Genomic DNA, 72,089 nt, shown 5'->3' with positions numbered 1-72,089 from the left:
ATGCACGTAAAGCTCAAGAAGTCTAGTCTCCTTAAGAGGGCTAACCGGTCTGATAACCAATCTATTCCTTCTCGTTTTCGGCAGAAAAGCAAAGGAGATTTATGTGACAAGATCTTGAAGCTGGAGTTGGAGGTCGATGATTTAAAGGAGGAAATGGCCCTCCTCCACTACAATATGAAAAAGCTGAAGGCACAATTGCCATCACCACCACCATCTTCTTCACCACCAAAGCAGAACTGAGTATCGGGTATGGGCACTCCCCTTGGCAACTGCCAAGCTTGGGGGAGGTGCCCCGGTATCGTATCACCATCACACTTCTAACTTTACCGTTTTTCTTAGTTCGATCCTTTTGGTTATATCTTGATCTAGTAGAATAAAGTTTAGCATGATCTAGCTTTGAATTTTTGTGTTGATCCTTATCTATGTAATCGAGTCCATGAGCTACATATAATAATGATTAGTCTTGAGTCGAGGGCTTGGTTCTCTTGCTATGATCTTGAGGGAATAAAGAAAAAAGAAAGAATAAAAAGAAATATGGAGATCATATTAATCTTATGGAGAGTAATGACTTCACATATAAAGAGTATGATGAATAAAGTTGTTGGGAGTTAACAAACATAGTTTTGGTCATCATTGCAATTAATAGGAAGTAATAAAGAAAGAGAGGTTTTCACATATAAATATACTATCTTGGACATATTTTATAATTGTGAGCACTCATTAAAATATGACATGCTAAAAAGTTGATGTTGGACAAGGAAGACAACGTAATGGGTTATGTTTTCTTATATCCGAAATAAATTATATTGTCATGGATCATCCAAAATGTTGAGCTTGCCTTTGCCCCTCATGCTAGCCAAATTCATTGCACCAAGTAGAGATACTACTTGTGCTTCTAAATATCCTTAAACCCAGTTTTGCCATGAGAGTCCACCATATCTACCTATGGATTGAGTAAGATCCTTCAAGTAAGTTGTCATTATTGCAAGCAATAAAAATTGCTCTCTAAATATGTACGATCTATTAGTGTGGAGAAAATAAGATTTATACGAGCTTGTGATATGAAAGAAATAAAAGCGACGGACTGCATAATAAAGGTCCTTATCACAAGTGGCAATATAAAGTGATGTTCTTTTGCATTAAGATTTTGTGCATCCAACCATAAAAGCACATGACAACATCTGCTTCCCTCTGCGAAGGGCCTATCTTTTATTTTTGTTTTATATCTTATACAAGAGTCATGGTGATCTTCACCTTTCCTTTTTATACTTTATCCTTTGGCAAGCACTATGTGTTGGAAAGATCCTGATATATATATATATATATATATATATATATATATATATAATTGGATGTGGGTTTTCACAAAGCATTATTGTTGACATTACCCTTGAGGTAAAAGGTTGGGAGGCAAAACTATAAGCCCCTATCTTTCTCTGTGTCCGATTAAAACTTCATACCCATAAGTATTGCATGAGTGTTAGCAATTGTGAAAGACTAAATGATAGTCGAGTATGTGGACTTGCTGAAAAGCTCTTATATTGACTCTTTCCGATGTTATGATAAATTGCAATTGCTTCAATGACTGAGATTATAGTTTGCTAATTTTTCAATGAAGTTTCTGATTCATACTTTACATTGTGAATAGATTGTTACTTTAGCATAAGAAATCATATGACAATATATATATAGGAAAAATTTTATCTATCACCAGTGGTAGTTACCATCACTTGAGTTTTGTATGTTGTATATAGTATCTGTCAAAACCGAGAGTATGTATGTGTAGTATGTAGTATATAACGATGTTTAGATAGTATATATACTACTTTTTAGGTAGTATGTATCATATTTTAAGCATACTCTTTTTTATGTACAGATATGTACGTATTTCATAAATATAACAAAAACTATGGGCTCATATGCAATTTTTTCATGTAACTTGTTTTGAAATATCTTATATATAGTATATGAACATATTTAGAATGATAAAGTAGCATATAAGGTATCACATGGTAGTATATGAGACATGTGGGGTAACTACCCCTAGATGGTAGGTTGGATTCTAAATGTTTCCTACAAGCAGTGGTAGTTACCACCACTTGCGTTTTGTATGTTGTATGTAGTATCTATCGAAACCGAGAGTATGTACGTGTAGTATGTAGTATATCACAATGATTAGGTAGTATATATACAAATTTTTAGGTAGTATGTACCGTTTTTTGAGTATGCTTTTTTTTACGTACAAATATGTATGTATTTCACAAATATAACAAAAACTATGGGCTCATATGCAATTTTTTCATGTAACTTGTTTTGAAATATCTTAGATATAGTATATGAATATATTTAAAATAATAAAATAGTATATATAGTACCACATGCTAGTATATGAGACATGTGGGGTAACTACCACCGGGTGGTAGGATGGATTATATATATATATATATATATATATATATATATATATATATATATATATATATATATATATATATACAGACGGTCTATTCTGCTAATATTAGCAGAATAACTATTCTGCACACCACTTCCGCACTGCACGCTCAATGCAAGTGCACGTCATTCTTTGAACCAAGTGTGCTGCAGTACTCACACGAGTGAACTTCTCGTCGAAAAAAACTGCATGCGTTGTTTTTTCAGTACTGTTTTTTCTCTAGTTTTTTAACCGTTTATCGGAATGAGGTGTGTAATATATCGTTGAAAAGCTATGGATTAGGCGCAACTTTGACATGTTGAACACTTTTCGAGATTCCACACGGTTTAAGAGCAGTTTTGAAAATGGTGCGGCCAATGACGAGTGGCAGCGAGCGTTTTTTCGCGATTTCTTCTAAACCGCTCGTCGGAATGAAGAAAACGATATGCCCTTGGATAGATATCATCGAGGCTCATCTTTTTCATATATAATTTCTTCTCTAATTCTTTACGGTTTAAGAGCTGTTTCAAATTTACTAAATCGCAGAATTCTGTTTTTCAAAAAAAATCAAATTTTCGGTACTATTTTCACTCTAGTTTTTGAACCGTTTGTCGAAATGAGGCGTGTGATATGCCGTTGGAAAGCTACGAACGAGGCGCAACTTTTATATGTTGAAATTGTTTTGAAATTCCTTACGGTTTTATGTTAATTTTGAAAATCGTGCGGCGGACGACGAGTGGCAGCGGCCGTTTTTGGCGAAATTTTTGCAAACCGCTGGTCGGAATGATTCAAAGGATACGCTGTTGGAAAGATATCGACGATACGCAACTCTTTCGTGTAGAACACTCTTTCTAATTTTGACGGTTTAAGAGGTATTTCAAATTTACCGAAATGCGGACACTCTGTTTTTCGCGACACCCAAATCGACGTGGGTACTTCATCCGACTGAAAACCGCACTGCAACGGACAAAAAACCGCACTGCATCACAGGGTAAGAGAACTGCATGGTTTCTTTTATTCAAATGTAATTTTTTTTCAAGACCGAGAAAGTAGAGTGCACTTCACATCAGGTGTAAATGAACCACAACACTACCAAAAAGTGAACCGCATTACTTTTTTCGCTTCCGTAACAATTTTTTTGCACTTACGGGATGAACAACATCATACGGCCGACCGCACTGCTTCAGAACGAAAACAACACTGCATCAGACGGGCAAGCGAGCTGCATAATTTTTTTTGTCGGACGTAAATTTTCTCAGACAAATTTTTGTTGTCTTTTTTTTAACTTTTTTCATTAACGAGAGTGGATCGCAGACACGAGGGTAGGAGAACCGTGACATATATCAAAGTGAACCGCATTAATTTTTTGTTGTTACCTCCAAAAAAGTCAACCGCAAAGAACTGCAACATTTTTTATATTGTATTGCATTTGTTTTGTAAAACATTTTTTTTAAGTCTGCATGCTTTAGGTTAGTGAACTGCATTATGTATTTTTCTTCTCATTTATTTTTATGAATGTGCACTGACTGCTTAGACGAGGCAAGTGTGCCGCATCAATTCTTGTTAGAGTGAACCACAAACCTTTTTGCTATAAATGGGCTGGACTTTTTCTTTAGCAAATACGGGATGCTGACAGGACGCCTTGGAAAAAACAGAGTACACCGCAAAGATCCGCGCGTCCGACCAATGAACCACGGATGGATTGTGGTCATCGCCAGAGCGGACATCAATGACTAAAACTAAGTGCAAAATTACAACCAGACAACCATACACACGATTTTCAAAAAGAAAAAACAAATGAACTTCGCTGAAGAAGCCGTGAATTGAAACCGATCGAAAACACTTCTGAACAGAATTGGAGGAGATCTGGGCCTCGATCGAACTACAACGAAGGGAGAAGCAAGCTGCACTGTAGCGACAGGTGACCCTCATTGTCATCAAAGGGAGCTGCAACCCACACATCGCCCCAACTGCATGCCGGCGCCGCGGACGGACCTCCTCGCGCCCCTCCCTCCAGCAGAATTAAAAGCTCCGCACTGCATGAAGCGCACCAAAGCGAAATGAACGAGTATCTCGCTGCCGATGCAAGACGAAGGAGACAGGGAGGAGAGCATAAACTCCGGCTAGGAGATGGCAGAGTGGTGACGACACTGCTGCACAGAGAGGAAGCGAGATAGACGGTGGAGCATAAACTCTCGGAGGCTGGGATCCCCATCATGGCCAGCAGGCAGAGGAGGGTGTCGCAGGGGAGCTGCTTGCCGGGGTGCGGCAGGATGGATCCATCACCGGATGAGGGGAGAAGGTGGAGCCCGAGGAAGGTTGCGGGCGGAGGGATCGAAGCGGCGGGATCCAGGGTGGCCGGGTTGGAGAGGCTAGCTGCACTGGAGGAGGGGGGCTCAAACCGGCGTGAGGTAACCGCACTGCAGCACCGGGGCGGCCTAACCACATCGGGAAGCAGGGGAGAACTACACCTGCGTGGGCCGCCGTGAGCTAGACGGGGCGAGAGGCTTGGTAGGGAAGGTGGGTGCGCCGACGAGCCTCTCCTGGTTGGGGTTGGGGTCGAGGCCGAGGACTCGCCGATGAGCACCACCATGATCCCACCGAACTGCAGAGGAGGTGGGGCTCAATCCACCGCTAGGAGTGAACAGCGGCACGGGCCTGATCCACCGGGATTGGATGACGGGGATGAAGGGGAAGTGGGGGGGCGGTGGCTAGCGGATGGATCCGTTGAGGCTGCACCGATGGCCGTGGCGGCCGGATCCGGTGGAGGAGGCCTCGCCAGGGGGTAGCCAGCACGGGGGGCTCTCGGATCTAACCACCGGCGGCACACTGGGGAGGGAAGGGGAATCTCCACTGTAGGAGGAAGGCGATGCTGGCTCGCGGTGGCGCTGGAGGTTGGTCGGGCCGGCGGTAGGTGGCTGAGGAAGGTGGGGAGGGTAGGGCGGCGGCTCGGGCCGGAGAAGGTAGGCCGGCGGCTCGGGTGGGCTGCGTCACACAGGAGAGGATGGGTCGGGTCGCGGGTGGGGAGGTGGGAATCGAGCGTGGGGGAGGAAGAGGGAGGTAGTGGGGTTGACTGGTTCGGGAGTGTTAGCAGAATAAGGGTTTGGTGTGCAGAATAAGACTCTAGAGGGTGTTATCATAATAGACCCACCCTATATATATATATATATATATATATATATATATATATATATGTTCTAAGAATGATCATGATGCTCTCATGTCCGTATTTTATTTTATTGACACCTCTATCTCTAAACATGTGGACATATTTTTCGATATCAGCTTCCGCTTGAGGATAAGCGAGGTCTAAGCTTGGGGGAGTTGATACGTCCATTTTGCATCATGATTTTATATCGATATTTATTGCGTTATGGGCTGTTATTACACATTATGTCACAATACTTATGCCTTTTCTCTCTTATTTTACAAGGTTTACATGAAGAGGGAGAATGCCGACAGCTGGAATTCTGGGCTGGAAAAGGAGCAAATATTAGAGACCTATTCCGCACAACTCCAAAAGTCCTGAAACTGTACGAAAGTCAGTTTTGGAATATATTAAAAATATTGGGAGAAGAAAGCACAAGAGGGGGGCCACCCACTGTCCACGAGGGTGGAGGGCGCGCCCTAACCCCCTGGGCGCGCCCCCTACCTCGTGGGTCACTTGGAAGCCCCCCGATGCCCATCTTCTGGTATAAGGTGTCTTTTTCCCTAGAAAAAATCATAAGGAAGCTTTTGGGACGAAGCGCCACCGTCTCGAGGCGGAACCTTGGTGGAACCAATCTAGGGCTCCGGTGGAGCTGTTCTGCCGGGGAAACATTGTAACATCCCCAGCATCACCCTACAATGATCTCCTCTTAATCATGACAAGTCATCATCATTGCAATGCTTGATCACAGTGGTGAAACATCGTGTTTCAAAATCCTTATCTGAATTCAAATGCAAGTGGAATCTGAAGTTGCTCAAATATTGCTGCAAAAATGTTCATCATTCGTCAAAAATTCCATAACAAATGATTGTTAAGGAAAACAACATCACCATATACTACAAAATGGTCTTAAGCATTTTAAACAATGCCAAAATAGCACTATTAATGCCTTTTCCATTATTGAAAATCCCAAATGGAATCAAAACTTGTCCATACTTTTTATGGCAGAGCACATTATTCCCTAGTAATTGTTTTGGCCAGGCACACAATTTTACTAAGTCATTTGGTGGCTCGTTTAATTGCAAAAGCCTGCTGCTAAAAAATAAAAAGGGAAAGAAAGAGGGGTGGAGAGCCCCTGGCCTTCCCATGGGCCTTGGCCCACCACAGCAAGCCGGCCCAGCTCCCCGCACCGCGCCCCCTTCCTGTTCCTCGGTCACGCGCCGCTACAGGGCGCGGTCGCCACCGGACCCCCTTGCCGGCGTCGAGGGGAGGATAAGGCCTCCACGCCCCGACGCCTCGGCCCCCTCGCCTCCCACTTGCCCTGCCTCCCCCCCCCACTTGCGCCAGTCCCTATCCCCTCGCACACTCGCCCCACTTTCCCCCATCTCCACCTCGCTCGCTCCGCCTGCCTTCCCTCGCCCGAGCGCCATCGCCGCCTCCACCTCGCACCACCACGGCGAGCATCGCCCCCGCTCCTCTCCGACGAGTCCACCGGCCTCCCCGACATTGACTGCTTCTCCTTTGCCAGCTGGAACAAGCCGGGAGGCCCTCCTCCGTCGCCATCGACGCGTTCCCCTTTCGCTTCGACCGCCGTCGGCCACCGCCTCACCTCGCCACCGTGCCCAACATCTCCGCCGCCGTCTTCCACGTCGCCTGACGCCTTCCGTTCGAGCTGAGGGACCCTGCAGCGCCGAGCCCCTTCATTTGCATCTCCGATCGCCGTCGTTCCCCTCTGACTCCGCTGCCCTCTCTGCTGCTACTAAACTGACACAGGCCACTTTGAGCCGCTCGGTGAGCTCCTCCCTCCCTCCATCCCTTTCCTCGCGTTGTGTACATCGCCGTAGTTAGCTTGCCGCCGCGCCTTGTTCTGTCCGCCGCCTGATCTCGCCGTAGCGGCCGTTTTCGACCGCCGTAGCCCGCGTCGTTGGGTTAGATCGATGCCGCGCTTCGCACTCGCACGAATGAGCTCGAATGCGCGCGCAAATGCCCATCGCAGCCGCGTGCCCGATTCACACCCGAGAGCTCCGTCGCCACCCATCGTCGCCGGCGTCGCTCCGGCCACCTCCGCGTCCAACCGCTGGCACCACGCGACGCGCGCTGCTCCACTCGTTCGAGCGCAAGAAAAATCGCGTGAAACAGTGAACCGTAGGCGATTTCCAACCTCGTCGGCGTTTGGCCGCCGCGCACGAGCTCGCCGGAGCCACTCCGGCGGCTCCGCTGAGCTGGCACCGTGTGGGGTCCCCATGGGCCACCACCTTTGTCAGTGACCAGTGGGCACCAGGGGGTCGGCCGCCCTGTTGACTGGTCTGCTCTGCTGACTGGACCAGCCCAGCTGCTGACAAATGGGCCCCACCTCCACTAATTAGCTAAAGGATTTTAAAATAATTTAATTAGCTTAATTAGACGCTGACAGGTGGGCCCAGTAATTTTACTAACTAAGTTTAGATTAGTTTGAACTCTGTTTAACCCACTGTCTATGATAGGTGGGTCCCCCATGTTAGTTTTGGCCAGTCAACCGGACTGTTGACTGCTGATGTCACAGTGATGTCATGCTGATGTAGTAATTCTTTTCTGTTAATATAAATAAATCCAGGAAATGGTTTAATCTTTGAAAAATCATAGAAATTAAACCGTAACTCGGATGAAAATGTTTTCTACATGAAAGTTACTCAGAAAAATCCAACGAACCCGAATACGCTACCCACATACCTGTCAAATGCCTCTAACTATTTGAATATGGAACATTCCCCCTCCGGTCATCTGTCTAACACAAGTCCGGAACCGGGAAAACATTCCCGGTTGAATTCCCCCTTCACCTGTATCGTGTAGCCATGCGTTAGGTCACTCCCGGCACAGCATATTGCCACGTTTGCTTTATATTTACTATTTCTTCCCCCTCTTCTCTCTGGTAGACCTCGAGACCGATGATGCCCCTGTGATCGACTACATCGGTGACGACCCCTCCTTGCCAGAGCAACCAGGCAAGCCCCCCCCCCCTTTGATCATCCCAATATCGCCCATTCCATTCCCTCATGCTTGCATTAGATTTTGCTACTATTATTGATTGCTCCTATTCTGATGCATAGCCTGCTTTTGTATCTGCTGTTACCTTACCTGCTTATCCTAAACTGCTTAGTATAGGTTGGTTAGTGATCCATTAGTGACCCCCACCTGGTCCTTGTTGCCCCTGCTTCATCATCGAAGACCCAATCAACGGGATCGAAGACCAGGCCCCGGCACCGCACATCACTTTCCCCTTAGTTTCTCGACACTGCTGGGTTACTATCGAGTGCCGAGGGTGAGACCTCTACAGCACTTCTGATGTTAACCCTGTAGTGTAGCTATTCGGTCGTGGTCATCGAGGGTGATTCCGCCTTAACCACTTCCGATACGACTCTGTCGTGCAACCCCTCAAGTGATGAACCTCGGGGGTGATTCCTCTTACGTTCACCTTGATGATTACATCGAGTGAAATTCACCGGGGGTGATTCCTTGGGTTTTCCCCTTGATGTTTGGACACACGGATACTTGGAGTTTACCACTATTACTTGGAAAGGCGGGTCAACCCTGAGGGGTACCCGCGAGTGATGTGGAGACTGTTTGACCTGAAGGGTGCCCGCGAGATAATTACGAGGCGTGGCCGGGCATTCCTAGCCCTTGCCGCAAGTCCTCGAGACGGGGCAACGGGGTCACATCTTTCGTGAGTCTCTGCTTGTTACCGCGTGCTCCTAATCCACTATGATTTGGATATTTGATCCGAGGGGCCTCTGGCCTGATAGCACTAACCATCACGTGGGCATAGTATGGGCGTTCTGCGTCGTATGCATCAGCCGAAGCTTAATAGACATCAGCGACTGAGCGGCGCGTGCCGGGTTGGACTGGTAAGCACCTGCCTTTTTAGGGAGGTAGCTAGGTGTGCTCACCGGCCGCCCTCGCAACGTGCATGAGTTCCCGGGGCGATGGCCCATGACCCCTGGGGGCATAGGTTTAGTCCGGCATGCTGGCCTCTCTATTAAGCCTAGGTCGGGTTGCGGCGTATTGTTTGGCCGAGGTCGGGCATGACCCAGGGAAGTGTGTTCGGCCGGAGTTAATCGAGCGTGGTGGGTAAGTTGGTGCACCCCTGCAGGGGAGAAAACATCTATCGATAGCCTGTCCTACGGTAACGAACACTTGGAGTTGTATCCCGATCGATACAACTAGAACTGGATACTTGTGATGAGAATTGGATTGTGATGAGAAATGGATAGTATGGCTTTGGGTTTGCTTTCTCGCAGGGATTCGAGAAAGGATCTCTGGCCGAGGTTGATAACACTACTACTACTTTACTTTATGCTACTCTACTCCCTCCTGTTTCATGCAAGATGGTGATTTCCAGAAGATGCTAGTCTACGATAGGACTAGGCCTTCTCTCTACTCTGGCATTTCTGCAGCCCAGTCCACATATACAGCCTTCCTTTGATAATGTTGCATATGTAGTGTAGATCCTTACTTGCGAGTACTTTGGATGAGTACTCACGGTTGCTTTGCTCCCCCTTCCCCCCCCCTTCTTTCTTCTTTCTTCTTTCTCGTTGTTGCAACCAGATGGTGGAGCCCAGGATCCAGACGCCACCTTCGATGGTGACTACTACTACCCCGAGGGTGCCTACTACCGCGTGGAGACCGCCGACGACCAGGAGTAGTTAGGAGGCTCCCAGGCAGGAGGCCTTTCCTTTTCGATCGATGTTGCTTTTGTGCTAGCCTTCTTAAGGCAAACTTGTTTAACTCATGTCTGTGCTCAGATATTGTTGCTTCCGCTGACTCGTTTGTATTCGAGCTGATGTATTCGAGCCTTCGAGGCCCCTGGCTTGTAATATAAAGCTTGTATTATTTTAATTTTTGTCTAGAGTTGTGTTGTGATATCTTCCCGTGAGTCCTTGATCTTGATCGTACACATTTGCGTGCATGATTAGTGTATGATTGAATCAAGGGCGTCACAAACATCCCTCCGAGACGGGGAAATTGTCACCATCGTCATCACCATCGATCCTCTCATCAGGAGGAGGTCAATCTCCATCAACATCTTCACCAGCACCATATCCTCTCAAACCCTAGTTCATCTCTTGTATCCAATCTTTGTATCAAAACCTCAGATTGGTACATGTGGGTTGCTAGTAGTGTTGATTACTCCTTGTAGTTGATGCTAGTTGGTTTATTCGGTGGAAGATTATATGTTCAGATCCTTTATGCACATTAATACCCCTCTGATTATGAACATGAATATGATTTGTGAGTAGTTACGTTTGTTCCTGAGGACATGGGAGAAGTCTTGTTATAAGTAGTCATGTGAATTTGGTATTCGTTCGATATTTTGATGAGATGTATGTTGTCTTTCCTCTAGTGGTGTTATGTGAATGTCGACTACATGACACTTCACCATTGTTTGGGCCTAGGGGCAGGCATTGGGAAGTAATAAGTAGATGATGGGTTGCTAGAGTGACAGAAGCTTAAACCCTAGTTTATGTGTTGCTTCATAAGGGGCTCATTTGGATCCATATGTTTCATGCTATGGTTAGGTTTACCTTAATTCTTCTTTCGTAGTTGCGGATGCTTGCGAGGGGGGTTAATCATAAGTGGGATGCTTGTCCAAGGAAGGGCAGTACCCAAGCACCGGTCCACCCACATATCAAATTATCAAAGTAATGAACGCGAATCATATGAGCATGATGAAAACTAGCTTGACGATAATTCCCATGTGTCCTCGGGAGTGCTTTCCTTTATATAAGAGTTTGTCCAGGCTTGTCCTTTGCTACAAAAAGGATTGGGCCACCTTGCTGCACCTTGTTTACTTTTGTTACTTGTTACCCGTTACGAATTACCTTATCATAAAACTATCTATTACCGATAATTTCAGTGCTTGCAGAGAATACCTTACTGAAAACTACTTGTCATTTCCTTCTGCTCCTCGTTGGGTTCAACACTCTTACTTATCAAAAGGACTACGATGGATCCCTATACTTGTGGGTCATCAACAAGCAAACCATGATCTTCAACGATGATGGCACATATGACTTGATGAGTGAAGAAGAAGAGCACGTGGCCATGTACCGGCGTGTGAACAAAGATGAAGATGACCAAGTGTTTTGCGACAACGATTCAAGTCCCTCTCTCGTGGTCTCCAAGGTATTAATGCTACAACACCACCAAGAAGAAGACCAATGGTGCCACATCTTCCACACTAAGGCCGACATCAACGAGCGTTCCGTGAAGGTCATCATTGACGGAGAAAGTTGTCACAACTTGGCAAGTGAAGAGCTATGTTCCAAGCTGCAATTGGTCATGAAGAAGCACCCTCATCCCTACAAGGTGCAATGGCTAAGCGACTCCGACACTATTCAAGTGGAGCATACGGTGCAAGTCTCTTTCAAGATCAGTGCCTACGAGGACACCTTGGAGTGTGACGTAATTCCTATGTCCATGTGACATCTTCTCTTGGGACGACCTTGGCAACTCGACCGCGGAGTCATCCACAACGGAAGAACCAACCATTATAGTTTCAAGATGAAGGGCAAAGAGTATGTGCTTCAACCAGTGTCACCAACCCAAGTGATCGCCGACAAGCAAGCATCCACCCATCGTGGAGATCCTAGTGAGAGAGTGACCCACCAAAAAGAAAGTGAGTGCCACAAGCCCAAATTGAGCGACTCTTCGCCAAGAGAGAAAAACTTAGTCCTCCTAGCCACAAAAAGAGAGATGAGAGAAGTGTGTGAGAACCCATCGAGTGTCATCCACTTTGTCCTCCTATGCAAAGATGAGGTGGCAAAAACTAACACTCCTAATCCTCTTCCTCTAGTGTTCTCTAACTTGTTGCAGGAATTCAAGGATGTCTTCCCCGATGAGCTACCTCCCGGTCTTCCTCCTCTAAGTGGCATTGAACATAGGATCGACCTCATCCCCAGAGCGCCTCTTCCGATCAAGGCTCCATACCGCCTCAACCCTGAAGAAACTAAGGAGATCCAACGGCAAGTACAACAACTCATCGACAACAACCATGTACGTGAAAGCTTAAGCCCTTGTGTTGTTCCGATTATCCTTGTGCCTAAACAAGATGGTAGTTTTCGCATGTGCTCCGATTGTAGACCCATCAATGCTATCACCGTTAGATATAGGCATCCTATACCTCGCCTTGATGATATGCTAGATGAGCTTAGCGGTGCCTCCATTTTCTCAAAAATTTATCTTAAAAGTGGTTATTATCAAATCCGCATACCAGAAAGTGATGAATGGAAAACTGCTTTCAAAACTAAATTTGGCTTGTACGAGTGGTTAGTTATGCCTATGGGTTTATCGGAAGCTGCTACCTCTTGAGCATGCGTTGGTTTTCCCTTGAGGAGGAAAGCGTGATGCAGCAAAGTAGCATAAGTATTTCCCTCGGTTTTTGAGAACCAAGGTATCAATCCAGTAGGAGACTACATGCAAGTCACCTAGTACCTGCACAAACAATCAAGAACCTTGCAACCAACGCGATAAAGGGGTTGTCAATCCCTTCATGGGCATTTGCAAAAGTGAGATCTGATAAATATAGTAAGATAAATATTTTTGGTATTTTTGTATAGATTGAAAAATAAAGATTGCAAAATAAATAAATAGTAAACTAGAATTGTAGATCGGAAACTTATATGATGGAAAATAGACCCGGGGGCCATAGGTTTCACTAGTGGCTTCTCTCATGATAACATATATTACGGTGGGTGAACAAATTACTGTCGAGCAATTGATAGAAAAGCGCATAGTTATGAGAATATCTAGGCATGATCATGAATATAGACATCATGTCCGTGTCAAGTAGACCGAAACGATTCTGCATCTACTACTATTACTCCACACATCGACCGCTATCCAACATGCATCTAGAGTATTAAGTTCATAAGAATAGAGTAACACATTAGGCAAGATGACCTGATGTAGAGGGATAGACTCAAGCAATATGATATAAACCCCATCTTTTTATCCTTGATGGCAACAATACAATACGTGCCTTGCTGCCCCTACTGTCACTGGGAAAGGACACCGCAAGATTGAACCCAAAGCTAAGCACTTCTCCCATTGCAAGAAATATCAATCTAGTAGGCCAAACTAAACCGATATTCGAAGAGACTTGCAAAGATAACAAATCATGCATATAAGAATTCAGAGAAGAACCAAATATTATTCATAGATAAACTTGATCATAAATCCACAATTCATCGGATCTCGGCAAACATACCGCAAAAGAGTATTACATCGAATAGATCTCCAAGAACAATGAGGAGAACTTTGTATTGAGAAACAAAGAGAGAGAAGAAACCATCTAGCTAATAACTATGGACCCGAAGGTCTGTGGTAAACTACTCACATCATTGGAGAGGCCATGGTGTTGATGTAGAAGCCCTCCATGATCGATTCCCCCTTCGACGGAGCGCCGGAAAAGGCCCCAGGATGGGATCTCACCGGTACAGAAGGTTGCGGCGGTGGAAAAGTGGTTTCGTGTCTCCCCTGGATATTTTTAGGGTATAAGAGTATATATAGGCGAAAGAAGTACGTCGGTGGAGCAACGAGGGGCCCACGAGAGTGGGGGACGTGCCTACCCCCCTGGGCGTGCCCTCCTACCTCGTGGTCGCCTCGTTGCATCTCTAACTTCCACTCCAAGTCTCCTAGATTGCGTTTGTTCCAAGAAAGATCCTCGCAAAGGTTTCGTTCCGTTTGGATTCCGTTTGATATTCCTTTTCTGCGAAACACTGAAATAGGCAAAAAAAAACAGCAACTGGCACTGGGCCTCTGGTTAATAGGTTAGTCCCAAAATTAATATAAAAGAGCATATTAAATCCCATTAAACATCCAAAACAGATAATATAATAGCATGGAACGATAAAAAATTATAGATACCTTGGAGATGTATCAAGCATCCCCAAGCTTAATTCTTGCTCATCCTCGAGTAGGTAAATGATAAAAACAGAATTTTTGATGTGGAATGCTACCTAACATAATTTTTCAATGTAATTTCTTTATTGTGGCATGAATGTTCAGATCCCAAAGATTCAAGACAAAAGTTTAGTATTGACATACAAATAATAATACTTCAAGCATACTAACCAAGCAATTATGTCTTCTCAAAATAACATAGCCAAAGAAAGCTCATCCCTACAAAATCATATAGTTTGGCTGAGGGAGTCCTGGATTAGGGGGTGTCCGGATGGCCGGACTATAGCCTTTGGCCGGACTCCTGGACTATGAAGATACAAGATTGAAGACTTCGTCCTGTGTCCGGATGGGACTTTCCTTGGCGTGGAAGGCAAGCTTGGCGATACGGATATGTAGATCTCCTATCATTGTAACCGACTCTGTGTAACCCTAACCCTCTTTGGTGCCTATATAAACTGAAGGGTTTTAGTCCGTAGGACGAACAACAATCATACCATAGGCTAGCTTCTAGGGTTTAGCCTCTTTGATCTCGTGGTAGATCTACTCTTGTACTACCCATATCATCAATATCAATCAAGCAGGAGTAGGGTTTTACCTCCATCGAGAGGGCCCGAACCTGGGTAAAAACATCGTGTCCCTTGTCTCCTGTTACCATCCGCCTAGACGCACAGTTCAGGACCCCCTACCCGAGATGCGCCGGTTTTGACACCGACATTGGTGCTTTCATTAAGAGTTCCTCTGTGTCATCATCTTTAGGTCCGATGGCTCCTCCGATCATCAACAACGATGCGGTCCAGGGTGAGACTTTTCTCCCCGGACAGATCTTCGTATTCGGCGGCTTTGCACTGCGGGCCGATTCGCTTGGCCATCTAGAGCAGATTGAAAGCTACGCCCCTGGCCATCAGGTCAAATTTGGAAGTTTGAACTACATGGATGACGCCCGCGGAGACTTGATCTTCGATGGGTTCGAGCCACAGCCAAGCGCGCCGCACTATCACGATGGGCATGATCTAGCTCTATTGTCGGACAGTTCCCTGGAGGCCGCACAAGTGTCCGCTCCGACCCTTAGCTCGGAGCCGACTGTGCCGATCAAGGATGGGTGGCTGGACACCGCCTCGGGGGATGCTATCTCTACGGCAATTGAGGTCCACTGCATAGTACGGCGCTCTAAAGCCCATAAGGTCCATGAGGGAGAGCTCTATAAGAAAAGCACAACCGGAGTCCTTCAAAGGTGTATCTCCGAAGAGGAAGGGCGAAATCTTCTGGCTGAAATTCATGCCGGACTTGGTGGGCACCACGCCGCAGCACGGGCCCTTGTAAGCAAGGCCTTCCGTACAGGATTTTATTGGCCAATGGCCCGGACAGACGCTCAGGATTTAGTCCAACGATGCTTCGGTTGCCAGCTCTTTGCTAATCAGAGCCACATGCCACCCACCGCCCTGAAAACCATACCCATCACCTGGTCGTTCATGGTCTGGGGGCTTGACATGGTTGGACCCCTTAAAGGAGGAACCCACAAGCAAAAATACCTATTGGTCATGGTGGATAAGTTCACCAAATGGATAGAGGCCAAGCCAGTTAAGATGGCCGAATCCGGACCCGTGATAGACTTCATATCAGGGGTAGTACACCATTACGGTGTCCTCCACAGCATCATCACTGATAACGGCACAAACTTTACGGCCGACGAGGTTAAACTCTGGTGCAAGAACATGGGCATCAAGCTCGACTACGCTTCAGTCTATCACCCTCAAACTAATAGTCAAGTCGAACGAGCAAATGGTCTAATCATGAGCGGCATTAAACCCAGACTAGTGCGGTCCCTCAAGGAATCTAACACGCACTAGGTAGAGGAGCTCGACTCCGTACTCTGGGGGCTGCGGACCACGCCGAATCGCAGTACCGGATTCACACCATTTTTCATGGTGTATGGCGCAGAGGCAGTTTTGCCCTGTGACATAATTCATGACTCACCTCGCGTGCGTATGTACGAAGAAAGAGAAGCTGAGCTGGATCGGCAGGACAGTTTGGACGCTTTAGAGGAGGAGCGCGACGTGGCAAAAGCTCGTTCCGCATTCTATCAACAGCAGGCTCGAAGATATCAAAGCAGAGAAGTACGGGCTAAAACTTACAATGTTGGCGAACTAGTTCTACGCCTGCCGGACAAGAAAAAGGACAAACTCAAGCCCAAATGGGAAGGTCCCTTCGTCATCGACCAAGTCCTGACTGGCGGAGCATACCGTCTGCGAAACGCATCGGACAACCGACTCGAGCCGAACCCATGGAACGCAGCCCGTCTCCGAAGATTTTACGCCTAGCGCCGGACTCAGAGTTCGTCTCCTTCCTCCGTCCACATTTTATACTTTAGCTATCTTTTGTTTCTCTCTTTCTCCCTCCTTTTTTAAAAAAAAGCCTTTGAAGGCTGATCTGCGCATTGTTCGCACATACTTGACGTGCCGCACGCACTCACTATACCTGGGGGCTTCTTTAACAGAAGCTTATTTATACGGGCTTCATGCCCAACACATGTGTCACACTTCCGCATGTACCTTTTATTCACCATTATATGCATCGATATGACTTAAGTTTTGGCCAAGCTGGGTTGCCTGGCTCCTGTGCTTACCCCTACGTTCCCGATTGTTCGGCTAGGAGGTAAAGGGAGCACCTCTGTGATTGTTACTGCCGGGTCAGCCGGATGTGTACCTTAGACTGGGTGAAGCCGAAAGCTAGCGTTCTTAAGGGAATATTCGGTCGGTGACTTGAAAGATGATTTCTTAACTTATTTATGTATCTACCCCCAGATGCTTTTCTGCTCTTTTCGAAGTACGGACATGCACTTTAGGGCATGCCTCCCAGGGAAAGGAACCCCTAACAGAACTATTCTCCCTGGAAGATGTTTCTTACTAACCATGTAATATAACATAACTAGTTGGGCACTTGTATGATAAAGCACTAATGACCCCTACGCCTGGTCTCCATGCATGCCCCGGTTTTTACATAACCGCGAGGGTATTCGGACACACTCCGGACTGTCGGGTCCCGAGGTTGAAGCGAAAAGGTCCGCATAGACAAACGATCTACAATCCAGCTAGAAGGCATTTTTCATGTCATTTTAAATTACATAGTCAAACTGACTGATTGTACTCCTCTTCAATCCCATCTAACAGGCTGTCTAGTTTATAGTCCCGTTGGGAATACTTCACGGCCAACTCTACTTGGTCGTACATTAAGCTCATAGGGATCTCCTTCCCATCGGGCCCCACAGGTCCGACCTCGGCCATGTGGTTTGGATCAGCCTTCGTGTACCGCGTCTTCACCATGGCCCAGGCCTCCCTGGCGCCTTGACGGCAGGCCGATATCTTCCATAGACGGAAGCGCCGCCGTGCTCCCTGAAGCTTCTCCGCAAGCCCTCCAAGACCCTCGGGTAGGGAGATGGACGGCCATAAGGCCTGGGCGACGCCACTCATCACCTGCCGAACTCGCTCGTGCAGTTGCAGCAGCTCGGGAAGTTGGTCACCCGTTGAACCGGGCATCTCCTCGGCAGGACGGCCTGTGAGCATACCTACAGACATATTCATGTTAATCGACTTCCTCGCCGAACTCTTTTTTTCAGAAGTTCGTTCAAGCACTTACTATAAATGCCACGACGAAGCCGCAGATTCTCCTTCACTGAGTAAGACAGCTGGACCCGAACATCCTTTAGTTCCTCGCCCAGCTGAGTGTTGGCATCCTAGAGGTTATTTTTCTCCTGCCGCACCCTTGTCAGTACCTTCTCACCGGCCTTTAGCTGGCGTAGCAGCTGCTGCCTGTCCGGATCTAGTCCGGCACCATCTGCAATATTATTGTCAGACTTATACACACGCCGCACTTCACAAACTACTTATCTTTCGAAGTATGTATTACCAGAGGGGGTCTCTGTGGCTCCCCCTGCGGCGGCTAGTGCGGCCTCAAGTTGGGCCTTGCACTCTTGCAGCTCCTGGGACAGGTGGGTATTCTTCTCCGTAAGATCCTGCATAACAAATGATCCTTAAATCAGTTATTCTAACTATTTTTAGTCTTGGGGCTACTGGCATATATAACTGTCAAAATTACTCACCCGTATGTCTTTTACATACTGCTTTGTGGCTCTGGCTAGACCATCTTGAGCAGCGCGGAGGTGCGCATCTCCCGAATTGAAGGCATTTAACGCCTCCGGGGAGAAGCATGCATCACGAAGAACTGTCCGGTGGCGCCTGTGATTCATGGCGCTCTCCACCTTAGATCTGGTGGCGGACAACCTGTCGGCGTCCTCCATTGGAGGAGCACCTGACGCGCGCCCTGCATTCGCCTCCCCCTCCGGACCTGGCGTTGGAGCCTGTCCGGCGGAGGTTTGATTGGCAATCTCCCCGGACACAGTCCGGCGAGCACTCTTTCTCCTGAAAAAACTACGAGCATTAATATGCCTTCCAAGAACCTTTTTTTGAAACATGGTGGCGAGCCATACCGTTGCGGCGACGTCTCGATCCTCGCCGCAATTCTCTTCCGCCTACTGGGCCGAGCTGCCCCTTGTTGGCCAGCCGCCGCGGGTTCGGCTTCCCGCCCCGGAGGCACCTCCTACGGAACACCATTGGTATACGGTGGTCAGAAATAAGCATGGATGAGTAATGGTATCAGGACTCCGGTCACAATTACCTGGGGAACCGGAGATATTCCGGGGTAGTCGGCCGTAATGGCAACCAAAGCATTGTCAGTGCTAATTTGGTGGAACACCCCATCAATCAGCTCCACCTTTATGTCCGGATCCTCTTCAGAGGCCGGATCGAGGGATCGTTTCGGATCCTCGGGTTGTGGAGCCGGGTTGTGTATATTCTCTACGGCCCGGCGCAGTTCCTGCGTCAAAATCACAAAGTGAGACACTCAACTTTGGAATATGGATCGGATAGACAAATGTCCGCTTACCCAGCTCCGAGGGTTGTTCATTGAAAATCCATTTAATGGACTCGCACGGAGGAAGTCCTCCTTCTCCCCTTTGTACAAGCCGGACAGGATCTTCACCAGATCATCTACCGATCCCGGCCCCTTGCGGCCATGACGGGTGGCATCATCCTCCCCACTGAAATCCCACATGGGGTGGCCCCTGTATTGGAGCGGCTGCACCCCTCGCATGATGCATGTGGCCATGACTCCAATCATGGTTAATCCGGAATGATCCAATAACCTTATTCGGCCCATCAGATATTGAACGTCCCCATCATTCTCCTGTTGAGGGCTCCGCGGGCGCCAACTCAGGCGTTTCCGCAGAGGAGCGTTGCTGAACTCCGGGAGGCCGATCCGAACTGGGTCCAGTAGTGGGGCGTCTTCCATGTAAAACCATTCCGAAGGCCAGTCTTCGGACGCCTTCTTCGGGGTTCCGGATAGATATCCGGTCCCGGCGATGCGCCATATTTTGGCTCCGCCCTCTTGATATATCGACCCCTCGTGAGAACGGGGCACGAGGCAGAACAATCTCTTCCACAACGCAAAATGGGCCTCGATGCCCAAGAACAGCTCGCAAAGGGTTACAAAGCCCGCGATGTGCAGGATGGAGGCAGGCGTGAGGTGGTGAAGCTGGAGTCCATAGAACTCCAGGAGCCCCCGGAGAAACGGATGTATGGGAAATCCGAGTCCTCTTATTAGATAAGGGACGAAGCATACCCGCTCTCCTTTGGAGGGATTGGGGACGCTCTCCGCCTGTTTTCCGCCCCTGTAGGTGGCAAGTCCGGCTCGAATCGGCATCATAAAGGCCGGGGGAAGAAATCCCTCGGCTTGGAGCGTCACCAGCTCACTATGCGGGACCGAGCAACTCCCCCAATCTCCTGGCTGAGGGCTGGGAGCGCGAGAGGAGGAGCCACGTCGACTGTCCATGATGGAATGGATTTTTGGTCAGAGGCGCTCCGATGAATGCTCGCGGAAGGAGGATGGTGTGATTCGGATCTGGATCCTCGCCTCTCTTTATAGGCAGCTCACTCGCGCAACTAGGGGGTAGAATATAAAAATACCCTGGCTTTTCGCATTCATACGACACGTGGAAGATGGCCATTATTGGGCATGGAAGCCAAAGAGCGCAGCATTTATAAGAAGCTAGACACCATTCGGCGAGTACATGGAATTTGGAGAAGAACCCGCCTTGCAATGCCGAAGATGATATGTGCGCCGGACTCATCGACATTGAAGCCTGGTTCGGGGGCTACTGAGGGAGTCCTGGACTAGGGGGTGTCCGGATAGCTGAACTATCATCATTGGCCGGACTCCAAGACTATGAAGATACAAGATTGAAGACTTCGTCCCATGTCTGGATGGGACTTTCCTTGGCGTGGAAGGCAAGCTTGGCAATACAGATATGTAGATCTCCTACCATTGTAACCAACTCTGTGTAACCCTAGCTGTCGGTGTCAAAACCGGCAGATCTCGGGTAGGGGGTCCCGAACTGTGCGTCTAGGCGGATGGTAACAGGAGACGAGGGACACGATGTTTTACCCAGGTTCAGGCCCTCTTGATGGAGGTAAAACCCTACGTCCTGCTTGATTAATATTGATGATGTGTATTACAAGAGTGGATCTACCACGAGATCAAGGAGGCTAAACCCTAGAAGCTAGCCTATGGTATGAATTTTGTAATGGAGGTTATGTCCTACGGACTAAAGCCCTCTGGTTTATATAGACACCGGAGAGGGCTAGGGTTACACAGAGTCGGTTACAATGGTAGGAGATCTACATATCCGTATTGCCAAGCTTGCCTTCCATGCCAAGGAAAGTCCCATCCGGACACGGGACAGAGTCTTCAATCTTGTATCTTCGTAGTCTTGGAGTCCGGCGGACGATGATAGTCCGGATGTCCGGACACCCCCTAGTCCAGGACTCCCTCAGTAGCCCCCGAACCAGGCTTCAATGACGATTAGTCCAGCGCGTATGTAGTCTTCGGCGTTGCAAGGCGGGTTCTCCTTTTAAGTTCCATGTACCTGCCGAACAGTGTCCGACTTCCTTATCAATGTTGCGCTTCTTGGCTTCTACACCCAATAATGGCCTTCTTCCACGCGTCGCACGAATGCGAAAAGCCAGGGTATCTTTTACGTTTTACCCCCTAGTTGTGCAAATAATCTGCCTATAAGAGAGGCAAGAATCCAGATCCAAATCACACCATCTTCCCTCCGCGAATACTCATCGGAGCGCTTCTGACCAAGAATCCATTCCATCATGGACCGTCGACGCGGCTCCTCTTCTCGCGCTCCCAGCCCTCTGCCAGGAGATTGGAGGAGATGCTCTGTTCCGCACAACGAGCTGGTAAAGCTCCAAGCGGGGGGATATCTCCCTCCGGCCTTCATGGTTCCGGTTCAAGCCGGGCTGGCCACCTACCAAGGTGGGAAGCAAGCGGAGGCTACCCCAAGTCCCAACAAAGGGGAGCGGGTATGCTTCGTCCCCTATCTGATAAGGGGACTCGGATTTCCTATACATCCGTTCCTCCGCGGACTCCTGGAGTTCTACGGACTCCAGCTCCATCACCTTACGCCCGCCTCTATCCTGCATATCGCGGGTTACGTAGCTCTTTGCGAGCTATTTCTGGGCATCGAGCCCCATTTTGCACTGTGGAAGAGGTTGTTCTGCCTCGTGCCCCGTTCTCACGAGGGGTACATATACCAAGTGGGCGGCGCCGAAATATGGCGCATTGCCGGGACCGGATATCCATCCGGAACCCCTAAGAAGGCGTCCGAAGACTGGCCTTCGGAGTGGTTTTACATAGAAGATGCTCCGCTGCCGGACCCTGTTCGGATCGGCCTCCCGGAGTTCAGCACTGCTCCTCTGAAGAAACGCCTTAGTTGGCGCCCGCGGAGCCCCCAACTGGAGGAAGACAAGAGCGTCCATTATCTGATGGGCTGAATAAGATTACTGGCCCATTCCGGGTTGACCATGATTGGAGTCATGGCAACATGCATTACGCGGGGGGTGCAGCCACTGCAATACAGGGGCCACCCTATGTGGGATTTCAACGGGGAAGACGACGCCACCCGCCATGGCCGCAAAGGACCGGATTCGACCGAGGATCTGGTGGCGATCCTGTCCGGCCTGTACATGAGGGAGAAGGAGGACTTTCTCCAGACGAACCCGTTGAATGGGTTCTCCATGAATAACCCTCGGCGTTGGGTAAGCGAACACTTTAAGGGCCCGACCCATGTTTTCAAAGTTTAAGCTTCTTATATTATGTCTTTGACGCAGGAACTGCGTCGGACTATGGAGGACATGATAAGTCCAGCTCCGCAACCCGAGGATCGAGAGAGATCCCAAGATCCGGGCTCGGAAGAGGATCCGGACATAAAGGTGGAGCTAATCGACGGGGTGTTCCACCAGCTCAGCATGGATAATGCTTTAGTCGCCATTATGGCCGACTACCCCGGATTATATCCGGCTTCCCAAGTGATTGTGACCGAAGCCCCGACACCATTGTTTCTTCCTTGCTCATATCTAACCTTCGCATACGATGGTGTTTTGCAGGAAGCGCCTTCAGGGCGGGAAGCCGAGCCCGTGGCGGCTAACCAACAAAGGCCAGTCCGGACCAGCAGGCGGAAGAGGAGCACGGCGCGGACTGAAACGTCACCACAAAGGTATAGCTCGCAGTTAATTATTCGGAGCAACGTTCCTAGGAAGCGTTTGAGTGCTCATGATCTTTGTAGGAGAAAAAGCGTCCGCCGGACTGCGGGCGTGGAGGTTGCCAATCCAACCTCTACCAGCCAGGCTCCAGCACCTGGTCTGGAGGGTGAGGCAAGTGCAAGGCGCGAGCCGGACACTCCTCCAACGGAGGATACCGACAGACTGTCCGCCACCAAGTCTGAGGTGGAGAGCGCCATGAACCATAGGCGCCGCCGGACAGTATTTTGTGACGCGTGCTTCTCCCCTGAGGCGTTGAATGCCTTTAACGCGGGGGACGCGCACCTCCGTGCTGCTCAAGATGGTTTTACCAGAGCCACGGAGCAGTACGTAAAAGACATACGGGTAAGAGAATTTAATAGCTATATATGCCAGTAGCCCCCGAGACTTAAAGTAGTTATATTAACTGATTTAAGGATCATTTGAAACACAGGATCTTACCGAGAAGAATACCCAACTGTCTCAGGAGCTGCAAGAGTGCAAGGCCCAACTTGAGGCCGCACTCGCTGCCGCAGGAGGAAACACAGAGACCCCTCCTGGTAACACATTATTTGAAAAATATAAGCATTGTGCGGCATGCGCGTAAGTCTAATAATGACATTGCAGGTGCTGCCGGACAAGATCCGAATAGGCAGGAACTATTGCGCCAGCTGAAGGCCGGCGAAAGGGTGCTGAATAGAGTTCAGCAAGAAAGGAACAAGCTCCAAGATGCCCACGCCCAGCTTGGAGAAGAGCTGAAAGGCGTTCGGGCCGAGCTGTCCGGCTCCGTTAAGGAGAATCAGCGGCTTCGTCGCGGCATCTATAGTAAGTGCTTGAGCGGACTCCTTTGAAAAGAAGAGTTCGGCGAGGAAGTCAATTGACAAAATATGTCTTGTAGGTATACTCACAGGTCGCCCTGCGGAGGAGATGCCCGTATCAACGGGTGATCAACTTCCCGAGCTGTTGCAGCTGCTCGAACGAGTTCGGCAGGCAATGAGCGGCGTCGTCCAGGCTTTATGGCCAGCCCTCTCCCTACCCGAGGGCCTTGGGGAGCTTGCGGAGAAGCTTCAGGGAGTGCGGCAGCGCTTCCGTTTATGGAAGATTTCGGCCTGCCGCCAAGGTGCCAGGGAGGCTTGGGCCATGGTGAAGACGCGGTACAAGAAGGCGGATCCCAACCACATGGCCGAGGTCGGACCTGTGGGGCCCGATGGGAAGGAGATCCCTGTGAGTTTAGTATACGGCCAAGTAGAGTTGGCCGCTAAATTTTCCCAACGGGACTGTAAATTAGACAGCCTGTTAGACGGGATTGAGGAGGAATACAGTCAGTAGATTTGACAATGTATTTTTAAAATGACATGTGAAATGCCTTCTAGCCGGATTGTAGATCGTTTGTCTTTGCCGACCTTTTCGCTTCAACCTCGGGACCCTAGAGTCCGGAGTGTGTCCGAATACCTTCTCGGTTAAGAAACAACCGGGGTATGCATGGAGACCAGGCGTAGGGGTCATTAGTGCTTTATCAGACAAGTGCCCAACTAGTTATGTTATATTACATGGTTAGTAAGAAACATCTTCCAGGGAGAATAGTTCCGTTAAGGGTTCCTTTCCCTGGGAGGCATGCCCTAAAGTGCATGTCCGGACTGCGAAAAAAGCAGAAAAACATCTGGGGGCAGATAAATAAGTAGGTAAAAAATCATCTTTCAAGTCACCGACCGAATATTCCCTTAAGAACGCTAGCTTTCGGCTTCACCCAGTCTGAGGTACACATCCGGCTGACCCGGCAGTAACAATCGCAGAGGTGCTCCCTTTACCTCCTAGCCGAACAATCGGGAACGTAGGGGTAAGCACAGGAGCCAGGCAACCCAGCTTGGCCAAAACTTAAGTCATATCGATGCATATAATGGTGAATAAAAGGTACATGTGGAAGCTTGACACATGTGCTGGGCATGAAGCCCTTATAATTAAGCTTCTGGTAAAGAAGCCCCCAGGTATAATGAGTGCGGATGGCACATCAAGTGTATGCGAACAATGCGCAAGTAGGCCCTTAAGGGCTTTTTAGTAAAAGGGTTAAGAGAAGAAAGAGAAACAAAAGACAGCTGAAGTGTAAAAATTTGAACGGGGGAAGGGGACGAACTCTTAGTCCGGCGCTAGGCATAGAATCTTCGGAGGCGGGCTGCGTTCCATGGGTTCGGCTCGAGTCGGTTGTCCGACGCATTTCGTAGACGGTACGCTCCGCCGGTCAGGACTTGATCGATAATGAAGGGGCCCTCCCATTTGGGCTTGAGCTTGTCCTTTTTCTTGTCCGGCAGGCGTAGAACTAGTTCGCCAACGTTGTAAGTATTGGCCCGTACTTCTCTGCTTTGATATCTTCGAGCCTGCTGCTGATAGAATGCGGAGCGAGCCTTGGCGACGTCGCGTTCTTCCTCCAATGTGTCCAAGCTGTCCTGTCGATCCAGCTCGGCCTCTCTTTCTTCGTACATGCGCACTCGAGGTGAGTCATGATTAATGTCGCAGGGCAGAACTGCCTCTGCGCCGTATACCATAAAAAATGGTGTGAATCCGGTAGTACGGTTGGGCGTTGTCCGCAGCCCCCAGAGTACGGAGTCGAGCTCCTCTACCCAGTGCGTGTCAGATTTCGTAAGTGACCGCACTAGTCTGGGTTTAATGCCACTCATTATGAGACCATTCGCTCGTTCCACTTGACTGTTGGTTTGAGGATGATAGACTGAAGCGTAGTCGAGCTTAATGCCCATGTTTTTGCACCATGACTTAACCTCGTCGACCGTGAAGTTCGTGCCGTTATCGGTGATGATGCTGTGGGGGACACCATAACGGTGTACTACCCCGGATATAAAGTCTATCACTGGTCCGGACTCTGCCGTTTTGACTGGTTTGGCCTCTATCCATTTGATGAACTTGTCCACCATGACCAATAGGTACCTTTGCTTGTGAGTTCCCCCTTTAAGGGTTCCAACCATGTCAAGCCTCCGGACCGTGAACGGCCAGGTAATGGGTATAGTTTTGAGGGCTGTGGGTGGCATATGGCTCTGATTAGCAAAGAGCTGACAACCGACGCATCTTTGGACTAAGTCCTGAGCATCTGCCCGGGCCGTCAGCCAATAAAATCCTGTACGGAATGCCTTTCCTACAAGGGCCCGGGCTGCTGCGTGGTGTCCGCCTAGTCCGGCATGAATTTCAGCCAGGAGGTTTCGCCCTTCCTCTTCGGAGATACACCTTTGAAGGACTCCGGTTGTGCTTTTCTTATAAAGTTCTCCCTCATGGACCTTGTAGGCTTTAGATCGCCGGACTATGCAGCGGGCCTCATTTTGGTCTTCGGGAAGTTCCTGCCTAAGCAAGTAGGCTAGGAATGGTTCTGTCCACGGGGCGATTACTGCCATTATGTCGTGGGCTGAAGGTGTTGTGTCATCGGCTGAATCGCCGGTTGGCGCGGTTTTTTCCGGTTTGTCGTTTCCGGACTCCTCTTCCCATAGTACGGATGGCTTGAAGAGCCATTCCAGGAAGATGTTTGGAGGGACAGCGTCACGTTTTGCGCCGATGCGTGCCAGTACGTCAGCTGCTTGGTTATTATCTCGGGCTACATGATGGAATTCGAGTCCTTCAAACCGAGCTGACATTTTTAGGACAGCGTTGCGATATGCTGCCATTTTCGGATCCTTGGTGTCAAAGTCTCCATTTATTTGGGATATTGCAAGGTTTGAATCCCCGCGCACCTCTAGGCGTTGAATGCCCATGGAGATTGCCATCCGGAGACCATGTAAGAGGGCCTCGTATTCGGCTGCGTTGTTGGAGTCCGTGTACATTATTTGAAGTACGTATTGGACTGTGTCCCCGGTCGGGGACGTCAATACGACGACAGCCCCCAGTCCGGCCAACATTTTAGAGCCGTCGAAGTGCATAATCCAATTGGAGTATGCGCCGTACTCTTTAGGGAGTTCGGCTTCGGTCCATTCAGCGACAAAGTCAGCCAAAACTTGTGACTTTATAGCTCGCCGAGGTTTGTAAGTTATATCGAATGGTAAGAGCTCAATGGCCCATTTTGCAATCCTGCCCGTTGCGTCGCGGTTGTTTATAATGTCATTGAGTGGTACTTCGGAGGCCACTGTTATCGAACACTCTTGAAAGTAGTGTCGGAGCTTCCGGGATGCCATGAACACCGCATATGCTATCTTTTGATAGTACGGGTAACGGGACTTGCAGGGAGTTAACACAGTGGATACGTAGTACACTGGTTTTTGAAGAGGGAATTTATGCCCTTCTGTCTCTCGTTCGACGACGAGTACCGCGCTTACAACTTGATGTGTTGCTGCGATGTATAACAACATTGGTTCACCCAGGTTGGGCGCAGCCAAGACCAGATTTGTTGCCAATATGGCTTTTATTTCTTCGAGTCCGGCAGTGGCAGCATCCGTCCACTCGAAGTGTTCGGTGCGCCTAAGGAGGCGATAGAGGGGCAATGCCTTTTCTCCTAGACGGGAGATAAAGCGGCTTAGAGCCGCCACGCATCCAGTCAATTTTTGTATTTGCTTGAGGTCTTTTGGGATATCTAGCTGTGACAGAGCTCGGATCTTGGCTGGGTTTGCTTCAATTCCTCTACCGGATACAATGAAGCCCAGCAGCTTTCCGGCTGGTACGCCGAAAACGCATTTTTCCGGATTTAGCTTGATGTCATATGCTCTAAGGTTGTTGAATGTAAGCCTCAAGTCATCTACTAGATTTTCGACGTGTTTGGTTTTGATGAATACGTCGTCTACGTATGCCTCAACTGTTTTGCCGATCTGGGTGGCCAAACATGTTTGAATCATGCGCTGATATGTTGTGCCGGTGTTTTTAAGTCCGAATGGCATCGTGTTGAAGCAGAATGCTCCATATGGAGTGATGAATGCCGTTGCGGATTGGTCTGCTTCCGCCATCTTGATTTGATGATAGCCAGAGTATGCGTCGAGGAAGCACAATGAATCGTGCCCTGCAGTGGCATCGATTATTTGGTCGATGCGGGGGAGGGGGAAGGGATCCTTTGGGCAAGCCTTATTGAGGTCTTTAAAATCGACGAATAGGCGCCAGGATTTGTCCTTCTTTGGTACCATTACTAGGTTTGCTAGCCAATCCGGATGTTTGATATCCCTGATGAATCCGGCTTCCAATAGTTTGGCTAGCTCTTCTCCCATTGCCTGTCTTTTGGGTTCGGAGAATCGTCGAAGAGCCTGTTTGACTGGCTTGAATCATTTTAGGATGTTTAGGCTATGTTCTGCCAGTCTGCGTGGGATTTCGGCCATATCTGAGGGGTGCTAGGCGAAAATGTCCCAATTTTCCCGAAGGAATTCTCGCAGTGCGGCGTCTACATCAGGGTTCAATTGTGCCCCGATGGAGGCCGTCTTTGTTGGGTCCGTTGGATGGACCTGGAATTTTACTATTTCGTCCGCTGGTTTGAGGTGGACTTGGATCTCTTATCGAGTATCACATCGTCCCTATTCACCGTAGAGCGCAGCGCGGTGAGTTCTTCTGCCGCTATGGCTTCGGATAGTGCCTCCAGGGCTAATGCGGCTGTCTGTTTTCGGCGCGCAGTGCTATGTCCGGATCACTAACGAGAGTGATTATTCCGCTGGGCCCAGGCATTTTGAGCTTCATGTACCCGTAATGGGGTACGGCTTGAAAAATTGTGAATGCCTCTCGTCCTAATATAGCGTGATATCCGCTGTTGAACGGGCCCACTTGGAACGTGACTTCTTCGGATCTGTAATTGTCCGGCGAGCCGAACACCACATCGAGTGTGATTTTTCCGGTGCAGCGTGCTTTCCGGCTAGGGATTATTCCTCTGAAGGTTGTGCTGCTTCGCTCAATACGGCTCCAGTCTATTTCCATTTTTTGAAGAGTTTCCTCGTATATGAGGTTTAATCCGCTGCCGCCATCCATGAGGACCTTTGTAAGTCGAAAGCTGTCCACTATCGGACTAAGTACCAGTGCGGCTGGTGCTCGGGCTGTTCGGAATTTAGGTTCATCGCTGGCGTTGAAGGTGATGGCTGTGTCGCTCCATGGATTTTTTGTTGCTACTTGGTAGACTTCGGCGAGGCTGCGGATTGTTCGTTTTCGCATATTATTTGATGCGAAAGTCTCGAAGACTGTTGATACCGTACCGGTATTGTTGGAGTGGTTTTCCGGGGCTAGAAGCTCCTCGCCACTTTTGGCCACCTGCCGTAATATCCAACATGCTCGAAGGCTATGTGTTGGGACAGCGCCCTCTGTACTGTGAACTTTACATGGTCCGCTAAGCCATCCCTCCAGTACGGTTCCGTGCCCTCTATGGGGTTTTTGCTTTTTGGTTTTTGTGTCAGGTGCCTGAGTGTAATGCACCCTTTTGTTGCGGACTAGGGTTGTATTCGGGGCCGGATTGTCCCAAAACTTATTTTCGGTTTTCCGGAAACTCTCCATCGCACAGTACTTTCGTACTATGGACGCCAGGTCGGCGAAGCGTGTAATTTCACGACGGCTGATGGCGTTCAAGATTCCCTCGTCCATGCAATTATTGCAAAAAATTGAGATTGCGTTTTCCTCTCGGCAGTCCTTTATCCTGTCCATAACCAGGAGGAATCTGGCCCAGTAGTGATGTACTGTTTCGTCGGGCTCTTGCCGGATTAGAGATAGATAGCATATGTCTGGGCGGGTGGGTGGAATTAAGTCCGGAGCCCTGCCCATCTCGAGGCTCGAAGGCCGGGAAGTTTCCAAATTTGGAAGCTTGGATTGCTGGACGTTGTCCAACGAGTCCGGGACGATGCCTGATTTTAAGTTCAGTGCTCGATCGAAGTCCGTCCCTCCGCGGAAATCCGCATGGAGGGTTCGGGAGCCCGGACATGACTAGTTTTCAATATAGGAGAAGATTCGCCGCATTGTTCCTCTACCACTGTGACGTGGTGGGTGACCTGGGGAGAGTTAATCTCTCTCAGGTCGGTTTTAAGCTCAATCTGATTGTAGTCTGTAGCGACTCCCAGGGCGGCGATGCGATCCAAGAGCTCGTTGACAGACGAGAGCTCTATTGGATCCAGCTGCTCGGCAAATTCCGAACTAACGTGAAGATTGCTTTTGACGACTTGAGAAGTCATTGTCGAAGCAGTGGCCGGACAGGCGGTCATAAGAAAACCACCTAGCCGGATAGTTTGGCCGGCGGCCAAGGCCCCTTTGGCGAAAATACCGTCCTTGAAGACGGGCGGAGGCATCCTTCCTATCGGCGACGGCACAGAGGAACTCTCAATGAAAGCACCAATGTCGGTGTCAAAACCGGCAGATCTCGGGTAGGGGGTCCCGAACTGTGCGTCTAGGCGGATGGTAACAGGAGACGAGGGGACACGATGTTTTAACCAGGTTCGGGCCCTCTTGATGGAGGTAAAACCCTACGTCCTGCTTGATTAATATTGATGATGTGTATTACAAGAGTGGATCTACCACGAGATCAAGGAGGCTAAACCCTAGAAGCTAGCCTATGGTATGATTGTTGTAATGGAGGTTATGTCCTACGGACTAAAGCCCTCCGGTTTATATAGACACCGGAGAGGGCTAGGGTTACACAGAGTCGGTTACAATGGTAGGAGATCTACATATCCGTATTGCCAAGCTTGCCTTCCACGCCAAGGAAAGTCCCATCCGGACACGGGACGGAGTCTTCAATCTTGTATCTTCGTAGTCTTGGAGTCCGGCGGACGATGATAGTCCGGATGTCCGGACACCCCCTAGTCCAGGACTCCCTCACTAGCCCTCTCTGGTGTCTATATAAACCAGAGGGTTTTAGTCCGTAGGACACATAACAATCATACCATAGGCTAGCTTCTAGGATTTAGCCTCCTTGATCTCGTGGTAGATCTACTCTTGTACTACCCATATCATCAATATCAATCAAGCAGGAGTAGGGGTTTACCTCCATCGAGAGGGCCCGAACCTGGGTAAAAACATCGTGTCCCTTGTCTCCTGTTACCATCCGCCTAGACGCACAGTTCGAGACCCCCTACCCGAGATCCGCCGGTTTTGACACCGACACAGCCCCTCAGAACAATCGCAGCAAAGGCATCCCGCCATGGTTTCTTCTGGCCTCATGCAATGTGTAACGCCGAGGAAATCATAGGAACATCAATAACCACGCACGCACACGTCGGCAAAATCTCATAGAGGATAAACAGTAGATTTCTCATCTTATGCAGAGAGAGAGAGAGAGAGAGAAAGAGAGAGAGAGAGACGCCTTGACCACATTAAAACGTGTTCTGGTTGCGTGAGCATTGAGTCCACCGCCGACGAGGGTGAGAAGGAAGATAAGCGGCAACACATATGTGATGCCCCGTTGAAATAAAGGACGTAGACTTATTAGGGTCTTGAATCAGAGTTTTTGGGTTAGAGGCGTGTGTTATTATTTTCCCCCGTTGCAACGCATGGACTCTTTTGCTAGTAGTAAATCTATACCTACTAACAAAAGGGATTAGTGCTTCTGCATGCCCGCCATAAAATTGCTCGTGAAGTTACCACAAATTACATTCAATGCCACCGGTAAGTGAAAAAAATGGTTCGGTCTGTCGCGTTTATTCATGTTTGGCTAACCCTTATGCATCACAAGCCAACAACAACCTGAGTGGCTAGAGATATGGTCTTTTAATGGGGAGAACTGAGTCCGATTATCCCATTTTTCCTATGAATTTCGGTTGTATATCTTTTTTCTCTGAATTTTGGTTGGCGTAAGATAGAGCTGCCTCACCCAAGCGTCGCTTAGCAAATGGGCTGCACAGTGTTATAATTTCGGCCCAGCTAACCTCTTTATAACTTTTTTCCTTTTTGGCAGATTCAAGTATTTTTTAGAAAATATTCATATATTTCAACACGAAATTTAATATGTTATATATGAAAATCTCTTAGAAAAATATATAGATTCCAAATATGCTCTTATCTTACATGCTAATCATTTTTAAAATTATGTTTAGGATACACCCTTAGTTAATACTTTTCTTATATATGGAGTATTTTGGAAATGTCTATTATATATGTTTCCTACCCATTTAAATTGACTAGATAGGATAATTTGATGCTCCCACAAAAATTATTATTGGCACCATAGGGGATGATCATTTCCCCCCGCTATCATATGCTAAAGGTTACAACTTGCACATAATCATTCTCTCTATTTCGTCCAGTGCACAATAACCAATTCATATACGATGATGTATACTAAACTGCTGATACGAGTTCTATGTAAACCAATGGCTTAATGTTGATTTCCATATTGTTTGAAATTGTGCCTATAAAGATTTCTTAAAAGAATATCAATGTTGATATGCAACCTTGAACATTCGTTATGCATGTCCTTACGGATTAATTGTTTTTGGTGAAGATGTCTAATATGTTTGCAACCATATTAAGTCTTGACTTGGATTAAAGTTGGAAATACATATATTAACAAGAAAAGGATAATATAATGTTTTTGTGCACATGCTATCATTGAGTAATAAAATTTCCTTTGCTATTTTCAACCTAATGCACATCTATCATTCTTAAGAAGTTGCTCCCCACTACTTCCTATTCTCTCACCATGCACACTATCCACATCAGCAACTATGCCATCTCAGCAAAAACTGATCCCACGAGGCCATGTCATCACTTTCCTGGCCTTCCCATGAACCAGCAGCTAGCGTACGTTCCCTGCCACAAATGCAGCCACAAATGAACTAGAAACCCACGTACGAAACATCATTGCATCTCCCAACTTTTCTCCCGAAGCGTTAGCCCTGTTCGGCCCCTTGGTCTTTCGCCTCTTCCTCCACCTTCCACCCATGGTTCCCTTCATCTCCCCCAATCAATAAATCTCTACTGCAGTCCTTCCGGTTCTTCCCTTCTTCCCTCTATTTATGGATCCCTCCATCTTGCTTTTGTTGCCGACCTAAACCGCAAGATGCAAGATGGTTGCCGGTGCGGACAAGATTGGCCTATGCGTACACCTCGCCGTTTGCCCAACCGCAGTGAACCATGCTTGCCACCCCTGACGTCCTCCCCAGCATCACCTGCGCTAGAGGTGGGGGCTCTCCTTCCCCTTTATCTTCAAATATCTTAACAATTTTATTGTGAGTCAGCTTGGTTGGAAGATCTAATCCTGAACCAGAATTGATGAGAAGGGCGAGAGCGACGGCTGCAAGGTTTACTTCTTTGGCGGCACTGATGGAGGTCCAGATCCCAATCCAAGTAGCGCCTCCGTCGCCCAAGGTAGGAGCAGGAAGATGGGGTCGCCTCATCGTTTCTTCGTCTAGATCTCCACGTCCGTGTAGTTTTCCTGGAGGCCTGGATATTGCGTGATGTGCAGGACGATTAGTGATGCATATGTGCTTTGCGTTCCTGGTGTGTATATAACTGCATATGCACATTATTTTTTTCATCTTTTTGCAATTTCTTTTCAGACTTTAGTGATTGGTTTGTGGCCTGAGCTTATGTACAGATTCTAAAGTGTATATATGTGTTGCTGCCAGATGTCTCTATATTGTGTGATTTTGCTTTGATTAGTCTTCTGTACATCCTCTGCACGTCTATTCTCCATTGGTTTATTGGAAGTGACTGACGTTGATGGATAAATTAGTCTTAATTTTGAGGGCTCCACTCTATATCTTATGTTTACATGCAGTCTAAAACTCTGAATGTAATCCACATGCATCAAGCCTTGCCAAGTAACCCTCATGGAAGGTGAGTCAGCGGCGATGCAGTAGCTAGCGTGGGTGCATCACCTCTGTGGTATTGTAGGCAATCACGGCCTTGGACAAGCTCGCTGGAATCGAAGCCAGGTGAGGGCACCAAGGTTCCACTCGCTTACTAAGCCATCTAGCTACAAACAATACAGTTTATGGATATTAATGCTGATCTATATGCTTCCGGTATGGACAACTAAAGATGAATCACTAATGTATATATTATGTCAAAGTAAATAATGTGCATAGAGAACTTATTATAGATAAACATGCCTTATTTCGGATGAAGGGAATCAGATCCAAAGTTCCAGAGTTCTGCTATCATATACAAATATACTGCGGTTTCGATATATATCTGGTGTGATAAAATTGTTCATAATATGCATCTCACTCCATTTCAAATTATCTGACTCTAGATTAGTACATATTTAGGGGGAGAAGGCATCATGGTTTGTCCAGTGATGATAATAAAACATTGACTATTATTTTTTTGCATGTGCACGCCTTTAGTTCTTGAATTTTCCATGTTAAACTAAAGTACATTCAGTTTCTAATTTATCTATGGTGGTGGAACTGGATGGAAACTTATGTGATGCGCTTATAAAGAAATTCAAAATACAAGCAACCAAAACTAACAAAGCACCTCACACATGTCGTTATCGTTTCTGAAGTTACTTTTGTATTTGTATGCAACAGAGCATGGCATAGAAGTGTTCCTATTTGATAGTTTTGTTGGTCCTTTTTTATTTGTAATATTTGCGCGAAGCCGGTGCCAGATGCTTTTTACTTGGCTGCACTATTGAAATTGAGCTCATTACACTTCTCCAACTTTGTTGTAGCTATATGTAAATCTCCCACTAAATTTTTGATAGTTGCTGAATTAGGTCCACTTCTCATTCATGTTTTTTATTACATGCTCAGCGTACATGTTATGCTTACCAACACGTGTACTACTATCTTTGAACAATGCATAGATTAAGAAATGGCAAACTAAACTTTATTTGTGAAACTTTGTGACCCTAAGCCCAAATCATTTGGATCATACATATATACCTCCTCCGTTCCAAAATAGATGACCCAACTTTGTACTAATTTAGTATAAAGTTGGGTCATCTATTTTGGAACGGAGGGGGTAGTTCTAAATTCTTGATGATCAGAATGCGCATGATTTTACTAAGCAATGTTCATCTTGCAAAGAGAGCCTTGGCTCAGTGGTTGGGCATGCGGTTGTGCAGCCTAGCGACCTGAGTTCATTTAAAAAAATTCCGAGGACTATGTTTATCTTGGTACTCATACTAAAATGGCCGTATGCATCCCTAGTTGGCGCAGAGGCCGGGAAGTGAAAATCTCTCCCATTTTTAAAGGAAAGCCCCCGCGTCGCCCCCGCTCGGGCGACTCGGGCGGGATCTCGATCCCTAGCCGCCGGGGGTCCCCTCCTCTCCCTTCCTCCCCTCCCTCCGCCGCCGCCGAAGGACGCCGCCGGCGATGGCCCGGGGCTGACGGTGGTGGCGGGGGTCCTCCCTCTTGCCTGCGCCGTGGGGGTGGTGCGGCGCCCCGCGGCATGGGTGGCGCGGCCGATCTGGCCTGGCGGTGCGGCAGGCCCGCCCTCCGGCGGCGGCGCGGCGGCTGCCTCGGCTAAGGGACGATCTGGCCTGGCGGCGCGGCGGGCCTGCCTTCCAGCGGCGGCGCGGCGGCTGCCTCGGCCCAGGGCGGCGATGGTGGGGTGCGGCAGCCGGTTTTGCCTCGGGCTGCGTGGCGGCGTTCGGCGGCGGCGGCCGGGTCTGCGGCGACACACCATCTGACCTCGGATCGGCGGTGGCGGCATGGAGGGCCTGGTGGTTGGGTCGGCACCATGCGGGTTGTGCCCTCCGGACAGATGTGATCTGGCCGGTGCGGCCTGCTCGTTGTGCGGCGGCTCAGATCGGCGGCGACCCGTGCACACACTACGTGATGGAGGTTCTTCGAGCGGATCCGGGTGAAAACCTTGTGCTCGGCTTGATGCCATGACCGGCGTTGGTGGCACCCTGTTGTGTCATTACCTTCTTGAAGGCATCGCCGTGGAGAAGCTCTAGACCTCTATCCGCTACCTCCGGGGGAAACCCTAGATCAGTTGATCGGATGACGGCGGCGCGTTGGTGTCGTTTCCTCCTTGGGGGCGTCATTCTTGGAGGCGTACACGGGATCGAGGGACCAGCGGGCGCCTTTTTGGTGGAGCGGTGCTTCATCCTTCACATTGATGACGGCGGATCTTGGCGGCGTGGTGCAGTGGAGACTCGGCGCCCGATGCGCAGTGATGGACTCGCGCAGGTGGAGGTAGTTGTCTGGCGTCAAGGTGGCGTCGATGACGGAGTGACCTGACAAGGTAGAAGCCTCAATATCTACTCTGAAGACGGACCTGTGGAAGATGGCGGCGACGACACATGTGAGTGCGTCAGACCAGTTTACGCCCCAGACCCGGTATGTGCCTCGGCTGGGGCTTCTGGCTTTTGATGATAGGATTAGGTCAGTAGTCTGGGTATGTGGCCCAGGTAGCACCCCTACATCATTTGGATAGGAGTAGTGGCATATGTTGCCATGATGGCGGATTCAGGCATATTGTTGTAATACTTTGTAAGGTCCTCGAGAATAATCAATAAAGTGGCCGTATGCATCTTTCAGATGCAGAGGCCGGGGGTCATCCTCCTTTTCTAAAAAAAAGCAATGTTCATCTTACACTTACCTATGTTTTACAACTGTTCATTATCTATTTATGTTCATGTATATATAACCAAATCTCATCAAGATATATGGCAAGCAATTTCCACAGTAACGTGCGGGGTATCATCTAGTTGGGATTAAATATGAGAACCCATTAGGCCGTGCATGCACTTTCAGAACTAAAATTCAGATTCATTGGGAAAACAAAGGAATACAGACACGGAAAGCCAATCAGGTTGTGCATTCACTTTCAGAAATGAAGGAGCGTTGCAAGCTCCGGCTGGGGTCCAGGTAGCAGAACCGTTCGTGAGAAATGAAAGAAAAGTACCTTAGTTGAAATTCAGATGGGTTGGGAAAAAAGGCATACAAACATGGAAGAATTTGCTACCTAGCTTTTGTTCTCTTTTAAAGAAAAAACGCTACTAGCTAGTTTTTGTTCCTTTTAAAGAAAAGCTACTAGCTTTTTTTTTGCACGGTAATACGTGTCTCATTTATATCATAAAGATTAAAGTACAAGTCACGTAAGGACTGACATGACAAAACTGAAAAGATAACAGAACATCTCTGAGCTTGACACCAACGCCCATCACCTGCCTCCGGCACCACGACAGCAGCCACCGAAGAAAAGAATGATGGATCACCTCCTCACCCGAGCTCGACATGTACGTGTAGCATGTCTACACGTTCTTGTGCACAATGGGTCGGCTGCCGCCGCCGCATGCCAACACCCACCAATGTGAAGCGGTTGTTGGTCGGCTACAAATGACACGGACCAGAAAGGAGTAAGGACATCTCTAACGGCAACCCTTAAATTTTCTCCCGCATCCTTCCGCGGATAGGGGGGCCAGTCCGCGGATGTGGGAGGACGCCATCCAACGCTAGCTGCATGCATTTCAAACTTTTTTTCACAAACCGGATGAAATTCATGCAAACACGATCGGATTTCGTACAAACATGACGGATTTAATTACATTTCGAACATTTAGAAAAAAAAGACCCGCCCCTAAACATATCCTATGGCGGCGGCGTCCAACGTCCAAGCCCGTGTCGTCCTCCTTTCACCGTTTCCATGAGCACCGGCGATAAGACCGATGAAGTGAAGGTGTCGTCTCCGGCGAGGAAGAGTAGAACACGTGAGACGGATCAGCCCACATGGGACATCAGGCCCCGCCACCTCCCGTGGCCTACTCATCCTTGGAGGTGTCCGCGCCCTGTCCGTCGCTGGTGGACGTGAGGTCCACGAGGGAAATGGTGGCGTCGGCGCTGTCGTCCCACCGGGCCGGCTGATGGTTCATCGGCGGGGCATAGGAGGCGCATGTGGCGATGTTCTCCTCCGCGATCACCTGCAGCTGCACCTCCGCGGCTGCCGCTTCCTGCCGAGCGGCGGCTTGAGCGCGGACGACATCGTCGATGGCACGCTTCCCCGCGATGAAATTTGGGTTCGCCGCGGCCATGGCCGCCACGGTCTCCTCGCTCGCGCACTCACCGTAGATCTGGCCATCCGCCAGCTGGTGCTACTCCAGCAGGAACATGTTGTACCGGTGTTCCTCCTGCGCTTGCTGGAACGCCGAAAAAGGTGTCGGCGCAGGCTGCACCTCCTCCATGGCGGCGTTGAAGTGCGCCTGTGCCTCCTTCATGGTGAAGCCGCCGTGCACAGGAGGTGCAGGAGCCATGGCGGAGTCGTCGGAGCTCGTCTCCATCATGGTGTCGTCCTTGTCGTCGGAGACCTCGGGCGAGCTGGTCGGCAAGCCGGCCTCGATCCGCCTGGCACGACAGCTATGCCAGGCAGCGGCAAGGGTGGCCATTGCGTGCTTCATCTCCGGCGGCAGACTGTCCCACAGTGCTTTCCTGCTGGCGTTCATGGCAGATGCAGTGCAAGGGAGGAGGATGTGGAGGGCCTTGTGTTGTGTTGTGGTGTGGAGTTGCCATGTTTGGCCACCTTTATGTAGCAGATTCCGGTGAGGCGTGCGTCGGAGTGCGTCAATGGCAGCGCCGGAGTGGGTTTCTCGGGCGGCGAGCTTGCTTAATGGCGACATACGAACGACCATTAGCATTGAATGGCCGTGGTAGATATCCGTCCCGTCTAGTCACACGTCTCTGGCATTGAACAGGCGTGGACACCATAGACGTGTCGCGAGCAGCGCCCTTGGCCGGCACGCCGCTTCAATGAAGGAGACAGTGAGAGGTCGCATCCACCCTGAGCCATTTTCAATGTTGAGCGACGCGCTCTACAGTGACATGAATGCTGGCAGCTGGCGCCGAGGGGAGTGTGCACGGGAGGTTTGCTTGCTGCCACTGTTACTCCAGACTAATCTGGTTGATGCTATTGTTACTGTTAAATTTGTTCATAATATTATTTCTTTATATTTTACTTCTAAATTTAGCTTATGACATCAGGTCCAAAATTATTGATAATGTTATTTCTTTAAGTTTTACTTTTAAATTTCAGACTGAACTATAATAAGCTGAACTAAGTTGACTCGGGACCACCTCTCATGTTTCAATCTGGCATCCCGAAAAACCCTACCCTCAATCGATTCATTCTTCGACATGTCGTTCAGTTTTTTTTGAAGCCCACCGTTCATGTTGAGCGGTCATTGGTTGTCATGTTAAAATTGAGGACGTGCATGCTCATGAGAATGCTTACGATGTACTCTACTTCCTTCGTAAACTAATATAAAAGCATTTATAATACTAAAATAATGATCTAAACGCTTTTATATTAGTTTACAGAGGAAGTATGTTATTGTTTAATCTCTCAATGCACCGCACGGATTTATTTGCTAGTAAAGATAATTAGTATTATGTTGTCTGTCTAAAATATAATACGCTTTTGCTTTTCAAAATTAAACTGCAAAACACTTTGAGACAGCGGGAGTACTACCCAATATCTAAGATCTTGCCGTGTTGGTGTCCTATAGGTACAGGGAAAGAAAACCCACCTCGGCCGATCGGCCAGCCTATATAACGCGTCACGCGCACAAAACTCGCCAGCCCACCACAAAACTCGGAGAGAATTCGGAAGCTTGCAGCTTCGGATTGTTACATGGATCAGCATTGATTCGATCAGCAACCACCGGGCGATCGAACGATGGAACAGAGCTCTCGTCGTCGTCGTCGTCGTCGTTGTCGAGCTCCAGGTGGACGAGCTACGGACCAAACGCCAACTTCTTCATCTGCTTCCAGCAGTCATGGTGCCACCAACCCGAGGTATTTTCGCAACCCCTCTCCCCTTCTCTCTTCTTGTTTTTACGATACAATCTCCGGTGTCTTCTTCTCTCATCGCTGCGGTCGCCTAATCTCGTTTAGGCAAAAGTCACCTTGATTTCCTCATAACAATTACCTCTCCCCTCGATGCATGATAGCTTGGGAAGTTGATCGTTCCCTGATATTTCTATGGCAAAGTGATTGCCGTTTATCATTGTTTTGTTCGTAATATCTCACATGGGCTTGGGGAGAAGACCACAGAAGGAAGTTTAACTTGAACTGAGAGATGATAAGATCTACCGTTGGAATTAATGAAGGATACTGGCGGACGCACCCACGAAGCCAGAGTTAAGCTAGCAATTCACAATAATCATGTTGTTCTAATATAATCCTCATGTGGACGGTCGTGAAGAAAGTCGCGGATAAAATACTTTACGTGGTTTTATCCTGTGTTTTGTTTAGGGATTGGTTATAATATATTATACTCCCCTCGTTCGATAATATAATGCAAGATTTTCAAAAAGCCAAACCTCATAAATTCTGATCAAGTTTATGGAGAAAAATGATTGCATCTACAATGCCAAATATATATCAATAAATTCATCATAAGACGAATTTTCATATTTTATATTTTGGTTATTGTAGATATAAATAATTTTCTTTATAAACTAGTCAAAGTTTGCAAATTTTGACTTTTCAAAAAAATATGTACACACTAAACGGAGGGAGTAACAAAGTTTAGTTGCATGAATGCAATTTTTTTGATTAGTGATATTTTGCATATCTTTGGTCACATCACATGTGCCATCCTTTACTAGTGAAAGAGGAGTCAGAGAAAAACCCGTACTAGCGTGGGAGAAGAAAACTAGGTGTGAAGAACACATGCATGTATGAAAGTGATTACTAATCCTAACTAAGATTATATGACAATTATGATATAAATATAAGTTAGTGAGGCTAGCATCTCTCTTTCTCCCCTGCTTAAAAGGATGTAAAGTTCTGTTGTCCGCTTGTCCATTGTCTAACCTTATATATGTGCAAACTAATCTCTGTCTCTACTACTTAAAAAGAATGTCAGATTCCCATTTTACCTTTCTTCTCACCACCACCCCTTCATCCAACCTTTCATGTGTATGGTAATCAATCACCTTAATTTACTTATCTTTTTTGGAACCAATTCCACTTTAATTTACTTACCAAACTTTTAATCAAAATACAAGGCGTGGGTAGAAATTGATGAACATTTATTTACACAATTGCATTATTATTGATAGGTAAATCACAAGTTAACGTAATGAAATATTTATATCCTGTTGCAACGCACGGGTATTGTTCTAGTCAATATAAGAAAGTAAAGGACTAGTACAAATGTAACGTCACTTTTTTGACCATGACAAATCAAACATTTTCTATGACAATTTGTGTTTGTCGAGGATGACAAGTTTAGTTGGCAAGCATAGTAAATCCGGCTCAGTTCATTTTTTATCAGAAAAATAAATTTGTCATCCTCACGCCAGATATATTTGGCATAAAAACATTCTATTTGCCGTGCTTAAAATATAACGTTGTATTTTTAGCATTGCCGAACATAAAACATCCGGTCGGGCAGTGGCGGGGCTTGGGCTGAATTCTAGTTGGGGGCGGGGGGGAGGGGGGGGCGGGCAAATAATATGCATTTTGGTCTGATTTTCCTTGAAATATGGGCCAAATACTAAGGATTATAGCACAAACAAAAATTTGGGTGGGGGGCGACAGCCCAGGTTGGCCCTGAGAAGCTCCGCCACTGCGGTTGGGTGTCCTGCCGTCCGTACCATTTGATAATACTAAATCTTCTTACCAGTGCAAAGTGTTGTTAAGGATGGGCTAGTGATAAAGTTAGCACAAAGTTGAGTCATCTATTTTAAAACGGAGGGAGTAGATGGGTGGGATTGGATCGGAGAGATGAAGATAGTGGGTGAAGATATATATAGAGATGGTTGATGACTTGATGTTGAACCACTAGAATATACATGCTTCTTTACCCAGTTATCTAGTAGTAATAATAAAAAGTTGGTCTCCTAAAAAATTGTTGATGAAATAATAAATCGACCGAGCTACAAAATACCATGAGCTTAACATGTTGGGCTGGATGCGAGATCAACGCATAGGCACGAGAGTTCAAAAAGGGAACCGGAAGAGAGACACACACACCCCACACCCGTCCCTAACACACCCCACCAGTGACACCCAAAATTCCCCAAACCACACTAGGTCTCGCCGCCGGCTGCCCTCACCCTCGCCATGGACGGCGATGGAGATCCCCACGACGGGCATCACCCTCAAAATCCTGCCCCTTCTGACCCTCGACACCCCCAGCTTGAGGAGGAAGGTAATCCCCTCCCTCATGAAGCGCAGAAGGAAATGGAAGCAGTGAGGAGAGCGAATAAGGTAGCGCGGAAGATACGGCGTCTGAGGGCCAAAGCTCTCGCGCGGGGGCAGGGAAAGCTACAGAAGGAGGATCTGCCCCAAATCACACCAGGATCGTCCGTAGCCCTCGCCATGGGAACCCATGGCTACTCTGAAACTCCTCCTGACACTCAACACAGCGGGGAGCAAGCTCTGAAGCCCGGGCAAGTGCTTCGTACGGGAGTGTTGGTGGAAGCGCCTGACAAAATCCCCTCTTCCGCCGGCACTGATGTGTGAGCGCCTTTTCAACTTGCCCCTTTCACAAGCAGCTAACTATTATTGCCATTAAAAAACGAAACTTTGATCAGAAGGTAGTTAGCTTGCACGTGTGTGCGGGGTTAAAGAAAGGGTTTGGCTAGTATACCAATGTACGGTGTCGTCTTTAACATAAATGTATTCCATCAGTGGGTTGCGAATACATACCCATACCAGTTCCTATAATTACAGGATGGTGATAGCCTACAAACTATACAATACAACAATAATATCTTAATTCTTAGCAGACCTAAGTTCGGATCTCTCAACCTTTGCATTTGCAGGTCAGCAGCACCCCCAAGACCACATATTCGCCAGAGCGTTTTGTACTCAGATCGCCCAAGGCGATCCAGGAAACCTACATCAGATAAGCTACCGTAAGTGTGACTCTAGCTGGCCAGCTGCTGTTTTTCTGTTTCCACTACGGTCACTGCAAATGTGCCTAACCAGTTCGAATGGTATTAGCTATTTAATATTTACATTAGCCTTCATTCAGTCCTTCTGTAGACAAATTAGAATGCCCTGGTTATGCTGCACCTCCCAGCATTTCTAATCAGTGGCAAGTTACCATATTGCCGTGCTTGTTTTGGTCAGGGTTGAGGAGCATGCCGGTGAGGTGAGCAGCAGGGAGTTTCAAGTCCCGACACTTCATCAGTCACGCTCCACACGTGAGTCAACTAGGTATGTGGTAGGAGCTGGGACCCTACCGGGTCTAGGGCGTAGGTTGTAGGGGAAGGAGGGGGCTGGACGTGGCGAAGCTCGCGGTCGCCGTCGGCAAGGCGCCGTCGTGCGCGAGAGGGAGAGGCGGCGGCGGCGCAAGAGGCGGCTAGGGTTAGGTCTCCCGGCTCCCTAAGGGAAGCCGAGCAAATAATGATTGCTTCTTTGCTTCTTCCTCGATTAGATTGATACATCTCCTCTCCTTATATAGAGAGGTTTACTTGACTCCTAAGCAAACGATAAGATAAACGGGCTAAGCCCCTAATAACGATAAGATAACTTGGGCCACAACCCACTGGGCTAAGCCCCTAATATGACGGTCATAACACTTCTCCCCGCCTGCACAAACAGCTCGTCCTCGAGCTGTAAGGTTGGGAAGCGCTTGCTGAACTCTTCAAGGTGATCAACCAGCGTTAAACACCTTCGCGACAGCTGGGGCGGTCAGGTCGGCGGCGACAGCGTCCTCCTCAATGTAGTCTGCAGCCTCCAGGTAGACAAGTCGCGTGCAGACGTGGCCGGACGTGTACGGCTCGTCGCAGTTGAAGCATAACCCTTGTCGGCGACGCTCGAGTAGCTCGGCCGAGGTGAGCCGGCGGAACGGGCGCGCCGTGGTCGCAGCGAGGGGTACCGCGGAAGCCTGAGTAGGCCGACCCTGCGCGGGAACATCTGGTCCGGGTAGCGGCCCAGTGGCCTGGGACGGTGATGCCTGCTGCATGGCCACCACGCGGTGCTCGAACGCGCGGGCGTAGTACATGGCCGTCTGGAGGTCCCGGGGTCCCTGCAGCTCGACGTCCACGCGGAGATGATCTGGCAGACCGCTGACGAAGAGTTCGGCCCGCTGGTGAGCCGTCACGCCGGACGCGTGGCACGCCAGGGCTTGAAAGCGGTCGGTGTAGGGAAGGTGGCCCAACTCGGCCAGGCGGCTCCCGCGGATCGGCGGCCCAAAACGAAGGAGGCACAACTCATGGAAGCGCTCCCACGGGGGCATGCCGCCCTCGTCCTGCTCGAGGGCGTAGTACCATGTCTGGGCTGCACCGCGGAGGTGGTAGGATGTCAGCCAAGTGCACTCCGACGCGAGCGTGCGCTGCCCACGGAAAAACTGGTCGCACTGGTTGAGCCAGTTAAGTGGGTCCTCCGTGCCGTCATAAGTGGCGAAGTCGATCTTGGCGAACCGTGGCGGCGTCTGGGTCGGCGCGCCATGGACGTCCGGCTCGACGGTGCGGAGCAGTGATGATGACGGCGCCCGGTCAATGGTGGGGAGGCCGTCGTAGGCCCCCGCGGAGCCAGACGAGGCCCCAGACTGCAGTGTGGGTACCAATGGGTGCCCAGCCTCCGTGTAAACTGGTGGCGGAATCGGGGATGGTGACGGTGGAAACTGGACCTGCTGGATCGGGAGGCCCCCCGGTGTGGACTGGCCCAGTCCGCAGCTGGGCGGCGGCGGTGGAAGCTGTACCGGCGCGGCCGGCGTGGTTGGTGCGGCTGAGGCCGGCGCGGGCCAGTACGGCCACTGCGGCGATGGGGCGGGCGCGGAAGGCGCGGGTGGCGCCGCGAAAGCCGGCGCGGGCCACTGCGGCCAGGACAGCGCTGGGACGGCCGACAGTGGAACCTGGACCGGAGCCGCAGGTACGGATGGCGAGGCGGGGGGCGGTGCGAGCCAGGCCGGCCACTGCGGGCCCTGGGCGGGCGTGGACGACGCGGGTGGCGCCGCGAGCGCGGGCGTCGGCCATTGGGGCCAGGGCGGCGTTGGAGCGGCCGGCGACGGGAGCGCCGGGTAGCCCCCGACGATGGCCGCGGGGACCGAGTACCATGGCAGGGCCGGTTGCCGGAGGGGACGGCCGGCGGAAGCAGCGGTGGCGGCCCGTACGGGCTGGCGAAAAACAGGCGGATGCCCTGGACCGCGACCACCAGGTCATTGAGGACACCGGCCATGGCCTCCGGAGTGTACTGGGTCGGCATGGTGGGCGGTGATGGCGGCGAATCCTTGACGGGGGGCGGTGGCTGGCCAGGCGACGTGCCGGGGGTGGGGCCGATCGGCGCCGACGGAAGGGCCAGCGAGGCCATGGCGCTCGGCGAGAACGCAGCGGCGGTGGAGGAGGTGGTGGCGGCGGCGGTGTTGGTGGTGGTGGGCAGTGACGGGTTTGGTGGTGGTGATGACATGGTCGAAACCAAGCTAGCTGATACCAAATTGGTAGGAGCTGGGACCCTACCGGGTCTAGGGCGTAGGTTGTAGGGGAAGGAGGGGGCTGGACGTGGCGAAGCTCGCGGTCGCCGGCGGCAAGGCGCCGTCGTGCGCGAGAGGGAGAGGCGGCGGCGGCGCAAGAGGCGGCTAGGGTTAGGTCTCCCGGCTCCCTAAGGGAAGCCGAGCAAATAATGATTGCTTCTTTGCTTCTTCCTTGATTAGATTGATACATCTCCTCTCCTTATATAGAGAGGTTTACTTGACTCCTAAGCAAACGATAAGATAAACGGGCTAAGCCCCTAATAACGATAAGATAACTTGGGCCACAACCCACTGGGCTAAGCCCCTAATATGACGGTCATAACATAACAGTATGACTATTTTACATTGGTACTCCTCTTTCAATGATGTGTGCTTGCCTCCACGGATTCTCTTGTGTGTAATCTACAAAGCTCGATGCACGTCCAAGGTTTAGAACCTATGTTGGAAGTTGGCACTCTATGTTTATTATTTTGCTAATACATACATACGTTCTGCAATTATCTATACATTGGTGGCTTAATATTTATTGATTTACTTTGCTTTTTTTTAATCTCCAGGTTTATCTTGTTTTTGTTACTATTCACAAGTTTTAAATTTGCAAAAATGTAGCAGTAAGACACGAAGACATAAATTTTACATGTAACACATGAATCAAATAATGGATAAAATTAGCAAACGACCCACATGTCATTAGTGTGCTGTGGCACCACAAATTGTAAGGGGTATATGAATTGACGTTCTAGTTTCTAAAACTGCCTTCTTAGGGGAACTGGGGTATAAATATTCTAGCACGTTAGTCCGTGATTTACCTGCCCATATTAATATGACTGTAAGAAAATAGGATTTGTTTGCTAAATACCTATTTGGTAAGCACTTATTGGCTTGCCAAAGAAAACATAATTTTACTTGGCAAGTCAATCAAAGGTGCGGCACTTGAGACAGTTTTCAAGGAAACCGGTGGAAAAAACCAATGACATGAGGAAAAAAATCAAAATGAAAAAAGGGAAAGGGGAATGTACGTAAGGTTGGAAGAAGGACGAGATGGACGACAAAACGTTACGTTCTTTTTAAGTAAGTTGGGACAAGCTCAGCTGCTATTACATGTAGCTAATCAGACATCAGCTCATTGAGCACAAAATAATATGCTAGATTGTAACTTGTAACACCATAAGCACATGAGTGGCCATGATGGCCGTTGCTGTCCATGTATGGTAACCAATGTTTGTTTTGCTTTAGAGGGATAAATTCACCTATTGAATAATTGCAGGCCCACTGGAACTGCTACTTGTGTCCGGCAAAGTGCTTTATATGCAGGCCGCCTCAGTCGGTTACGTGGAAGCCAGGAACCGGAAATAACGAATAAGCTACTGTAAGTTTCCTTAGTTATCCGGATATTGTATGGTGCTTATTTTCATGAGCACTTAATAATATATCTGTTTTGGCTATTACTTGCACTTCATTCTTATAGAAGAAATAGTTTTGTATGCAATGCTAGTTTCTTTTAAAGTAGCCAGCAATTATTTCCCTTATTTCCATAGTCATGGACCAACATGTTGTCATCAGGGTTGAGGAGAATGCTAACAAGGTGAGTGGCAGTGTGGATCTACCTGAATCGAAGACACTAGCGCTGAATGACACACGTCCTAAGCTTGAATTAACTGATAGGTATGACCATTATTGTTCCGTTATTTTTAGAGCTGAATGACACACCTCCATTATTGTTTTGTTATTTTTAATCAGGATTTGGCTTGTTGGAATTCCATGTGTGTATTATGACTCTCTTTCATGTGCTCTGCATATCATTCATATATGTTTGATTCTTCAACTCCAGAAAACTTGTTGAAGAAGATTATTTATACCAAATATCTGTTTATGGCTATTTGCACTTTAGTTCTCGTAGAAGAAATAATTCTGTATGCAATGCTAGTTTCTTTTATAGAGGCTAGTAATTCTTTCCCACACTTCTAGTCACCAACCAACATGTTCTGGTCAGGGTTGAGGAGAATGCTGGCAAGGTGAGCGGCATTGAGGGTCCTGCAGTTAAGGTTCTACCGTAAGTGTGCCTCTAGCAAATACAACTTTTTTTTTGCAGCAGTGCTCCTTAAAAAACAACATACTGCCTGGTTATTATTGCAATACCACCATCATAAAGTTGCTGACTAATGAGCATATTGGTTTTCTTGGTCAGGGTTGAGGTGGATGCTGGTGAGGTGAGCAGCATGGAGTTTAAAGCATCTACACTCCGCCAGTCACCTCCTACACTTAACTCAACTCACAGGCACTGCATTCACCTCTTTTTTGCCCAGCCCAGGACCATGGGTTAATATTTTTATTGATTCGATTTTTATCTTGTTGTTTGTTACTGTTTAATATATGTAAAAGCTTCAAAGCAATAAAAATGTACCTTGAGCATTCTTTCATGTGTTTTGCATATCATTCAAATATGTTTGATTCATCATCAACTTGACAAAAATTAGTTAAAGAAGATTATTTAAATCTAGTAAATGGTAGCTTTGGAATAATCACTGATTGTGCAGACTTTTGTTGCTCTAGGTCCAAGGAATGTGCTTATGACACTGCCGAAAGTAAGACTGGCTCTGAAATTGTTGCGGAGGAAAAGCTTACAGATGAATCAGATCCTTGGTACGTATGATGATTTTTCTTTTGTTCATCTCGTGCTATAATTAGTTTGTAGTTTGTAAGTTTTAAATGCATTGGTGTAGTAAAAGCTCAGAGCACTAAAGTTTTACTTGTATATACGTGGATCAAATAAGGGAAAAACAACAACAGAACAACGTATTATTAGTGCTTGTAGACCTAGATCCACAATGTGATAATCAAACACCATTTAACAGGATGCTGGATAGACATATACTAGCTGAGAGAATGTTTGAACTAGGCAAGAAAGAACAAGGGTTCGATGCGGCCTCTCTGCATTGCACTGTGCAGTGGTAAGGCTTCCCTCATTTAATCCTTCACAAGACCCCACCTGGTGCGGGAGCTTCTACCACTGGGTCTGTCCTTTTTTAATAGATTTGTTCTTTCTTGCTTGGTTCAAACATAAATTGGGGAATCTAATTGGGCGCATACCTCAATTAGTCTTTTGGTGCGGCGTGTGTATAACTGTTGAATCACGCCCGCGAGCGTCCAAGCTGAGCGTAATGCGTCCAACTCCTCCACGGGTCACCCAAACACAGAATCACTGATGCATTCTCCTTCTCTCTCACCCGATCTCTCTCTGTTGCCATCCTCCATCGCCCCTGCACGCTCTACTTTGTCTCTTCCATTCCCTACCAGATCAGCTCAATCGCAACAATGGTACACCTTGTTCGAGCCTGTCATGGCGCCGGTGCTGTACCGCTATGGTTTAAGATCCGCCCACTGCCTTTATGTAGCATGGCTCAGTTCGTCCAGTTCCATGTGTCCGGCAAGGAAGCTCACCACATGTGCTCTGATGGAGGAGTTGGCTGGTGCAGGCCACTAAAAGGACGTGCACCGGGCTGACCGTGCACTGGCACCCATCTCACAGTCAAGGCATCCAGGAGCTTGCTTTCGTGAAGCACCATGGCTCATGGATGTCTGTGTTAGAGTTATAATATAAGTCATGTACCCCTTTGTATTTATCCCGTTGTATAAGGGGTTTCCTGCATATGTTCCACACCTGTACATGTATATATATCGGCCTATGGCCTCATGGGAATACAAGTTGCTTTCCTAACATGGTATTAGAGCTTTAGGGTTTTTTCTCCGCACGCGCAACTCGTGCTCCTATCGATCCACGCCCTCGTCGATCTCCCTCCTGCTCCAGCGCGCTCGAACTTCTCCAGCCGCCAGGGGCGCCCGGTTCCTCCCATCGCTAGGTCCTCCAGCACGCCAGGGGCGCCCGATCCCCAGGGCTCCCGATTCCTCTAGTCGCCAGGGCTGTCTGATCCAGTCGCCAGAGCCCGATCCAGTCGCCAGAGTCCAAGCCGCGCCTAGCCTTTCTCTGGATCCAGCCGCGCCTGCCTCTCCTGCGATCCAGCACTCCCGGCGGCAGCCTGGGTGCCAGTGCCGATTTTCCTGCAGCCGTCCCCTGCTGCTAGCGACGGCTCTCTGCGGTTCTCGTCGGGATCGTCTCGTACTCGTTTCCTAAAATAAAAAAAAAATAAAAAAAGAAAGAAAGAAAAAAAATGTCTGCTGCATCTAGCTATGTTGCTGTTCCTCGCTGTCCGGTGATCTTTGATGGTACCAACTACACCGAGTTCACTGGCTTCATGCGCATTCACATGCGTGGCATCCGTCTCTGGGGTGTTCTTTCTGGCGAGGTCTGCTGTCCGCCACGTCCGGTTCCTCGGTTGCCCCTACTCCGCCGACTCCACTGGTTCTTCCTACGGATGCTAATCAGGCCGCCAAGGATGCGGCTAAGCTTGCTGATGAGGCTGCTGATCGTGCTTATGATGAGAAGGTTTTGGCTTATGAGGAGGCTCTTCAGACGTATCATGGTGCTCTGTCTGTTTACACCCAGTGGCTTGATGATGATGCTCGTGCTGCAGCTGTTCTCACTGCTAGTGTTCTGCCTCAGTTTGCTTCTGAGTTTCTGGGTCTTTCTACTGTCTTTGAGATGTGGACCCGTCTTCGTCAGCGCTATGAGCCCTCTGGTGATGCCTTATACCTTTCTGTGGTCCGTCAGGAGCATGCTCTTCAGCAGGGTGACTCTACTGTTGATGACTTCTATGCACAGAGTTTTGCTATCTGGCGCCAGCTTGATTCTCTCCGCAATGCTGGTTGTCGTACTTGCCCCTATTGCCAGGCTGTCTAGGCCAATTTGGAGTTTCATCGCGTCTACGAGTTCCTGTCTCGGCTCCGTAAGGAGTTTGAGCCCCGGCGTGCTCAGTTGTTTGCTCGTGGCTGTATTTCTCTCATGGAGGTGCTTTCTGAGATTCGTGCCGAGGAGACTCGCTTACGTGGTGCTGGTTTGCTGGAGGTTCCCTCTGTCCTCGCTACTCGGGCTTCTTCCACGCCACCTGCTGCACCGACCCCTTCTCGCTCGGGTGCTCCGCCGCTCTTGCCCACTCCTTCTGGAGGCTCAGGTCGCCCCCGTCAACATTGCGACTACTGTAACAATGATGGTCATATTGAGTCCTAGTGCTACACGAAGAGGAAACACCTGCGCAAGGCGCGATCATCATCTTCAGGGACTTTGTCATCTACCTCGACAGCTTCAGCCATTGCTTTGACTCAGCAGGATATTCTGAGACTTAAGCGTCTGCTCGCGACTTCAGGTTCTTCCTCGACGGGTATTGCTGGTTCTGTGACTGATGCTTCCCGCACTGAGCAACCACCCTCTACACAGTCAGGTACATCCCCATGGGTTCTCGACTCTGGAGCTTCTTTTCATATGTCTTCTCATTCTTCCACTTTGTCCTCTCTTCGCTCGCTGGATCCTCCTGTTCATGTCTTCACTGCTGATGGTACTCCACTTTCTGTTGTTAGTAGAGGCAATCTTACCACTTCTTCTTATTCTGTTCCTGATGTTGCTCATGTTCCTCGACTTATCATGAATCTGTTTTTTGTTGGTCAACTTACTGATTCTGGTTGTCGCGTCATCCTTGACGTTGACTCTTGTTCCGTCCAGGATCGTCGCACGCACACTTTGGTTGGGGCTGGCCCTCGCCGTCGTGATTCTCAGGGTCTTTGGGAGTTGGAGTGACTTCATGTTCCTTCCGCTGCCACCACCATCGCCAGTTCCTCCGCTTCAGTCGCCTCCGTTACTGGTTCCTTCAAGCAGTGGCATCATCGACTTGGTCATCTGTGTGGTTCTTGGTTGTCGTCTTTAGTTCGTCGAGGTCTTCTGGGGTCTGTCTCAGGAGATGTCTCTTTAGAGTGTCAGGGTTGTCGTCTTGGCAAGCAGATTCAATTACCATATTCACATAGTGAGTCAGTGTCTAAGCGTCCTTTCGATTTAGTCCATTCTGATGTATGGGGTCCGGCTCCTTTCGCTTCGAAAGGTGGTCATAAATACTATATTATTTTCATAGATGATTTCTCTCGTTACACATGGCTTTATTTCATGACTTCTCGTAGTGAGGTGTTGCCTATTTATAAGCGTTTTGCTGCCATGGTTCATACTCAGTTCTCTTCACCCATTCGTGTTTTTCGTGCTGACTCCGCTGGCGAGTATATCTCTAAGATGTTGCGTGGTGTTCTTGCTGAGCAAGGAACTCTCTCAATTCTCTTGTCATGGTGCTCATGCTCAGAATGGTGTGGCTGAGCGAAAACATCGTCATCTTCTTGAGACGGCTCGTGCATTGATGATTGCTGCCTCTCTCCCGCCTCATTTTTGGGCTGAGGCCGTCTCCACCTCCACCTATCTTATCAATCTACAGCCTTCCGCTGCTCTACAGGGTGGTGTTCCTTTCGAGCGTCTTTTTGATCGTTCTCCCGATTATTCGATGCTTCGCTTGTTCGGTTGTGTTTGCTATGTTCTTCTTGCCCCTCGCGAATGCACCAAACTGACCGCTCAGTCTGTTGAGTGTGTCTTCTTAGGCTATAGTGATGAGCATAAGGGCTATCGTTGTTGGGATCCTATCGGTCGTCGGATGCGTATCTCTCGAGACGTGACTTTTGATGAGTCTCGTTCCTTCTACCCACGCCCATCTTCCTCGTCCTTTTCAGTGGAGGATCTCTCTTTCCTTACTTTTCCTGACTCACCTATCACCCTCGTCGAGCCTGTGCCTCTTCGTTCCACTCCCTCTGCTTCTCCACCTCTAGTCGATTTGCAGCCACCATCTTCCCCGGTCTCCTCGCCTAGCATGTCACCGGATTCTACACCTTCATCTCCGGTGACTTCTTCGTTGCCACCCCCCCGATTCTCCCTTGGCGATTCCTCCTTCTATTGTTCCATCTTTTCCTCAGCATTACACTCGTCGTTCACGCCCTGTGGATGCCTCTGTGGATGTGTCGTCATCTTCCTCTCAGCCTACTTATGGCTTGCGTTCTCGTCCTCGTCCGCCTGTTGATCGCTTTGGATTTCCCACCGCTGGTGCTGCTGTTCTTGAGCCGACTTCTTATCATCAGGCTGTTGTTCATCCTGAATGGCAGTTTGCGATGGCAGAGGAGATTGCTGCTCTTGAACGCACTGGTACCTGGGATCTTGTTTCTCTTCCTCCCGGAGTTCGTCCCATCACTTGTAAGTGGGTCTACAAGGTTAAGACTCGCTCCGATGGTTCTCTTGAGCGTCACAAAGCTCGTCTTGTGGCTCGTGGTTTTCAGCAGGAGCATGGTCGTGATTATGATGAGACTTTTGCTCCTATGGCCCATATTACCACTGTTCGTACACTTCTTGCCGTTGCCTCTGCACGCCACTGGTCTATATCTCAGCTTGATGTTAAGAATTCCTTTCTTAATGGTGAGCTGCGTGAGGAGGTGTACATGCAGCCACCACCTGGGTATTCTGTTCCTGATGGCATGGTATGTCGTCTTCGTCGCTCTCTCTATGGCCTTAAGCAAGCCCCCCGCGCCTGGTTTGAGCGTTTTGCCTCTGTGGTCACTGCCGCTGGTTTTTCAGCAAGTGCTCATGATCTAGCATTGTTTATTCACCTTTCTCCTCGTGGTCGGACTCTTCTTCTCTATGTTGATGACATGATCATCACTGGGGATGACTCCGAGTATATTGCCTTTGTAAAGGCCTGTCTTAGTGAGCAGTTTCTTATGTCTGATCTTGGACCTCTTCGCTATTTTCTTGGGATTGAAGTCTCTTCTACCTCTGATGGCTTTTTTATATCCCAGGAAAAGTATATCCAGGATCTTCTTGCTCGTGCTGCTCTTACTGACGAGCGTATTGTTGAGACTCCTATGGAGCTCAATGTTCACCTCCGTGCTACTGATGGTGATCCTCTCCCTAACCCGACGCGTTATCGTCATCTTGTTGGCAGTCTTGTCTATCTAGCTGTCACTCGTCCGAACATCTCTTATCCGGTTCATATTCTGAGTCAGTTCGTCTCTGCTCCCACATCGGTTCACTATAGTCATCTCCTTCGTGTTCTCCGATATCTTCGGGGCACGATCTCTCACCGTCTATTCTTTCCTTGCTCCAGTTCTTTACAGCTCCAGGCCTATTCAGATGCTACGTGGGCTAGTGATCCTTCAGATCGCCGTTCACTTTCTGCTTACTGTGTTTTTCTTGGTGGTTCTCTCATTGCTTGGAAGACGAAGAAACATATTGCAGTTTCCCGTTCGAGTGCCGAGGCTGAGTTGCGAGCAATGGCTCTTTTGACGGCAGAGGTGACTTGGTTACGGTGGTTACTTCAGGATTTTGGTGTTTCTGTCACTACACCGACTTTGCTCTTATCTGACAGTACAGGTGCTATTAGCATTGCGCGCGATCCTGTGAAGCATGAGCTCACCAAGCATATTGGTGTTGATGCTTTCTATGTGCGCGCTGCTGTGCAAGATCAGGTTATTGCTCTTCAGTATGTGCCTTCCGAGTTACAGTTGGCGGATTTCTTGACGAAGGCCCAGACTAGAGCACAACATGGCTTTTATCTCTCCAAACTCAGTGTTGTTCATCCACCATGAGTTTGAGGGGGGGTGTTAGAGTTATAATATAAGTCATGTACCCCTTTGTATTTATCCCGTTGTATAAGGGGTTTCCTGCATATGTTCCACACCTGTACATGTATATATATCGGCCTATGGCCTCATGGGAATACAAGTTGCTTTCCTAACAGTCTGGAGGTTCCTGCACCACCATCTGTGCACCTGCTTCCTGCATGTCTTGGAGCTTCAATTTGTTTTGATGGAGGATAAGATTGAGATTTTTTTTTACAGCCAAGGTAGTCTTGATTATGAAAATCCATATTGCTGTTACAGGTTATGTCCTTCCCCTTCCTCAAATGATGGCGTGTGATGTTTCTCTCAACGTGTGTGAGTGGGTCTGGGAGAGAGTTTGACAACCGAGTTTCTCTCACCGGGATAACTTGCTACTGTCAATACCTAAGATAATAAAAATTGCTAGGAGTAATCCTTAGTTCTTATTGTATATAATAGAAAAGTTAAGAGTTCTGTTTGTAACCATTTACTTGATAACTTGGTAACTGTTACTACAGCTAGAAAACCTGGTCACTCTCAGCTGGATGACTTGATATTTTGTTGGTAACTGCGCATTGGATATATATATATATATATATATATATATATATATATATAGCCTGTTTTCTGGTTTCTACTACCAAGAAACCTTGTCACTCAGCTCAAAAAACGTGGTATTTTGTTGGTAACTGTATATTGGATAGAGTAGAATGCATGCACGGTCCTAATTCTTTCACGAAAGTGTCGACTGGGTCCTAATTCTTGCAAAATGCACGTCTGGGTCCTAAATCTTTTTAAGTTGTTCATCTGGGGTCCTAATTTCTTCTTACCACCGCTGACCTGCCTGCGTGGCGCTTGGACCCTGGCCACGTAGACAGGAGGTCCATGGGCGGCTGGATATGCAAATTTGCCCCTGTAATAGTTCTTCTGGATCCCCGGTCCCTAGGTCTTTTCCCTCAATTATCTCTGGCGGCGCTCCATCGCCATGTCTGCCGGCGCAAGCTCGTCTGCGGTCAAGCGCCATGGGAAGAAGCCGTTCGGTGCAGCCCTGACCTTGGCAGCGTCGTCTCCACCATCGGTAGTAGCTACTTTTGCACTGCCGCTACCATCGGGGACACTGCCGTTGGTGCCATGCCCCTGACCCCGCGCGCCTCCCATCACGACCAGCCCGAGCTGGAGGTCGCCTCCGCCCCAGCGCCGCCCAGCTCCCGCTTTCTCCTGTTCCTTCCTTCACCTCCTCCTCATTCCCAGTCTCTCATCTTTCTCATCTCCCGGTGCAGGAACCTCCATGGATGAATGCTCGAGCACCCCTGTCGCCTATCTGGACGCCGTCCGCGGGAACCTTGCGTCAATGGTCAGATCCGGTGCCCCGCGGCCGATCCGCCCATCCCCGGCGCCGCAACTCTTCTCCTCCTCAGCTCTGGCAAGTCCCTTCAGCCCCGTCCTCGCCTGTCCCCAGCGGGTGTGCGAGAGCCCCGTGGGCCACCATCGCCTTCACTGGTCGAGCTCGCTCCCCCGTCGCATGCAGTGCATTCACACGCGCGGCGATGGGCACGACGGATGATGGATTATTCCTAGCGGCTTTGGCACCATCCTAGCAGCCGACGCTGCCAGACTACCGCCGCCGATGACCTCCGCTTCTCACCGGAGCCACGTCGCTCGCCTTCGGTTTTGCCAGAGAGGGGTGGGCAAGAGGAAAGGCACCGCGACTGTAAATAAATTAGTGTTCGAGGGCTTTTTTGCAAATATGCATGGCCGGTCGTTGCTCCTCCTGGGCCCTCCTGTCCACGTGGTCACGGTCAAAGCACGACGCAGGCAGGTCAGCGCTGGTCAGACGGATTTAGGACCTCGGATGAACAACTTGAAAAGATTTAGGACCCAGACGTACATTTTGAAAGAATTAGACCCAGCCGACACTTTGGTGAAAGAATTAAGACCGCCCATGCATTTTACTCTATTGGATATATATAACCTGGTAACTGTTACTAGACAACCTCATTACTGTTACTAGACCACCTAGGTCTAATCATGTATTGCAAATATAATTGGTATTGCTACTAAGACAACCTGGTTACTGTTTCTAGACAACCTGGTTACTGTCGCATGAACAACTTAGTCTTAGCCAGAGATAACTTGGTAATTTCAACATCAGCTTTGAAATAGCTGTTAAATATATAAGTAGCACACTGTATCACTACCCATCTAGCACAGCATAAATTCGTACCATAGAAGAGATTGAGGTGTGTCAGGCCAAGAAATTCATTGGCACAGCTGGTTCTGCGATCCTCCCGGTTTTGTTGCAGTTTGTAAACAAAAAATAAATCCCTTTTAGCTCATGCAGTATTGCCTCGTCCACAATACTGCAGCAAATCCACACCAAATGGAGTCAGAGGAGTTCTTATCTCTGTATTTAACCCAGGACAGGAACTGCCTTATGTTTGCTGGCAACCAACGCCAATCAAACAACTCCCAATCACAGCCCAAACAAATTCAGCAATGTACATAAGAATAGCAAGTGATCATTAGACTTGTCATCATCGCACAAAGGACACCGTCCATCGGTAGGGCCATGCCGGGCAAGGATCTACACCCTGGTAGGGATACGGTCATGAATGACCTGCCAAAGAAACACCCTGATTTTTAAAGGAAGCGTAAGCCTCCACATATCAAAAACCCCTGGAAGGACAGCCAGTGATACATGGATTTAGAAGTATATTGACCATTGGATTCATAAGTTCAGCTCACTCTGTCTGGTTGATCAGAAAGAGAGATTTCATTTAAATGAACCATTAAAGCCTCCCACTATCTCAAGTTATCAGAATCAAACACCCTCTTTTAAACTTGACATGCCACACTCCCAGAGAAGCATGTTTCTTCGAGAATCCATGCAACTTATCCCTTTTCAAGCTCCTTGAGGCATACCTACTAGCATGCAAGCAAACAAACATAACAGTAACAGTACAAAGGAAATAAGACAATCCAGTTGGTTTAGTGTCGATGGTTTGTTTTTTTTCCCGATAGGACTTGAGAACCAACTTTACTTCCCCACATGAACGTGTGCAGGATAACTCGGTCCCAAACTCTTCATCGCCTATTTCATCCCCTAGCTCCTATGCAAATCCATTCTCAACAGTGTCATGCATTGGATCAACATGATGCAGTCCCATGCACTCTAGACCATGCATAGAGAATTCCGACGTGCTACAGTCTATGGATTAACTGATTTCTTTTTCTTTAGTTGTCTCTTAAACTACAAATCTGTGGTACGATGCCATTTTAAGGTGAAGCTTGCGTATGTGAATAGGACTCATGATCAATATATTGATCATTGCATGGCATATAATTAATTAGAAAAATTACTCCTTGTACCTCAGAGAACAGTGTATATGATATGGAGCTCAATGCTCTTTTACAGTTTTTAAGTATGCATAGCATAACATTTTTTAAGTATGCATAGCATAACATTTGTTGTATATTGCCTCTTAGGCTCATGATTGATGTGTGCGGATTATTATTTTGCATTTTCTTGATCCTTTGGGTTTGTTGTGATTCAGGGCACAAGAATATCGTGAGATACTAAAGTACTTGGCCGAACATAGATATACTGACGTCGTGGAGGCTATGATTGCCGCTAGTCATGGCTTTAGCAACCCGGCCCAGCATAAACTGGATGCTGAAGCATTTTGGTCATCAGGAGAGGAATTAAAATTTCCTGAAGTCTCCAAGCCCTTTGCCTCTCCAACAGAGAATTCAGTGCAGTATGTGTCCTTTATGATTTTCTTATAAACTTTTGAAGCATATGCAGCAGTTTTAGTGTACTGTTGCAGGGGAGAACCGTCTACCAAAGAAATCATTGAGGATGCTAAGAAGTGGATGGGCGAGGAAGTCATGGTGGCTTTCAAGAAGTACATCAAATGGCAGGACCAATTCAAAGTATGTGTGATTTTTAACTATCCTGTCCATTTTAATCGAAAACAAGTTTTGTTTATAAGGTGTTTCTTTCAGGACGTGGAGTATAGCCTGGATGAGCTTCAACATCAGTGCTTCAGCGTGGAGAGCTATGACCATACCTTCCATCACTTCAACTTCACCGTTAAGATGAAGAAGCCAGACGGTGATTGGTCATCGACGCCCTATTTTGCTCAAGTGAAAGAGATCTATGGAAGAAAATATTATACCTGCTACGAACTAAGTTCATATGATGATGGTACGTGTATATATATGCCTTTCTCGTTTTCTCTTTCGTCGTAACTAAATAGGGATCATTTTAACTTTGTTTGTTGCAAAATCACGGTTTTGATCTAGTATTGAACTGCATATCGTTGTTTAGGTCACTGCTACGCGTGCATAAATCAAGGAATGCATGCACTGAAGCACCCTATTGGTGAGTTCGGGTACGACGGTGGCCATCCTGACACGGGGTCCCCCTTCCTTTATCTTAGTGACGATGAATAATGAGATGTCGAGCGATGACGGTGTGTTTCAGTCAATGACCGAATGGTTACATCTTGATCTGCATGTAGTTCAGTATTTAATTATTCTTAATACTGAACGTTTACTCAGGAGTCGCCGTGTTTGTAGTACAATTGTGAATTATGTACGTAGGTGTTTTTTTTTCTCGGATCAGAAGTTTGTACTCTGTCTCCAAAAAGGGCTATAAATTTTGGGGAAATGTTAACTAGGGAACGTTCGTCCTGCGAACTGCTCTGTCGTCGGCCTATCAGCCGCACAAATCTCAAAGCAGTTCCCCTAGCCACGTCACTATTTTGATCAGTTCGCGCGGCGGGTTGTGGTAGCGAGGAGACTGTGAGATCCACGGCCCGCTTCCTCAATTTCTCCGATGCCCCAGTCCATCAGACCATCACGCGACCAACTCAAATGGATTGATCCCGACAGATCACCCACCCCCAAGGCTCAAACCTGTGCATCCGATGCACCACACCATTCTGGACTGTTAGATTAAAAGACGATGGACATGATTCAGGCAAACAGGGGGCTGTGAACATATTTTGCAAACAGAACACTTTGTTTTGTCAAAATCAACCCGCACTTAACCTCTCGCTGCGATTTCCCTATAGTGGGCTTATTTCGATGGAATGTAAGTGTTTTATTGACAATAAGCCAGACTACTGGGTAGAGTGCGGGTTGATTTTAGCAAAATACAAGGTCACTTTTGCGCGCCAACAACTCATCAGTAGTCAAACATAGTCCGTTGTTTATCCATCCAAAGGACCAAAATCGCACGGTGCACTCGGTGCACAGATTCGTCCGTTTCACCTGATACATTCTCGGTGATCGAGAGATCTCCTCGTCAGCGCCGGGACCTCCTATGCGCCGCTCTTTGCGGCGAAGAGACGCAGTTTCGCACAGGCGGCCTCTGACTGGGCCAGCCCATGACCTTCAGCGAACATCTGTAGCTCCAAAAAAATCGACGTCGCTGGGAATCAATCCAGCGATCTCATGCCGCCAACGACGAGCCGCAACCAGCTGAGCTAGCGTGATTTTATGATTAGGAGACAGCGTCAACCAATAAGAACCAATAGGCAGCCGCAGTTCCGAATTAATTTTGGAATTTTGAAAGCAGTTTTTTTTAAAAACTGAGTGTTTGTGAAACGCAAACACTGTCCAAATTTGCGATTTGTTTTACAAAATTGAAACACTTTTCGAAATCATGAACACTTTTTTCCGAAAACAGGAACATTTTTGAAATTCCAAATGAAAATTGTGCAAACGCGAACATTTTTTAAAACTCCCGAACAAAAATTGAAAACACGAACAATTTTTAGAAAATTTGGAACAATTTTGAAAAGGAACATATTTTTAAACACAAAAAATTAAAACATGAACATTTTTTGAAAATGGGAACATTTTCTGAAAAGTTGTGAAATTTTTTAGCAGAAACATTCCGAACATTTTTTTAATATGTGAACATTTTTTGTATTTATGAACAAATATTGAAAACACAATCTTTTTTGAATATTGATTGATATTTAGAAGCAATAATCTTTGTTGAAATTTCAGAACATTTTTCAAACTAACATAACGTTGAAAAATATAAAAACAAATAGTACACGAACAATGTTTAAAAGTGCAAACATTTTTCAAATTTACGATTTTTTTTCGAAAACACAACCTTTGTTGAATTTTGATCATTTTTATAAAACGACGAACATTTTTTTAATTTTAGAACATTTCTGAAAGATGCGAACAAAATTTGAATTTTCTGAACTTTGATGAATTTCTGAATGTTACTAAACTAGAATATTTTGTGAAAAAACGAACAAATTTTGGAAAAGGCAAACATGTTTAGAATTTTCAAACATTTTTTGAACAAGAAAATGAAAATGAAAAAAATAGGAATGAAGATAAATAAGGAATCTAAAAACATAAAAAGGAAAGAAAAAGAAACAGGAAAAAACGAAAAGAAAGAAAACATGGTTCTGGATCTTCTAGAAGGTTCACAAAACCGAAATAAACCCGTGGAACATTCCCAAAACCGGAAACAGAAAGGTTTGCCTGCAGTCATGAGATGGGCCGGCCCTAATCGCTCGATGCGCATCTCTGGCTGTGCGTTGCGGCGACAATTTGCCGCAATGTGCGAGGAGGTAGGAATCGAACCTGGCACCTCCTGTGACTTACGCACGACCCTAGCCAATGGGCTACATAAGCTTTCATGTTTTACTACGGCGCGCGCAGCTAAAGGTAATGCAGATTCGAACATTATTTTGAGAAAAGTATTTTTTTAATGCGAACACTTTTCCAATTTGAGAAGAAAAACTAAAAAAATATAATCAGAATTTACTGAACCAACACGAGTTTTTAAAAAATTCGATAAACACAAAAAAGTTTTTCGAAAATCTGAACAAGTATTTAATAGTGATTTTTTCAAAAACATGAATATTTTTGAAAGGAGAACAAATTTTGAATTGTGAACAAAAAAAATTTGTAAACATGAATTTTTTTGTAAACATGAACACTTTTAAAATTCTCGACCAAAATTTAGAAATGGGAACAATTTTTAAAATAACAAACAAATTTTGAATTTTTAGAACAAATTGTAAAATATAGAACAATTTTGAAAATCCCAAACAAATTTGAAATGTGAACAATTTCTTAATAAATGAACAAATTTTGAAAAATACGAACATTTTTTTGAAATTTGTGAACAATTTTTGAATACATGCATTTTTTGAAATCCATGTCATCATTTTCAAATTTCTCAAAAAATGAAAAAAAAGTAATTTGAACAATTTCTGAAAAAACAGGAACATTTTCTGAAAATTCGGAACAAAAATTTTGAAACCAGAAACATTTTTTAATTTTACGAACAAATTTTGTAAAATAGGAACATTTTTTGAATTTGTGAGCAAAATCTGAAAAACAGGAACATTTTTTGGAATTCGGATTTTTTTTGAAAATAAACTTGAAAAGGAAAAAAGATAAAAGAAAAGAAAACAGAAAAAAAAGAAACAGAAAAAAGAAAAGAAAAAAGAAAAATAAAAACGAAAAAGAAACTGAAAAAGAAAAAGCCGTTTCATGAACCCAAAACCGGAAAAAACCAGCTGGAAACATCATAGAAGGTTTCCAAAACCGAGTCTGCTGTAACGCTAAAATGGGCCGGCCCACTCGTTCGCTCGGTCGCACCTCCGTGTGCGAAGCTTCGACAGCTTGCCGCAACGAGCGGCAAGTAGGATTTTCCGTCAGCGCCCAGCAGGAGGTTTGGGCGCCTACGTGGTTTCTTCATGGGCTACATTGAGGAAGCCCAGTCGATGGTGTAACTGTTTCATTTTGCTGTTACGTTCGATTTCTGGTTCGTTCACTGTTTGTGTCGTAATGAACTGAAATGCATCAGTTTGAATCTCCCGAATTATGGAAAAAGGTTGTGCACTGTCGTTCTTGTTTTGTTCACTGTTGGAACGAGGTTGTCTTTATGTTTTTTTCCTTGTCTTTTCTCAGTGATTTAGTAAATTGTACTTTGTTGAAAAAAGGTTCATCGAATCTGAAAATGTTCATCGTGTTTGAAAAAAATCCATTGAGTTTAAAAAAAGTTAATTGACTTTGATAAAAAGTTCATAGATTTTAGAAAAATGTTCACCAACTTTGAAAAAAGTTCATCAATTTTGGAAAAAGTTGATCAAACTTGAAAAAAAATTCTTTAATTTTGAAAAAAAGCACCAATTTTGAAAAAATTCATCGAATTGGAAAAAAGTTTGTCCTGTTTGAAAAAAAAGTTCATAGAGTTTGAAAAAAGTTCATCTACTTTGAAAAAAAATTCATCAATTCGAAAAAATGTTCATCCATTTTGAATTTTTTTCTCAAAGTTGAAAAAGTTAATCGATTTTTTTAAAAAAATCATCATATTTGAAAAAGACCATCAAATTAGGAAATAGTCCACAAGTTTGAAAAAGTTCATCGATTTTGGAAAAAGTTCATTGGTTTCAAAAAAGGTTCATCCAACTTAGCAAAAAGTTCATCAATTTCGAAAAAAGTTCATTGATTTCGAAAAAAATAGTTCATCCAATTTGGAAAACAGTTCATCTATTTTGAAGAAAATCATCGAATTAGAAAAAATGTTCACAAATTGAAAAATTGTTCATCGATTTTCAAAAAACATTGATTAAATTAAAAAGGTTCATCAATTGTGAAAAAAGTTCACCGAAAAACATTGATTAAATTAAAAAGGTTCATCAATTGCAAAAGGTTCATTGTTTTACAAAAAATAGTTCATCAAAACTTTAAATAGTTCACATATTTGAACACAAAAAACATCAAATTTGGAAATGGAAAAATAAAAACAAAAGGAACAGAAAATAAATAAATAAACGAAAAGGAGCTATAAAATAGAAAACGAGAAAAGATAAAAAAGAAAAAGGAAAAAGGAAAAAAGGAAAGAAATAGAGAAAGAAAAAAATTCCCAATTTGGTGCACGTGTGAAGAAGTCTAACGGATAGAATGTTCCACGAAGAGGTATCCTGGCGTATTGGTTAGTACACCTCGAATCTTTGGAATTTGAATTAGTTTGAATTGCTTACCACATATATCAGTACCACCTCGAATCAAACTAGTATGCCGCGGGTTCGATACTCATTGCCACTAGTATGGGAGCAACTAGTTAACGAGCGCTACTTCGGGAGCCTCACAACGATCAGTGCCACTCTGCACGCTCTCACCTGCCCGCCACGTGTCGCGGTCTAGGCGCTCCCTCCGGATTTTTTTTGCACGTGTTTTCGGCTTTTTCAACGGGCTTTTTGGTTTTTTCGACGTTTCGGTTTTCCACCGGTCTTCCTTAACTTTTGGACCATTTTTTTTTGAATTTTTTGTGTGCGAAAAACGTGTTTTCTTTTTTTTTTCTTTCGCGAGAGTCACGGCCGTGCCTCTCGGAAACAAAAAAACGCATTTTTTGTTCTTCCGCGAGAGGCACGGTTTTGCTTCCGAGAGAGGCACGGTTGTGCTTTCGCGAGAGGCACGACCGTGCCTCTCGGAAACGAAAAAAACACATTTTTTGATTTTTTCCTTTTGAGAGAGGCACCGCGAGAGGCACAGTTGTGCTTTCACGAGAGGCACGGCCGTGCCTCTCGAAAATGAAAAAAAACGTGTTTTCTGTTTTTTTTTCTTCCGGGAGAGGCACGGTTTTGCTTCCGCGATAGGCATGGTTGTGCTTTCACGAGAGGCATGGCCGTGCCTCCTCGGAAACGAAAAAAAAACGTATTTTATTCTTTTCCTTTCGCGAGAGGCACGGTTTTGCTTCCGCGAGAGGCACGGTTGTGATTTCGCGAGAGGCACGGGCGTGCCTCTTTCGGAAAAGGAAAAACCCGTGCTCCCGGTTTGATTTTTTGATCCGTCTTTTTCGTGAAAAAAGTTCGTTAAAACCTATCAACATAGGATCTAGTTTTGAAGATCTCGACGCGAGGAATCTAACGGTGAAAACGGTTCGAGATTTGGACGCACGGTTTAAGAGATGAAACATTTTGAATAAACGAATCTACAAAAAAGGGAAAACTCCCAGGTTGCGACAAGTGGCACACATGCAGCGCGTCACTTGTCACAACTTGGGAAGGTGAGAGTGATCTTTGCAATGAGTACTCCTTAACTAGTGATTTTGCTCATTGCCGCACCTTTTTGCGAGTTTTGAACAGGAAAAAGAAAGTAAACCGGGCCGGCCCGGTGCGTTGGGGGGTATGCACCCGTTTGTGGAATCAACAGTATCGGGCACCAAAGGTGCCGAATAAGATTTGGGGTGATCGAATCGTAGCTGCTGGATGGCCGGATGAAGATGGGGCTGGTAATGTTCCCGGAGCCCATGGCACAAGTTGTTGTTGGACTTGAGCTCCGCCGAGTCACCAAAGATGTGTTTGGTAGCCTGCATATACCTCAGCCAGGCCCACGCGGGAAGAAAATGACATGTTTGGTAACCCGTATTTACTATTGGGCCTGGATAGCACGAACATTAAAGCACCTCTGGCCCAGCATCCAGAGAAACACTCAAATCAACCGTTTTGGAGCCAGGCTTGAGCGGTGCAACCCTAGGGAGGTGGGCGTGGACGATTGCACGCATGGATGCGGTCCCAAGAAGTCGCGTTATTTCCCGACGTGTCGTCATAATTACCCTGACCTTCCTTCCTCGGCACTCTCTCCCCTCTTCCCCACTCCCATCTTGAAAGTCACATTATTTAACTCTCAAGCATGTTGGAGACGGCGTTTGCACTCTTATCCTTAGTGAATGCAATGTCAAAGCAGTGGTAGCACTCGATGGCAGTGTGGTTCAGCTTCTTGCATATTTGGCAGAAGACACCTGGGAGCTCGTCTCGGCCACCACCTCCATTGCCACGGTCGCTGCCACGGTCGCCGCCTCCTCCTCCTCCTCCTCCATTACCACGACCTCCATTTTCTCCGCGTCCTCCACTGCGAGCAAATCCACCACGGCCACCACGAGAGGTGGCGTTGGTGGAGGAGTGGGAGGAAGAGTTGCCCTCAAACATGGCGAGCCGACTCTCAGAACTGATGAGGTGAGAGTAGAGCTCGTTTGGCTTGATGGCCATGGTCTTGGGAAAAACTGGGGAGACAAAGGACATGTGTAGTCGAAGTCAAGGCTGATGGAAATATGCCCGAGAGGCAATAATAAAGTTGTTATTATTATATTTCCTTATTCATGATAAAGGTTTATTATTCATGTTAGAATTGTATTGATCGGGAACTTAAATACATGTGTGGATACATAAACAAATACTGTGTCCCTAGTGAGTCTCTACTAGACTAGCTCATTGATAAAAAGATGGATAAGGTTTCCTAACCACATACATGAGTTGTCATTTGATAACGGGATCACATCATTAGGAGAATGATGTGATGGACAAGACCCAACTGTTAGCATAGCATATGACCGTTCAGTTTATTGCTACTGCTTTCTTAATGTCAAATACATGTTTCTTCAACCATGAGATCATGCAACTCCCGGACTTCGGAGGAATGCCTTGTGTGCCATCAAATGTCACAACGTAACTAGGTGATCATAAAGGTGCTCTACAGGTATCTCCGAAGGTGTCTGTTGAGTTGGCATGGATCGAGACTGGGATTTGTCACTCTGTATGACGGAGAGGTATCTCTGTTCCCTCTCGGCAATACAGCATCACAAGAAGCTTACAAGGAAAGTTACTAAGGAGTTAGTTATAGGATGATGTATTACGGAACGAGTAAAGAGACTTGCCAGTAATGAGATTGAACTAGGTATGGAGGTACCGACGATCGAATCTTGGGCAAGTAACATACCGACGGACAAAAGGAACTACGTATGTTGTCATAAAGGTTCGACCGATAAAGATCTTCTTAGAATATGTATGAACCAATATGGGCATCCAGGTCCAGCTATTGGTTATTGACCGGAGAAGCGTCTCGGTCATGTCTACATCATTCTTGAACCCGGAGGGTCCGCACGCTTAACGTTCGTTGATGATATAGTATTATATGAGTTATGTATGTTGGTGACCGGATGTTGTTCGGAGTCCTGGATGAGTTACATACATGACGAGGAGCTCTGGAATGGTCCAGAGGTAAAGATTGATATATAGGATGATATGGTTAGGCCAAGGGGTAAGGCCCACGGGGCATTAGGTCGGTGCAAAAGGAAGTTTTGCGGATGTCAGGGACCAGATGCCGGAGACCCTGGCGTCTGGCCCTGGGTCAGACGCCGAGGCCCATGGTGTCTGGGACAAACGCCGAGGACTGTGGCGTCTGGTCCTGGAAGTCCGAGAAGTACATCAAGATTCACCAAGCCTTGCGGGCTAAACCGACTTTGAGGAGGCTCTTTCTCCAAGAAATGACCGCGGGGCTCAACATATAAATAGAGGGGCAGGGCTAGCACCAAGAACACATCAAGATTCACCAAGCCATGTGCCGGTAACCCCGTCCCCTCTAGTTTATCCCCCGTCATAGTTTCCGTTGTGCATGACGAAGCCCTAAGGAGATTGTTCTTCATCACCACCGTCACCATGCCGTCGTGCTGCCGGAACTCATCTACTACTTTGCCCCTCTTAGTGGATCAAGAAGGTGAGGATGTCATCGAGCTAGAACACGGAGGTACCGTACATTCGGTACTTGATCGAGACGGATCATGAAGGTGTATGACTATATTAATTGCATTGATAAACGCTTCTGCTTAGCGATCTTCAAGGGTATGAAGATGCTCTCCCCCTCTCATAGCTATGCATCTCCATGGATAGATCTTGCGTGTGCGTAGAATTTTTTTGTTTTCCATGCAACGTTCCCCAACAGTGGCATCATGAGCCATGTCTATGCATAGATGATATGCACGAGTAGAACACAATGGAGCTGTGGGCGGTGATGCTCATACTGCTTACCACCAACGTCTTATTTTGATTCAACGGTATTGTGGGATGAAGCGGCCCGGACCAACCTTACATGTCCACGTACATGAGACTGGTTCCACCGACTAATGCAACTTGTTTTGCATAAGGTGGCTGGTGGGTGTCTGTTTCTCTCATTTTAGTTGAATCGAATTTGACTACGACCGGTCCTTGCAGAAGGTTAAAACAGCAAACTTGATAATCACCGTTGTGGTTTTGCGAGGTAAGAATGGTTCTTGCTAGTTGCCCATAGCAGCCACGTAAAACTTGCAACAACAAAGTAGAAGACATCTAACTTCTTTTTGCAGGGTATGTTGTGATATGATATGGTCAAGACGTGATGAGATATATGTTGTTGTATGAGATGATCATGTTTTGTAATATCGACAACCGACAGGAGCCTTAGGGTTGTCTTTTAATTATTGTATGACCTACGTGTCAATCATTAAGCACCATGTAATTGCTTTACTTTATCGCTATGCGCTAGCAATAGTTGGCAAGACGACCCCGACACAACGATGGATATCAAAGTGTCGCACCGGTGACGATGGAGATAATGACATTGCTTTGGAGATGGAGATTAAAAGTACAAGATGATGATGGTCATATCATGTCACATATTTTGATTGCATGTGATGTTTATCCTTTATGCATCTTATTTTGCTTAGAACGACGGTAACATTATAAGATGATCCCTTCACTTAATTTCAAGATAAAAGTGTTCTCCCCGAGTATGCACCGTTGCTAAAGTTCGTCGTTTTGAAACACCTCATGATGATCGGGTGTGACAGACTCTACGTTCATATACAACAGGTGTAAGCCAGTTTGACACAAGAAGAGTACCTGGGTTAAACTTGACGAGCCTATCATGTACAGACATGGTCTCGGAACACTAGAGAACGAAAGGTCGAACATGAGTCATATAGTAGATATGATCAACATGAAGATGTTCACCATTGAAGACTACTCCATCTCACCTGATGATCAGACATGGTTTAGTTGATATGGATCATGTATCACTTAGACAACTTGAGGGATGTTGATTTAAGTGATTTCATTAGTAATTTGATTAATTGAACTTAATTTATCATGAACTTAGTGCTGATAGTCTTTGCAAATCTATGTTGTAGATAAATGGCCCGTGCTACTGTTCCGTTGAATTTTAATGCGTTTCTAGAGAAAGCTAAGTTGAAAGATGATGGTAGCAATTACATGAACTGGGTCCATAACTTGAGGATTATCCTCATTGCTGCACAAAAGAATTATGTCCTTGATGCACCGCTAGGTGACAGACCAGCTGCAGGAGCTGATGCAGACGTTGTGAACGTCTGGCAGGCTCGATCTGATGACTACTCGATAGTTCAGTGTGCCATGCTTTACGACTTGGAACCGGGACTTCAAAAGCGTTTTGAACGCCACAGAGCATATGAGATGTTCCAAGAGCTGAAATTGATATTTCAAGCTAATGCCCGGGTTGAGAGATATGAAGTCTCCAACAAGTTCTTTAGCTGTAAGATGGAGGAGAACATTTCTGTCAGTGAATGCATACTCAAAATGTCTGGGTATCATAACCACTTGACTCAGCTAGGAATTGATCTTCCAGTTGAGAGTGTCATTGACAGAGTTCTTCAGTCACTGCCACTAAGCTACAAAGGCTTCGTGATGAACTATAATATGCAAGGGATGACAAAAACGATTCCCGAGCTCTTCGCGATGCTGAAATAGGCGGAGGTAGAAATCAAGAAAGAGCATCAAGTGTTGATGGTTAACAAGACCACTAGTTTCAAGAAAAAGGGCAAGGGAAAGAAAGGGAACTTCAAGAAGAATGACAAGCAAGTTGCCACTCTCGTGAAGAAACCCAAAGCTGGACCCAAGCCCGAGACTTAGTGCTTCTACTGAAAGGGTAATGGTCACTAGAAGCGGAGCTGCCCCAAATACTTGGCGGATAAGAATGATGTCATAGTGAACAAAGGTATATTTGATATACATGTTACTAATGTGTTCCTTACTAATGCTTGTAGTAGTGCCTGGGTATTTGATACCGGTTCGGTTGCTCATATTTGTAACTTGAAACAGGAGCTGCGGAATAGACGAAGATTGGCTAAGGACGAGGTAACGATGCGCGTCAGAAATGATTCCAAGGTTGATGTGATCGCCGTTGGCATGCTACCTCTACATCTACCTTCGGGATTAGTTTTAGACCTCAATAATTGTTATTTGGTGCCAGCGTTGAGCATGAACATTATATTTAGATCTTGTTTATTGCAAGACAGTTATTCATTATACGAGTAACATCTTTTATGGTCATGCACCCTTAGTGAATGGTCTATTCTTGTTGAATCTCGATTGTAGTGATACACATATTCATAATATTGATGCCAAAAGATGCAAAGTCGATAATGATAGTGCAACATGTGGCACTGCCGTTTAGATCATATTGGTGTAAAGCGCATGAAGAAACTCCATGCGTATGGACTTTTGGAATCACTTGATTATGAATCATTTGATACTTGCGAACCATGCCTCATGGGCAAGATGACTAAAACTCCATTCTCTGGAACAATGGAGCGAGCTAATGACTTATTGGAAATAATACATACAGATGTATGCGGTCCGGTGAGTGTTGAGGCACGCGGTGGGTATCATTATTTTCTAAACTTCACAGATGATTTGAGTAGGTATGGGTATATTTACTTGATGAAACACAAGTCTGAAACATTGAAAAGTTTAAAGAATTTTAGAGTGAAGTAGAGAATCATCGTAACAAGAAAATAAAGTTTCTATGATCTGATCTTGGAGGCGAATATTTGAGTTACGAGTAACACCTTCATTTAAAACAATGTGGAATAGTTTCACAACTTATGCCACCTGGAACACCACAGTGTAATGGTGTGTCCGAATGTCGTAATCATACTTTATTAGATATGGTGCGTTCTATGATGTCTCTTACCGATTTATCACTATCGTTTTGGGGTTATGCATTAGAGACAATCACATTCACATTAAATAGGGCACCGTCTAAATCCATTGAGACGACACCGTATGAACTATGGTTTGGCAAGAAACCTAAGCTGTTATTTCTTAAAGTTTGGGGATGCGGCACTTATGTCAAAATGCTTCAGCCGGATAAGCTCGAACCAAAAGCGGAGAAGTGCGTCTTCATAGGATACCCAAAAGAAACTATTGGGTATTGATATGTCTCCGTCGTAGCTATAATTTTTGATTGTTTCATGCCGATATTATACAACTTTCACATATTTTTGACAACTTTTTATATGATTTATTGGACTAACCTATTGATCTAGTGCCCAATGCGAGTTCCTGTTTTTTGCAAGTTTTTTGTATCGCCGAAAATCCATATCAAACGAAGTCCAAATGCAATAAAAATTTACGGAGAAATATTTTGGAATATATGTGATTTTTGAGAGTTGGAATCATCGCAAACGGAGGCCCACACAACCCACAAGACACTAGGGCGCGCCAGAGGAGCCTGGCTCGTGGTGGTGGGTTCTGCTCACCTCGTATGTTGGTTAGAGCTCTACTTTGGGCACAAGGAAGCTTATATCCGGAAAAAAATCATGTTAAAATGTCAGCGCAATTGGAGTTACGGATATCCGGGAATATAAGAAACGGTTTTCGGCCAGATTTGAGGAACGCAAAACAGAAGAGAACATAGAGGGAAATCCAATCTCGGAGGGGCTCCTGCCCCTCCGCCGCCATGGAGGCCATGGACCAGAGGGGGAACTCTCCTCCCATCTAGGGGGGAGGCCAAGAAAGAAGAAGAAGGAGGGGGCTCTCTCCCCCTCTCTCCCGGTGGCGCCGGAGTGCCGCCGGGGCTAGGATCGTCACGACAATCTACATCAACAATCTTGCTACCTTCAACACCAACTTTCTCCCCCTCTATGCAGCAATGTAACACCTCTTCTCTCCGCTATAATCTCTGATTAAACATGGTGCTCAACTCCATATATTATTTCCCAATGATCTTATGTTATCCTATGATGTTTGAGTAGATCCGTTTTGTCCTGTGGGTTAATCGTGATCTTGGTTGGTATGATTGTATATTTTATTTATGGTGCTGTCCTACGGTGCCCTCCGTCTCGCACAAACATGAGAGGCCCCGCTGTAGGGTGTTGCAATACGTTCATGATTTGCTTATGGTGGGTTGCGAGAGTGACAGAAACTTAAACCCGAGTAGGTGGGTTGTTGCGTATGGGATAAAGAGGACTTGATACTTAATGCTATGGTTGGGTTTCATGACCTTAATGATCTTTAATAGTTGCGGATGCATGCTAGGGGTCCAATCATAAGTGCATATGATCCAAGTAGAGAAAGTATGTTAGCTCATGCCTCTCCCTCATCTAAAATTGCAAGAATGATTACCGGTACTTGTTATCGATTGCCTAGGGACAAATGACTTTCTTGTTGACAAAAGCTATCCACTTTTATTACCTTGCAATTTATTCATAGTTTTATTCTCGCAAAGTACTCATAGTTTTATTCTTGCCAAATAGTTTCACACTTGTTTTAGGTAAAGCAAACGTCAAGTGTGCGTAGAGTTGTATCGGCGGTCGATAGAACTTGAGGGAATATTTGTTCTGCCTTTAGCTCCTCGTTTGGTTCGACACTCTTATTTATCAAAGAAGGCTACAAACTATCCCCTATACTTGTGGGTTATCAAGACCTTTTTCTAGCACCGTTGGCGGGGAGCAATAGCGTGGGGTGAATATTCTCATGTGTGCTTGTTTGCTTTATCACTAAGTAGTTTTTATTTTCTGTTCTAAGTTGTTCTCTATCTTTAGTTATGGATATGGAACACGAAACAACCAAAAAATTAGTGGTACTTGCTACTCATGGAGATGGGGAACCTCCTAAAACCCTCAATGCTCGTTATGTAAAAGATATTATGCACTACTTTGATAATCCTGAGAAAACCCCATTCAACTATATAATGGGAGTAACGTTGGATCAACGTGAATACTTTAGGGATTATCGTTGACTCATAAAGGGAAATTGTTATGGGATCAAATTCATATGTTGCATTGGTATGCTCATGAGCTATGCTTGAGATATGATTATACTTGTTGCTCTAGGATGAAGTCTCCACATCTTCCCTTTTCATGCAAATTTAATGGTAATGAAACCTTGGCTTCTTATGCTAATGGTATATATGATTATTATGATGTGGAACGAATAGAAGAATTTGTTGCTTTTAAGGGTGCCTATGAAATTGAATCTTTGTTTTTAAAGTA

General features: G+C 46.9%; 1 protein-coding gene and 1 long non-coding RNA gene across 6 annotated transcripts; both read left to right on the top strand.

Annotated features, from left to right (window-relative positions):
• The first annotated feature begins 32,827 nt into the window (after window positions 1-32,827).
• LOC123090983 (uncharacterized) lies at window positions 32,828-33,653 on the top strand. 2 transcript variants are annotated; one of them, XR_006442704.1, is made up of 2 exons: window positions 32,828-33,206; window positions 33,307-33,653. It is a non-coding gene; the product is annotated as an uncharacterized lncRNA (long non-coding RNA). The 2 variants fall into 2 exon arrangements; XR_006442705.1 differs by having other exon boundaries at window positions 33,294-33,653.
• Window positions 33,654-39,552: 5,899 nt separating this feature from the next.
• LOC123122027 (uncharacterized) lies at window positions 39,553-58,674 on the top strand. Of its 4 annotated transcripts, none has more exons than XM_044542168.1 (12): window positions 39,553-39,774; window positions 42,756-42,848; window positions 43,066-43,152; window positions 46,677-46,778; window positions 46,973-47,074; window positions 47,403-47,462; window positions 47,598-47,687; window positions 47,963-48,052; window positions 57,532-57,735; window positions 57,805-57,910; window positions 57,983-58,184; window positions 58,308-58,674. In XM_044542168.1, the coding sequence occupies exons 1-12, from the start codon at window positions 39,656-39,658 to the stop codon at window positions 58,430-58,432; spliced, it is 1,380 nt and encodes a 459-aa protein (XP_044398103.1). In that variant the 5' UTR covers window positions 39,553-39,655; the 3' UTR covers window positions 58,433-58,674. The 4 variants fall into 4 exon arrangements, with proteins under 4 accessions (XP_044398103.1, XP_044398113.1, XP_044398086.1 ...); XM_044542151.1 differs by lacking the exon at window positions 39,553-39,774 and adding an exon at window positions 41,918-42,449; XM_044542178.1 differs by lacking the exon at window positions 43,066-43,152 and having other exon boundaries at window positions 39,554-39,774.
• The last annotated feature ends 13,415 nt before the right edge of the window (window positions 58,675-72,089 follow it).

The sequence above is a fragment of the Triticum aestivum genome, chromosome 1B (genome assembly GCF_018294505.1).
Source record: "Triticum aestivum cultivar Chinese Spring chromosome 1B, IWGSC CS RefSeq v2.1, whole genome shotgun sequence".
In the NCBI taxonomy this organism is placed as follows: Eukaryota; Viridiplantae; Streptophyta; class Magnoliopsida; order Poales; family Poaceae; genus Triticum; species Triticum aestivum.
Note: the sequence above shows the minus strand (reverse complement) of the source record. Positions and strands in the feature narration are given on the sequence as shown.

What these genes read in the sequence shown, in the direction of transcription:
- LOC123122027 (XM_044542151.1), top strand. Translation starts at nt 42,052, where the DNA reads ATGGACGGCGATGGAGATCCCCACGACGGGCATCACCCTCAAAATCCT. An exon ending in TCTTCCGCCGGCACTGATGT is followed by an intron (nt 42,450 to 42,755) that starts GTGAGCGCCTTT and finishes TTGCATTTGCAG; the next exon opens with GTCAGCAGCACCCCCAAGAC. An exon ending in CCTACATCAGATAAGCTACC is followed by an intron (nt 42,849 to 43,065) that starts GTAAGTGTGACT and finishes TGTTTTGGTCAG; the next exon opens with GGTTGAGGAGCATGCCGGTG.